General features: G+C 41.0%; 1 protein-coding gene across 1 annotated transcript; it reads left to right on the plus strand.

The window, feature by feature from the left end:
- The first annotated feature begins 10797 nt into the window (after positions 1-10797).
- Positions 10798-51045, plus strand: COL1A2 (collagen type I alpha 2 chain). Its single transcript, XM_037385294.1, has 52 exons — positions 10798-11047; positions 13033-13043; positions 13669-13686; positions 14367-14402; positions 16055-16138; positions 17500-17556; positions 19669-19713; positions 19818-19871; positions 20169-20222; positions 20610-20663; positions 21187-21240; positions 21519-21572; positions 22919-22963; positions 23202-23255; positions 23362-23406; positions 25351-25404; positions 26708-26806; positions 26890-26934; positions 27042-27140; positions 27689-27742; positions 27843-27950; positions 28822-28875; positions 29037-29135; positions 30005-30058; positions 30446-30544; positions 31336-31389; positions 32035-32088; positions 32211-32264; positions 32365-32418; positions 33233-33277; positions 35216-35314; positions 36005-36112; positions 37456-37509; positions 38072-38125; positions 38697-38750; positions 38860-38913; positions 39017-39124; positions 40111-40164; positions 40257-40310; positions 41958-42119; positions 43531-43638; positions 44048-44155; positions 45547-45600; positions 45705-45812; positions 45990-46043; positions 46391-46498; positions 47153-47206; positions 47338-47445; positions 47861-48107; positions 48531-48721; positions 49818-50060; positions 50625-51045. Exons 1-52 carry the CDS (start codon positions 10978-10980, stop codon positions 50769-50771), a joined length of 4092 nt encoding a protein of 1363 aa, XP_037241191.1. The 5' UTR covers positions 10798-10977; the 3' UTR covers positions 50772-51045.
- The last annotated feature ends 7500 nt before the right edge of the window (positions 51046-58545 follow it).

The following is a 58545-nucleotide window of genomic DNA, read 5'->3' on the forward strand; positions in this document are numbered from 1 at the left end:
GATGAACAAGCAAATCTTGTCCTGGGCCAATGATGGAGAATATACAATGAGGCTTGGATTTTGAACCACACATCTACCTAAGCTAAAATGCACTAAATTCTTGGAATATTAAGGGTTTAGAAAATTAGACAATTAGAAATTGCAAGACTGAGTACACAGACATGTCTGTATAAGCACAAAGATGGCAAAGGTCTTGGGAGCTTGGACACAGCTGATGCTGCCAATGGAGAAGTAGAGTTTGAGCACCAATGAGAACACAAAATGTCTCAACAGGTAAAACTAAGAGATAAAAGCATGAGTATTTACTACAGAAAATAATGAACTAAGGCTCATGTAACTCTTGCACATTCTCTATTTGAATGCAAATAGCTTCAAGCAATAATTCCTAAGAGCATTTAGACTGAGATGAAGTTTATAAACCAATTCTGGAGGACAGACACACACAGACTGTAGCACAAGTACAAAGCAGCTGAAAGCTGCCTCCATTTGAATGTTTCAGTTTCATGACAAGGATATGGAGGGAAGCACATTTCACTTGCAGCAAAAATATTTGCTTCATTTCATGAAAATAGTGTTATCTGGTGGCTAAGCGAGAGTTTGGCTTCAGCGGGCTGTATAATCCACAGTCTAAATCTGCTAGGGATCTGGCAGAGGAGTGGCTATTGCTATGTGTTCTCTCATAAAGGGTGATCTTCTCATTTTAGCCAAGTGGAAGGGCAGCTTGAATCAGGCTTGTAGGTAGGTTGCTTTGCTCTCATGCCTTTGAGGGGACCATAGTAGGCAGGAAAACTCCTCTTTTCTATAGCAATTCTGTAACACAGGGGCACCAGCCTCCCTGGTTTAAAACCATTCAGAGTAGCCTTCCAGAAGCCAAAGACCTGTTAGATTGTAATTACTCCCTTAATTAGCCAGTCTGGTTTGGTTTGGAAGCACTTTAACCCCTTGTTGGCTTGCTCCTTTTCCATTCTATGAGACTTTTTTTGGTACAAATAATTTAAGAAAACATTATTGGTTTCAGCTTGGATGATCTCCGAGGTGATTGCAGCCTGTGGTCCCAGTCCTGTGGCTGCTGCAGGAGAGACTGAGCAGCTGCTGAATCACACCTCCTGAGGCCATCCAGGCTACTTAGGTTGCAGCTCCAAATTATCCTGAGAGGTCATTGCACTCCGCAGAATCTGCGCAGCTCATGCCCTTGAGCCTTGCACCATAGCATTTCCTTTTAATGTACACTAGCTGTGATCACTTCAGAGCAGGGCAACCTGTTCACTCATAACATAGCTCCACTCTACATCACTAGCTTTCTTACAGTGCAGCATAACATCAGCTCCACTGTCAAAGATGTTAAATTCCCAACACCATTCCTCAGACAAAACCTGTTGGTTTCCTGTGATGAATCCACTGAGATACCCCAGTATTTCAGGACTGGGGCCTGCATACACACAGAAATTTCACCAATACATCCTACTTCTTGTTCATTCTTTCAATATTTTTTCTAAAATGTTAAAAAATGGAGTAGCTATAAAAATATAGTATAATTTGTAAGACAGCAGGAATTTGCACATGCACTTTGCATCTGGAGGCCTTCTGTCCAAATTTTACCTATACACCCTATGACTATCTTGTTCCATGTCACAAATATAAAAGCACTTTACAAGTGAAAATCTTTGCCCATGTCTCTTCAGCAAAATCAGATTAAGCTCATATAGTTTAACTACTCCATGTTATCACCTCCTCAGTAATCAAAGTTTCTGTACCTTTCTCAGAGTCCCATGGGTAGTACCTGTCAAGTACATTAGTTTTCCACTAAATTTTTCAATGGCAGTTCAAGGCATACTCTAACTACAGACCTTTTCCTAAGGAAGATCCGGAAGGAAAAAATAACTTTCTGAATCTGCAAACTGTATAGGAAATAAAAGCAATTTTAAATACACAGGCTCAGTACTGATACCAGTTACAGAAAATAAATGGATATGATTGACTTATATGTTTAAAGAACACAGCATTCTTCCAGTGTTGTGGGTTTTTCTTTCACAAGTTCTTTGGAACCTAACAGTTGCCCTATCAGGTCAGATCAAAGTACATGTCATGCAGTGTTTTGTTGCTGACAGTGACCAATAACAGACATGTAGGAACAAACAAATATGAGGTGATATTCCATTAAAATATTCTCACTGCCTTTAGCTTCTGCAGCTACAAGCCTCACTCTCACCTGCCAATTGCCCTTTGCAGAGTTTCAAGGAGTCCCACTGATTTATTGCTTGATACTTCAAATACCTTATCAAAATTTGATGTGTGAAAACATCATCCTGTGAAAAAAGTGGAGCACACCATTACATCAAAGGGTGCTTATCATCTCAAAGACTATGTAGGAACATGCAAGTCAAGGATTAGCAACAATTTTCAAAGAATGGAAAACTGTAGGAAAGAGGATGGAGAGTTACCGTTCTTTATCCATTAGTGGTATTACTAACAAGGAAAGGGGATACTAAGAAGGTATTTGTGTTGAAGAGTGCCAATAACATTTAGCAAAACATATTTTGGTCTGAAGGCACAACAGACCTCAGTAAGGGGACACTTGCATTCTCTCTATTGCCTGCCCATTGCACCCCTTGTAACCCTAACCTCGTAGCCCACTTCAGGTGAACGGATGGAGAACCCACAAAGGTACTAAGAATCTGCACATTTAATGAAATTGATGGGCAGGTAGAGGAAAAGTCTAAAATCAGCACACTCCAAGAAAGAAAGGCCGCAGTGTGAGTCAGAGCCTGTCCAGTTTGGCTACCAGCTGGCTAATCAGTATAAATATGCTGGCCTGCTTGGGGCTAGCGCAGCATGGGCTGCTTTTGCCCAGCTGATAGTCGACAGGAGGGAGCTGAGCCTAGTGAGAGGAAGCAGGTATAGAAGATGTGAGAGGGTAATCTGGGAGAAGCGAAGAGCTGAAGTCTTTAGGATGTATGCCACGTCTATCTGTAAGGTCTATTGGTTCCACCACTCATGTAATCACCTGGCCTTTTTTTACAAAACTACATGCTATTACAATGAACAATGACCTATTAAACTGTAGTAAAATGCTTTCAGCAAAGCACAATCAGCTTTAAAAATGCGTGCAGGGAGAAACAACACCATACTGTATGCCATTCTTTGATTTACCATTTAGAAATGTAACACTGTGGTATACAAGTAATTCTGGGACACAGCAAGGCGTTGCACTCAGCCAAGCCTTACATGAGTGATTGCATCCATGGAGATTTCACATTTGCCTCTGTGTGACACGAGCGTGTGCCATGAGGCCTTGTACTCAGACGCTCTAAGATTTTTGCCTAGTTTGCAGCAGGAGATGTTGTTTGTCTTTTCAGTGAATAGGGAGTGGAAAGTTGTGGGAAGGACATCCGAAAGTAATCAGTACGTAGATGATTCCTCTGCATCCTCCCCTCCAGAATGAGGGGTTCTAACTACACATGAAGCAGACCAGACATCTGTCCATAGCTGCTGTAGGAGATGAAAGCATTTCAGGCCTGTGCAGAAGGGGTTTTTTCTCTGCGGGATGACAAGGGGTGAAAAGTTTTAAAGCCTGAACTGACAGGATAATGTTGTTTCTTAATCTTACTTATATCTGCATGCTGCCTCATTTTCAAAGTAGGATTTAAACACATTTGAAAACTACACCACTGCCTGTGGGAATTTAGCTGCTTCAGAAGATAACTTCAGTGGTGTGCACTGTCTGAAACAAGCCTTTACTTGCACTCCTGCTCATGTTTCAACTGTCAGTGTGCATACCAAGTGGTATCCATACAATCGAGGATCAGGTTGAAGGTGCTTCCTTCCTTAAGACATATTTCTTTCATTAAATAATCAGTTATGTACTCTTTGTTGTAGCTGGAAATTACTGCTTAATATGGAAACCTACCCTTTATTGTTACACTTATTGAAAATCAGTGCCTGAAGATAACAAAAGACTAATTGTTTTCCTACCTGCTATAAATAATTCCAGTTGTGTGTTCTTTTGGTGGTTTGGTTTTGATTTTATTATTCTAACTGTGCAGCAAACCTTTTCAGTAGTTAATTTCAAAGGCATTTGGCAGTTTCCTCTGTGATCTTGATTGCTATATAGTTGTAATAAAGTAATAACTAGAGCTTTATATGGTACCCTCCACAACTTTCTGTGCAATACGTTTTCACACAAAGCAAATACACTGTGATCATGTTTGCTTAGTTTCAATTACTCCACTGATCTCTACCTCTTACATTTTCAGTGCTTATTTGATTCATGTGCTTCTGAGTCCCTGACCTTATCAGTCCCAAGGACTGGTGAGAATGAAGGAATAGATCTATACAGATCCACTACAAAGTGATGTCACTGTATTTTTATTTTTTATTTTCTCATAAAGAAAATTCTGAAAGTACCCCAGAGGCTGAGGCTCTGTAGCTGTTGCTTCGCAGTGCTACGCCATAAGGTGCAATGTAACCTTTTTAATACTGTTATTTTTTCTATTGCAGCAATATGCTAACAAACAGTGGTACAAGCTTGGTATACGGAACTCACTGCCACATCAGAGACTTACCACTTATTTAGAGTCTGTCTACGCATATCAATATGTGTGTTCATATAATGTATTCTCCACCACCATTACTTTAATAGCTTTACTAGAATTTAATGAGACTGCAATCATTGGTAAAAGGACCACTGCCTTAATTTATCTTCCCTTCTGTTTGTGTTGAGAATCTTGTATGCCTTAAATTAAAATTCTAAGGCTGGCGAATAGGACAGGCCAGGAAAAACTAATTAGATAGTTAAAGTTGAAAAGCTTTAAAAAATCTTGATATGGCTTAATACTTGCCAGATATACAACTATAGTGAATACTGGTCTGGCTTTGCTATTACTGAAGTCAGTCTGAGTTTCCATTCTGTTTTCTGAGTAAGAACAGGATCAGAGTCAGGGTAAAGGGCTGTTTATAACAGTATTAAATTAAATGGAGGTGAAGTCCGAATGGTCTTAAAAAATGAGTTTTAAGATTAGCTTTCAGATGTAAAGTAAGCTACCATAATAATTGCATTATTGGATGACTTTCAGTGTCATAGAGAAATAGATTTGAGCTGATAACGACCTGAAAAGTAGTCTACGTGTCCTGAATTTACTTAAGCTTGATAAATTGGTTTGGATCCAGTAACAACCAACAGAGCCTTCTATCAGTGTGTGGACTAAACCTTTGTTTTGACCTCCTCAGCTCCTAAATATGTAACCTTAGAGGAACAAAAAAGGAAAGAAAAAAAAAAGAAAAGAAAAGAGGAAAAACTGTATATACTTTAAATAAGTAAACACCACCTACAAAGTTCACTGACTGCAGAAGTTTACCACTTTTGAGGAAAACTAGATACTTCAGTTTCAGTGAAGCAGCCTTGAAGCCATCCTCTTTTTTTTCTTTACTTAAGTACAATCAAGGACAATTTTCCATTAATTTTTAATACTGACCCCTTCTACAGCACTCCCCCATGGGTTTCTGAGCTTCTCTCTGCCTATCAGTTGTTCTTTTTTGAGAATCCATGACCATTAGTCCTGCCGAGAATAACAAATGATGATTTATTTCAAGTGTAGACAGCCACCGGGGAACAGGAACTAAAGGAAGCAGCTGTCATAGCTGATTCACATAGAACCTGTTTGTTTGTCGTTAAAAGTCAATTTACTGGACTACTTGCCAAGGCCACTTTACATGATTCTGAAAGAACTGGCTTAAATATCAAATAAGTATTAGAAATCAATGTTCCGGTTTCCATATTATTACTGGTGCTTTACAGACTCCCTCTAAATGATGATCCATGAATCAGCCAAGTCATGACTCTCTTTATGTACCTGTGCCATGTCATTAGATCTCTGTATACCTTTAGGCCTACATGGGAACAGTGTCCTGGCCACAGAAGCTTAGCATACCTGTCCCTTCAACACAGGGTGCAGAGAACTGGTGGAAGCTCCTTGCACTATCTCATCTCTCCTCAGGATTTTCCTATAAGAGTATAGAACAACTTTTTTGTTAGTTTTTCTAACCTAAGCAGTCAGGAAGAAAACAGCAAACATGAAACAATGAATTGCAGTGAGGGTGATATGCCATACTGTTTCTATATCTTCTCCACTGACAACGTACTAGTCTCCTTACTATTCAGAGCAAGATACTAACTACAGCCAAGCTAAGGCCTGAAGTGCAGAATCATAAGCAGTTTAATTAAAGCTAACTCTAGTCAAGTAAAGCTAACTCTAGTCAAGCTGGTATGTCTACACAGGAGACATCAAATAAAAAATCTATCAAGGTTCAGCTTAGCGCTGCATTAAATTGTATAGACCCTCATATATCTGTGTCCTACAAAAGAAAGACTAAAGCCAGATTCATGTCACTTAAATAGGCCCTTGAAGGAGTCCCACTACCTCCCTTATGCAGCTTCATTGCTTATCCTTTACTGCTATATGGTTGGGCATGCATCCATTATCTGAACAAATGTGTGAAGCTTTGTGTTGGAATACATGTAAAGAAATTAATAACTGTTTGCACCAACCACAAATACTGTGGCTCTCCCATTCATATCAGCCTGAGGGAAACGAGGGTCTGAGAGCACACCAAACCCAGTTATCCACTGTGGGGTATGAGGTTTCGGGACAGCCTAAAAGGATGCAAATCTTTCTCCAAACCCTGGCTTTGTTCTGTGGTTTCTTGTAATATGGTACTGACCAGACAGTATTAAATTGTTTGGCTGGATAATGGCTGAATGGTTGGCTGCTAAGTTCTGAAGGAGTAGGCAGGACAAATGCTTTCCAATGTATGTATTAACAACAGTTATAGTTTTCAGAATTCTAAGTCTGCATTCTAATGAATTCTTTAAAGCAACAAGAAATAAATCTGCTTTGACATCACCTGGAAACTCATCTCTTTCAAAGCTTGCCCTAACAGTAAATTTTCCAGAACTTATTTTTTATTATCATCAGTTTCAGTTTAAATTGGGCCATAAGCATTACTGGCTTCGGTGTGAAATAGTTCCTTTAAACAGATATGATCCAAAGGGAAAATGGGTTCTTCGATGTTTCCTTGTTAAAGCTGGCTGATCAAATAACTTCTGGTATGCTATTGGCTTCAAAAGTTGTCATGTTACTTCTGTTAATTTAGGAGTCCCTGTACTAGTTAAGGGTATTTGTGTAATAAAAATTATTTGCAATAACTGTGTTCTAAGTAAAAAAATATTTTCTGAGTTCACACTATAGAACCAAATTCACTGAGCCCTCTCTTTTTTGGAAATACACACACACACACGGTTTCTAAGATTACTCTTACATGCTTAGGTAGAGTAGAGGAGCAATGTAGCCTACCTTCACAACAGAAGGTGTGACAGTATCTCTATGATAAAGGTACCTTTGCAGGAAGATCAACTTAATAGGCCTTTGCCACTTACCCTAAAATCATTTGGTGTTGCTTCAGTTAGTGCTGAGGTTAGAAGGTAAAGAGATTCTTCTTTTTTCTTCCTCATCTTTCCTCAAAATATAAAGACTACCAGATGAGTGTTAGTGAAGAAAATGGCCAAGGGCTCCACAGGTTCCAAAGGTCAGATAGACGTCTGAGACTGGTATGTCAAAGCTGCCAGTCTCAGACAACTTCAGTTATGTGGTTTTTAGCATGGTGGTTTGTTGAAAAGAGACCAGTAGACATGGGAAGAGCCATACCAATGAATGATGATGATGATGATGATGATGTATCTCTTCTCTTTTTTTCTACCCATATGCACCAACCCTGAAATGGCTGGCACATACCAATAATATATCTCTTTTGAAACCTAGGAACTGTCATTTCATATGATCTCAACAGCTTTTGTGTGTTGCTAAGCTTCTGGCTATGTGTCTCCCTCAGCTATGGTAGAGATAGTTCAAAATCCACATCTTTGAAGAGAGGTTTCCCTTCTTTGGGGTAAGGGCTTGATTTTCGAGTATGAAACTTCATGGGTAGGATAGAAGGGAATGGTGGCTTAATAAAGTTTGGCCAGGATCACAGAATTACAGAATCACAGAACGGTTGGCATTGGAAGGGACCTATGGAGATCATCTAGCCCAACCCCCTGCTAACGCAGGTGCACCCAGAGCAGGTTGCACAGGTTCGCATCCAGCTGGGTTCTGAGTGTCTCCAGAGAAGGAGACTCCACAGCCTCTCTGGGCAGCCTCTCCCAGTGCTCTGACACCCTCGAAGTAAAAAAGGTGTTCCTCATACACATGTCCACATTTTTGCACCATCAGAGTATTCCATTAGAAGAAAAGGGCTATCATTTCTTGAAAATGTGCACAGAAGTAGGCAAGCAACAGTTGTCTGACATTATATATATGCAATTAGAATAGATTTTGTGTCAAAAAGGTGTAATTATTATTGTAATCAATAATAAATGTTCTGCTGATGCAGCAGAGTTAAAAATCATTTGATGAAATGAAGAAAATCTCTGGCTATAGAGCCAAATGATTAATTTCAAGGGACAAGTTAAAAAAAACCCCCACACTATTCCCTGGAAGCGGAGGTGTCAGGAAATACTCGGATTTGAGCCTCAGTGCCTTGGATCTCATTTGTATTGTTATTTCAACTTGTTTGAAGCTCATCAAGCTGTTTTAGGCTTACAGCGGAATAAACTTTGAAGTAGTTAACTTTGCTGCCCAGATTAATTTTAAATCCTACTTGATTTAAATTGATACCGTTCACATGAAAGAGAATCTGAAAGAATAGTTATGTACTGTTCAGGCCATATACTTTTATTACAATGTTTCAATCTGACATCATCTGTTGGGCTCCTATGTTGTGGCCAGGCATACCTTGTCGGACCACCTTTTCCTCACGCTGTTGTTTTTTGTTTGCTTTTTTTTTTTTAAATCCAGACTGCAGGTTTAATTCCACGGGCGGTGTAACGCCGTGCGTGTGTCACGCCGGTTACCCGCTCCATCGGCACCCCGCTCCGTGGGGCGGCTCCGGGCGGGCTGCTCAGCCTGGGGACGGCTGGCCCCGCCTGACACGCCTGCAAGCGTGGCACAGGGCTGCTGCCCTCGGCGGTGCCCGCTGCCGCCGGTGCCCCTAGGGCACAACCTCGGTGGGTTCCCCCCTCAGGTGGGCACCCCCGTCCCATCTTTCCCACGCTTTCCACACCCGTACCCCGCAGGCAGCTTCTAAGTAAGGACTGGCTACACCCCCTGCGTCTCCCCGAAGACATGCTGCGGGAGAGACGACCCCCTTCGCTCAGGGGTGGGCAGGAGGCGGTGCGGCCCCCCCGCCAGCGCGGAGGCTCGCTGCGGCTCGCCGGTGCCTGAGCGGGACCCGCCCGCTCGGCGACTCGCGCCGAGGCGCCGGGGGAGGGAAGGGGAGCGAGCACCGCGTCCCGCGGCGCCCCCCTCGCCCTTCCGCGCCGGAGAGCGGGCCCCGTTCCGAGGCGGGGCTGCCTTGCGCCTTCGCCGTTACCTCTGCCCGGGACTCCCTTCAGCGAGCAGAGGGGGCCCGGGAGGGGGCCGGCTGCCTGCCTTGGAGGCGCCCCTGGGCGGGGAGGCGGGCTGGCTGCGGCCGCCGCTTGGCCCGGCCGGCGGGCACACGTCAGCTCCCCTCAGCCGCCGCGGGCCAGAGGCCGGCATGGGCGACCCCAAGTGACTGCAGCCCCCGACCCCAGTCCCTGGGGCAGGGCGCCCCAGCAGGACAGATGGGGCCCCGCTGCCCGCCGCGAGGGGCGGCCTGTCCGTGCCGGCCCTTCAGGGGCACGGCGCAGGCAGCTCCGCGCACCCCCCTCGGCCTCCCTGAGCGCCGTGGGGCGGCCGGCGCCCACCCCCCCCCGAGAAGGTACAAACCGGCTGCTTGACAGACGTGGCAAGCGACCCCGCCAGCTGTCCCCTCAGCTGGGTGCGCGGGTGGCCGGCGGGAAGGGCAGCTGCCGCGAGCGCCCACCCTCCCTCCTGCGCCGGCGAGCCGCCGTGGGGCTCCGTTTAACGGGCCGGCAGGCGGGGAGTGCTCGGGACGGCCGGCTGCGGGGCACCCCAGGCTCCCCCCTCACACAAGCACACTGCCCGAGCGGAGCCGGGAGCAGAAACTGGCGGCCGCCGGCCCGCGCCCTGGCCGGAGAGACACCTCCCTGGGGAGAGCAAACCGCCGGCACGCACCCACGCCGGCTGGCTTGGGGCGGGTAAAGGGGGCAATGCGAGGGGCGAGGTACGGGAGTGACAGGCTGCCCGCACCCCGTGCTGGAGGGGCCGGGCGACCCGGGACCTCTGGTGAGGGGGAGCGTCGCATTTTGCCTTCGGTTGCGGTGGGACGGCAGGGACGGCTTAAGCAGAGGATCCAGCCTCCTCCCGGCTCCCCTGGCCGCTGCCCCGCCGCGACGCGAGCGGCGCGGGAGGCTCCGCAGGCCCTGGACAGCTCCTGCTTTGAAAGCCGTCGGAGCGCCCTCCCGGCCGCTGCCAGCCGCTCCCCGGCGGGGCTCCCGGCCGCGCAGCGCATGGAAGCGGAGCGAGGGGTGGGGGACGTCTGACAAAAAAAAAAAAAAAAAAAAAATCGGACGACGAGTCAGATTTTCCTTCCGAAAGCCTCAAAGTGTCCACGTCCTCAAAGCATGGAACCAATTTAACGTCGCCGCCTCCCTCGCTCCCCCCGCCGCCCCCTCCCCCTCCGACCCCGCGCCCCCTCCGCCCCACGGCCGAGGCTGCCGCGGCGGCCGGAGACAGCGGGCACGTGACGGCCTGGGAGCCGCGCGGGCCCCGCGGCCGCCGCGCGCCCATTGGCTGCGCCACCGCCGGTGACTCGCGGGCCCGGGACCCTCCTGCGGTATAAATAGGGCGGACCGGGGCTTGATTAATTTAGCATCCCGGGCAGCAGGTTTCTGCTAAGGTTGGAGTTACTCCGCAAGACTGTATGCCTGCGTCCCATAGGTAATAGCTAACCACCGACCAGGGACTCTGCACCACAAGGAGTCTGCATGTCTTGCAACTAGACATGCTCAGCTTTGTGGATACACGGATTTTGTTGCTGCTTGCAGTAACTTCATACCTAGCAACAGGCCAACGTAAGTGATTTTAGCTTGTTTGTGGCATGGGTGGTGTCAGGGGGTGGCTGTCCGACTCGCTGCGCTCTATCCAGGCGTTTTCCCAACGGACGGTCGTCTGCCGGGAGCTGCAGCTTCCCAAGCTATAGAGACCATCTCGCAAAACTGCCACCTCCGTCTCCGATCAGAATCTGGCTTCTTTTTTTCCCCCTTCAGAAATAGGAAAGGATGGCAAAAGGCCAACGAGACACCCCCCCCAAAAAAAAAAGAAAAAAAAAAAAAAAAAAAAAAAGGAAAAAGACGGGCTCGTATCCAAAGGAGAATGCAAAGCCCTGATTCAAGCGCAGATGCTTAAAGGCTAGGAGGAGACTGTCTACGGCGAGCGGGAGAATCCAGGCTGCACCGAGACCGTACTTCTGGGAGACTTGAGGCGCGCTTCCCGCAGCGGGGAGCCGGGGGAGGTGCGGGAGCGGCGGCTCACCGCTTCCCTGCGAGGGGGGCGACCGGGCAGCTCGGTGCGGGGCCCGCCGCTCCGCCGCGCACAGCGGCGCCCCCTGGAGGCGGAGCGGGACCGCTACGGCGCCCCCCGAGCCTGCCCGGCGGGCAAAGCTGTTCGCGGCGCCCCGCACAGTGAGCCCGCCCCCCGGGGGGTCTCCGGGGGGAGCCCGTACGAAGCAGGAGGAGGGAGGCAGGGAGGGACTATTGCTTAGCTCCGGTGCGGAAAGGGGATGGGGCTCCCCGAGGGTGCGACGCGGCTCCCGCCACTCGCTGGGAAGAGGGTTTAGTGTCCCCCGTCGCGGGCGGAGAAGCGCGGGCCCCCCGCGGCGGGAGGGAAAGGCGCCCCACGCACTGCGCTGCGGGAGAAGCGGAGCCTTCCCCCCGCCTCCCTGCTGGGCGGCATCCCGGGGAGGGCCCCCCGGCCGTGCCTCTGCGGCACCGGCTCTGCCCTGGGGTTTGGCCGCGTTCCGAGGCGGCGGAGGGCGGCAGCAGCCGTGGCGCTGCGGTGTCCCCCGCGCCCCCCCCGCCTGCGCGGGGCGCTGGGGCAGCCGGCGGTGGCGGTGGGCGGCACTGTGGCCGTGGCCTTGCCGCAGGTAGGGGGTGTGGTGGCCAGTGTCCCCGTCACCTGGGGGCGGTAACGGTAACGGTTTTCATGCCGTGTGGCGTTCCGGCGCAGGCAGGCGGTGCCGTGCCGGGGTGATCCAGTGTTTGGCACTTCAGTACCGCTCCCTTTTGGCTGGGCTGGCTGAGCCGGCTGCGTTCGGTGTGACCACGCACTGCCGAGGTGACACTTCGTGGAAAAAGCACCCAACAACCTGTTAGTTAGTAATAATGTGTAATTGCTGGCATTAGTGTGATGGGAGACGTTTTCACCATGGTAAGTTTCAGCCAAGATAGATTTTTTTAATTGCTTGAAACTCAGAAAACAGATTTTTGAAAATTAGTATCCCCAGCTAATTAACGAGAGCACACTTAGTAGTAAGTAACACGCAAGAGAGAACGTTATTTGCTGTTTGGTGTTAATAGCTTCAGACAGTTCTCTGTTAGGTACTATGACATTGTACAGGAAATTGTGGAAATAGGCAAGTTTGGGTAGGACCCTTCTGCATAAAAAATCTTCACATGTCAGCCTGTCTGGGTTTATTCATCTGTTGTGTGCACACATATGTGAAAACACATACATGCATTTTTCCATGGAGATATGTTTAAGCATATTTAGAGCAGGCATATAGAAGGTACCTGCCTTCTTACTGTATCAACTCTGTTGTTTTAATTTCATTAGCAAGCCTTTGGAATTTGAAATACATAGCAATCTCACCTGTGAGTCTTCACAGTTTAAGATAATCACCTTAAAAGTAAGAAATTACATTCAGAAAATGTTTTTTTGGGGTTAAGAAAATAAACAAAATTGCATTTTGATTTAAAAGCATTGAAATGTAGAACTTGTAAAATAACTGAATCCGCACTCTAATTATTTCTTTTTTTTTTTCTTTCCCTTTTTTTTCCAGATGTAAGTGAGGTCAGTATAATGATTTTTTTTTTTCTAATACATAACACGCAACTTCAATTAACAGGCTAGACTTCTTTTTTGTGGCAGTATTATTTACTAATGTTGATTTCCAAGATGGTCATGGAAAGATACCGACTAAATCCTGAAGGGACTGCCTGGAAAGGTACCCACCCCAATTTCTCAAGTGGGACGGCCTTTTTAAGAGAGAGACTGCCTTCATAGGTGTAAAGACTATGAGGAGAAAGTAACGGAGCAGTGGTGTTTGGATGTTATACCTGCCAGTTTGGATTGGAGATGACTCTGCTTTAAAGCCAGTCTTACGGTCTAAATTTCATTGCACAGAAGGATTATGAAAGAACTCAGGTGTGACATTTTTATGCCAGTTTTATAGGCTGTAATAGGTATAAAATTCAGAGTGTTCCACAGAATGCTCTAATGTAGTTAAATGTATCTTTGCTTATATAATAAACTCTTAGCATTCATAGTAATTTAAAACCATACACCATACTTAAACATATTGTACTGAGAAAAATTATAGTTATGTAAGAATATGAGTCTAAGTTTGTACATTATTTTAGTTGGAAATATTGGGAGAAATTATATCTTTTTAAATTCTCTTCTTTATTTTTTCCAGGCACCTGCAGGGCGGAAGGTAAGCGGTTTTATTTCTTTTGTGTGGTAATGGAGATGATATCAGATAATCTTAGGCAGATTAATATTTTGTTGGAAATTGGATGAAAGGAAAACAGACTACATCCATTATTTCCAGTGTTCCCTGAGAATAGCAGTAGCCTGCGATGAGTAGGAAGTAAAAATGAGGGAACAGTGGGTGCAGCATCTTAACATCATGGTAAATTCAGATATTGGATTTAAGCTGCTTTACCCAAGAGCAGAACTAACCCTTCCAAGAACTAAACTGCGTTAAAGCATTCTTGTTCAACCAGAGTTCCTTTGGAAAGATTTACATAAGTTGAACAGTATAGCAATATCCATACAGGTCTAAAAGGCTAAATAGATTCTATTTTGTTTCTAAGAGTCACTACTGCTAAATTAGACCCAGTTATTCAGTAGAGATTAGAATCAACTTTGCAAATACTTCTGTGGACTGCGTAGTGATATTTTAACTGACGTAGTAATGACAGTGACTGATCTGTTTCCAGTAGCTTATTGCAAAAAAAGAATATGCTGTCTGTGGAAAATAGCTATCGGACCTGTATGTGCAGTCTTCTCTCCCTTTTTCATGTACACTAATTATTTTTAATGTATATGTTTCCTTGCATCATCCTGGAAAATTTCCATGGTACCTCATTAAGTTTTATTTTCTTCTGGCAGGGCCCTAGAGGAGACAAAGGGCCACAGGGAGAAAGGGTAAGGAATTAGACTGACGTTCATTTGTTTGAGATCTTTGAACAGCTGTTGGAAGACCAGCAGGAAAAAAATAAATTTAAGCATTGGTGTGAGATTAAATGAATGTACCTGTAGAAGCTTACATGCACAATCCCATTAAAAAGAAACCAAGCTATCTGTGTACCAAATTCTGCTCCAGCGATACCTTACCAACCTAATTATAGCCATTGTGCCTGAGCAGATGCGGCTGAGTTCAGATGACAGCCTGGCACTCCAAGTGATTGTTTGAAAAACTTTTTTTTAACTGCTCGCAGTGGAAATAGTGCATGAAAATGCAGAAGGGAAAGTTGACACATGAAGATGTAGTCTGTGAACAGTATGGTGTATGGGTAGGCTCTCTACATCAAACCTGAATAGGCAAAGCTAGCTTTGAGGATCATTCATTATCTGTGCCTCCGAAGATGGCTTGAAAAAGCTCTCTTCTTGACAGCTAGGCATTTGTCATCTACCTTCAGTTAGTAAAAGCAGATATTGTACTGTTAAAGGCTGCTGTAAAAGTAACTATCAATAAGGACATCTGAATAATTTAATTGTAATGTTAATTCATATTGCTGATACCTGCTTTTCTGATTTGCTTTTGCATCGCTGCTTTTTGTAAAGTGGTATTCTGAAATTCACATCCTTATCTGGGCAGCGTGTAGCTATCATGTATCTTCCTTGTATCTTCTGAAAATGAAAATGCCGTAGTACTGATAGGTAGCTCTTGAAGATCTGTTAGATCGTAGTATGCTGAGAAATGTAAAGGGAACTATTAGGAAGAGTGTAACAGTGTGATTAACTGGGTATTTGCTTTAGGCTACCACTAACTAAATTTGTTTGATGAAGTGAGAGACACGCTTTGTCCTGAAGGCAGCAAGCCTAATCCTTCTCCTTTGGAAATCCGTAATACTTTTATTATGGATTTCATTTAGCACTAAACTGGGTCCAAAATGCACTCCAAATGAAATACCTCACCTCAGTTGCCACATGGCAAAACTTGACCAGCTTTGTGCGTTGAGGGTGAAAGAATATAAGCACTGTTACAGGACTGAACACATGTAATTTCAAGCTGTTGTAAAAGAAGTTCTGGTGGTGGTAGCTGAGTGACGGTATCAAAAATCTGTAGAAGAGCACTGCTTTATTGTCATTGAATTTGCAATTATACCAGCAAATAGTCTAGACTAATTAAAAACTGCCCTTTGACTTACTCTGAATCTACATTAGTTCATACCAGTAGGGCTGACCCCTACCAGTCCTCAGCTGGTCAAACTTTAGGCTTTCACTAACAGAATCTGACAGGCTGTGTGGGTCCACATGGGTCACTTGGGGTTCACGGATGCAAAATTTGGTCGCTTGAAATGAAACTTCCCAATTTGGAGATTACGCTTTGGTAGCATAGATCCAATATTGCTTTCATAGATCTTCTCAAATAGAAAAGTACAGTAAATATCTGATACAAGGTGTGGCAAGGCAATGTAAATTCAGGCTATGCTCATTTTCTAAAGTTAGCAATTCATTGAAACTGCATATATAGCACTGCTGTAGCGTGTGCTGGGTTGTTAATGAATTTAACACTTCAGAGATTTCTTTAGCCACTTCCAATGTTCACTTTATAATCCTCTTTTTGACTCTAGGGTCCACCAGGTCCACCAGGCAGAGATGGTGAAGATGGTCTACCAGGTCCTCCAGGCCCTCCTGGTCCTCCAGGTCTTGGCGGAGTAAGGCATCCTCACTTTATATTACTGAAAATGATAATCTGTGCTTTGTGACTAAGACTAAATGCATACCTGCTCGAAAACACTGATGTGGCATTATAGAGTAGAGGAAACATTCTCTTGTGATCTGCAAGAAACTGATGATCTCAGTTCCATTGAAACTGTCCTTGGGATATGTGTTTTCTGTGGCAAATTTGGATTCTGTATTCAACAGGGATTTATGCACAGGAGCAAATCAACCCTGTTAATTACCATTAAATTATACAGCCATAATGTATATGGATTAGTAATCAACTAAATGAAACCTGTGTTGTTATGCAGATGGGGAAAAGAAGCAGCACTTTGTGGTTGGGCTCAAGAGACAGCAACTGTATTGGAATAAACTGAAGAAGGCTATCCTTAAGCTAAAAGTCCATACTTTAAAAGTCCTTTAGAATTTTAGAATATCTTCCTTTAGAATTTTTCATTTCTATCTGTGTTCATGCAGCAGAACATAAGTAGACTGTGTCGCATGCACACTTTCTGCAGAAGTGTCCATCATGTGTTCTCTGCAGAATTCTGGCTTTAACTCTTTGCTTGACATTAGCTTGCACAGGGAGCCTGAAGACAGAAACCGTGTTGTATTGATCAACTTCAGCAAATCCTCCTGCATGGAAGAATACTCTTTTGCCTTCAATATGAATAGCAGTAATTAATTTTCTTATTAGCGAGCTCCAAACTGCTTTCATTCATTTCTATTATTTTAATGTGCTAATAAAACAAAATAAGCAAGAAAAGGATTTTTGATTGTGTTGTGTAGAATTTTTTCCCATTTTAGTGAAGAGGGAAAATATACTCAACAAAACCAGATGTATATTTGCCTACAAAACTTATATTGATAAAAGATAAAAAATCCAATGCAGTGTTTGAGGCTGTATGCTCCTCAGATCTTTTTGAAGGTGAAGGGCCCACCTCATCAGATAGTCAGGGCTGGTACATTAATTTTACTTAAGCAATGCAGTGAAAAAACATGCATAACTTCCCTCATTGGAAATTAGAACAATTTGAGGGTTTTCAGAAAGTTTTCAATTTTAAATGAACACTGAGTTGACTTTCTTAATTTTCAGTTCACACTGCTGCTATGTCTCTATTACCTTTACAGCATAGCTGTTTGAGGCCATTGTGTGAAAGGGCCTTGCTAGTAAAATCAAGTCTTTCTGGAAACAAGTGAATGGAAATGTATAGGGCCATGTTTACTGAGTTCTACATATGCTGCCTTAACATACCATATCACAAGTCAGAGGACAGATGTAGAATGGTAATTATCAATGCTTTCTAAAATAATGTTTTTAGTATTTTAATTTCCAACTTTTTATCACCTACAGAACTTCGCTGCTCAATATGATCCATCTAAAGCAGCTGATTTTGGCCCAGGACCTATGGTAGGTATATAATTTAGCACTTGATAACTTGCATAGATAATGTGTTCAGTATTTTCCTTTGAGTCTAATCCAGCTGTATTAATGCAAAGTATAGTGTTAAAATTAAGTGTTCTGATCATATTTTGAGTCAGACTATTAAATTGATCCTTTGATGTAGGACAACGTGAAGTGTTTGGAACACGGTCTTAGGACTTGAGATGTGGTCTTGGGACTGACTATATATTTAATTTGGATATAGCACTGCTGGGTCCTGTGCCTGAATTCTGTTTTCCATAGTTTTATGAATCAAAGAATCTCATCATCTGATGTCAGATAACACATGTACTTTGATGTAGTATTACTTTACCCATATTGAGACAGAAGATTGTGTTTCAGGAATAAGATCAATTATAAAGCTGCTTTCTAAAGCAGACATAGGTCTAGAAAGTAACTCAGTATCTCAGCTCCAGTTGGTGACCATTTTTCTCCCATGGCTGTATAACCCTTTTGATATCCTTAGAATGCACAGGTTTGGTAGGAAATTGGCCACCACACTTGGTTCTCAACAACTGAATGTTAGTATTTGCTACTACAAGGCTATTCTGAGGAGGAATCTTTATCAGTTACTGTATACTATGTCCAAATGGACATTTAAACAGTCTATTGCTTCTCCACATTAATTTCTAACCCTTCCTGATGTTAGCAGATATTTTCAGTGTACATAGATAGCACAATATGAAAATTAGGAGTATCTTCAGTCAAGTTCTGCCCTCTGTCTGACAAGAAATCATAAAATGGAGAGGGGGATTGATTTGGGGTGTCACAACTTCTGTGTTTCAATTTTTGACTCACTTGGAGTTTATCTGACAGCAGCAGCAGTAGAATCTGCCAACTGTGAGGAATTTTTAAGTTTCATAAAGAAAATGTGAGACATTGGAAAGATACAAAAGGAGGGAAGAACAATTCTGGAATATAATTTGTGAAGAGATTCACAGGGCTTATGCAGCACATATGATTCAGACTGTCCAGAAACATTTTTCCTAGAATTATTGCATATTTTTATAGCCATGAGGTTGCTTTAGCTTCCATAAGTAAATGCCTGTATTTAACACGCATTTATTTCCCTTAATAAAAAGTATTCAGTCTTATGGGAAAGCTACAGAAGCCATTGAAAAGTTGGCATATGATTTTAATCTTGTAAAGAGAAAATCTAAAAGAGTTCCCAAGGAAGTTTTAAAACCAATTAAAACTATAATGATTTCTATTGAAACATCTCATAAAACATTCATTTAGACAATAGAAGCCTAAATTAAATTTCAGTTCAAGGTTGTTTGCTTGCTTAGTAAAACTTAAGACAGCTGTTAAGAAAGTGCAGTAATCTATGGAAATTTCCTTCTTAAAAGTGATTTTTGACCCTTTTTTTCCAAGATGTGTGTAAATTCTAAATTCACTCAAGGAGAGTATGTTAATGACCTAATTTGAAGGTGAAATGAAGAGAATTTAATCAAAAACAAAAACCAATGAAATATTCAAATAGAAGTTGATCATTATTAGAAATAGATGTATATACAATCTGTGCAATAGCTGTTTGATTTCTTTCCAAAATTATGTGTGAACCTCCCAGTTCATGGCAATACTGCCATTTATATACCTTTATTTTCCCTTTTACCGTTTTAATGATCTTTTCCTCCAACATTTCTTCTGGAAAATCATGATAAAATTGACAGGCCCCAAAATACCACCTTTCTTAATGTGATGTTATGGCCCTTGTCTTTAAACTCTGGAAGTTCACACACAGGAAGGGAGAGAGTACATAGAAGAACGAACCAGTGCACTTGCTAACAAGCCAGAATAGATTAAGAAGCCTAATCACAAAGTTCCCAGCCATAATGGTACATTCCTAATCATCTCACTGAGTTCTGTGCTGGGTCATTGCCATTAGAAGATCAGTTTGCACTTGGACAGCCTGTGCAAATTTGTGCAGATCTCCTAACTTCCTCCTCCTGCATTTGGACGTTGCACACTGGAAACTGTAATACTTACCAATATTTTAGGAATCCCAGGAACTGCTGTTACAGACAAGTTTATATAGTGGTATTTTTCTTAAAAGATATTGTACTTTTTCTCCCCTAGGGTTTAATGGGACCCAGAGGACCACCTGGAGCATCTGGACCCCCTGTAAGTACAGTCTCACCTCTCCTAGTGACTAATTAACATTGACATACCTGTAAAATTACAAAATACCTTGTTCAAACACTAACAAAATCTCCCTCATCTTCTAGGGACCTCCTGGTTTTCAAGGTGTTCCTGGTGAACCTGGTGAACCTGGTCAAACAGTAAGTACAGGTTTCACATCCAGACACTGTTACCATTAGAAATAGGACCCAAAGTAGGCTTGTAATGCTTCACCGATTTCTCCTACCCGTATGCACATCCCTGAATGTTTAATTGGATATTCCTGCTTGATCCTGTTACAGAAACAGCTGAACGCTCAGATTCAGACTCCTTCAGATTGAAATCATAAAGTGCAAAGTCAATTGGGCTCCAGCTGTGCCCCAACTCAAGTCAGAAACCAGTGAAAAGACTTATCTGGGAAATGATGCTTTAAGTAATCCTCAATCTATTTTCAACAGGGTCCCCAGGGTCCTCGTGGTCCCCCTGGTCCTCCAGGAAAGGCTGGTGAAGACGTAAGTGATTATTAAATGCTTCTCATCTCTTAAGGCTGCAATTCAACTCTAATATTAAGTTATTATTAAGCTAAGTGTTCTATCGGTTGTAATTTTTACATTTTTCTATAATGCTGGATATCATAAATAAACCCCTAAAATAATTATTTTACTATACAGGAGTTGCTGTGTTGGAAATGTACAGAAAAATGGATAACTTCAAAACTTCTCCAAATACATTATACAGCTTCCTGAATACAGGGAGAAGAAAATACAAAAGCTAACAAACTCTCTGTATTTATTGAAAAATAGAAACTTTGCCAATGTCTTTTCTTTTTTTGAATGGTTTATCTTGTTATTTTATAAAATTAGCTTTCCTTCTTAGTGCATTTTTACTGCGTTTTTTAGGGTCACCCTGGCAAACCTGGAAGACCTGGTGAGAGGGGTGTTGCTGGCCCTCAGGTATGTAGTGATCTACTGTATATAATACAAAACAGTTCTCTTATCAATGAAACCTAACAACATTTCTGAATTGCGACACATTAGCAGTCTATTACTAGCCCCTCTATGGATTAATCCAATTTCAGTTTTGCCCTTCAGAGTTATCATATAGTTATGTTTATTGTGTCCACTCTGTCCTGCTCCCCCCTGCAGTAAACCTACTGTAATTATTAACAGAAGTGACATAGTGGGGAGATACACAGGAGCAGGTGAGCAGGCACCTTGGCACAGAAAGCTAAAATGGCTGTGCTATCCCATGTTAATGCATGACATTTCTGAGATTCAGAACTGGAAGATCAGGTTGATTACATTTAGTCTTTGAGCAGGTCTGGTCCTGGGAGGTTAGGGAATGGACTGTGTTCATCACTTGAATTCACGGCCCAAATCTACTCATTAATTTTATTGAAAGACTTACTCTTTTTCATTCTTTTTAACTACAGTATATAATACGAGAAACAATCATTCATGCACTGTGTGTTTTTAGGGTGCTCGTGGTTTCCCTGGAACTCCTGGTCTGCCTGGCTTTAAGGGAATTAGGGTGAGTATATACATGCTTTTTCCCTAAATAGTTAAGACTGTCAACACTTCAGCATACTGGAAACCCCTGGAAATCCCCTCAAAGTTAGGAGTACATGAAGTTTTTAATATCTCCTGATCTGAAAGACATTTTGTAAAAGAAATATTTTTAATTTTAAGATTATATTAGGAAATAATTTTGTATGGAAAGAAGGATTTACCTTACAAGACTAAGAGTTTGTGTATAGCCATTGTGGGAACATATATATATAAAAATATTTGTTTTCCTACTCAATATAGGGGCACAATGGTCTGGATGGTCAAAAGGGACAACCCGGTACTCCTGGCAACAAGGTAAAGATGAAATCTGAAAATGTAGGATGCATTTGTAGCTCTTTCTAGCAAAGTTCTCTCATTATTCTACTGTGTGAGACATGCTATAGTGTAAGGCTTTCTGCTAAAAATTTGCATGGATGCAGTACTCTTCTGACTTAAGGCTATTTGATCTTCACAGTCTTTTTCCTTTTTACCTTCAGATTAGTGCACTTTTGAACACTATCCTTAAAAAATGTTTTAAAATACGGTCTAGAAACATCTCAAGCAAACTCTTCCTGTCTTAGCTTCTTCTCCCATTCCACCTCAGTGCCTAACAGGAGTGTTCTTAAAATTACACTACTGCAATATATGGTTGTAGGAAATTTTAATGCTGCTGGCTTATTCACAGGAGATTTGTATTCAAGAACTTTTACTATAATAATGAAAAGCTCAAATACTAATTCTCCCTCTTGCTTGTTTCTAAGAGCTTAGCATTATTTCCTTACAGAGTTACTAGTTGTAACACTGCATTCTCCATTATCACTGCAAGTTGTTAACCTTCAGAAAAAGTCTGGGAAAAAGATAGCAACCGCTCAGTCTGTCCAGTCATTGGCAATTAGGAGCAGACAAAGCAATTAAGTAAAGGAAAGAACAATTATTGGTAAGAGTGCTAATCTGACTGAAAAACACAAGCATAATAATCTAAGGTTACTCATGATATAACTGTGCTGAAAGCAGTGATGAAGGCAAACATCTGTGCTGTTTGCAGCACCTGAGACTAGGTACATTCAGGCACATTCAGCATACAAGTGCTCTAGGACAAATCCTGTCACTATAAACCAGCCTAGACCAACTATAGGCTTGCTGAGAACACTTAATACCTAAGGGAGAGGAGTCATGTTTTAATGGCTGTCACTCGTATCAGTCTTATTGGTCTTAAATTAACAATACCTGAGGCAGATCTTTATTTCCAGCCATTTGTCAGAAACTTTGTTACCTTAACCTGAGGCAAAAGAAAGCATCATTCTGCTTCTGCTCAAACTGAAAAACAGCTGCTGATTGATCTGAATGGGGAGCTGACTATTTAGGCCCTATCTCTTAAGTGTGTGCTACAAAGTTAATATCAGAATAAAGAAAGAGAGTCAAGAAATCTGAGATGGGTAAGTGAAGCTACCTGCTCTGGCCCTCCTCTTCTAAGAGGATTCCAACTGGCTGCGTTCCAGTATATACAGGGACAGTCACAGTCTCTACACCCTCAGGACCTGATGTGCTGTTACTGTGGTGCACGTGCTACAGAAGACAAAAGACAGTAGGATCCAGCAGTTTTGCTACCTGTCCAAAGCATCCTCTCAGTAATTAAAGCTTGCAAACTTTCTTTTTCATAGGGAGAACCTGGCGCCCCTGGTGAAAATGGTACCCCAGGACAACCTGTAAGTATTTACTGCTGCTGTGAAGAATGATAATCTGATAGATATGGTTCAGCCAGCGGTTTGGTCAATTTTTGTCATCAGTAACGCTCAAGATAGCTAGATACTCTAATGTAATAGTATGTGAATATTTGCCTGGCTGCAACACACTTCCTATGGGGACTTAGTAGAAGAAAAAAAAACCCTGCATGTCTTTGTTCAGTGAATAGATATAAACAAGTTAATTTAATTTTTCTTTCAGGGTGCTCGTGGTCTCCCTGGTGAGAGAGGAAGAGTAGGTGCCCCTGGACCAGCTGTAAGTAGCTTCCCATCTATCTGTCACCATGACCAGCCACTTACTGTGGCTTTCTCTGACCTTCACATTTCTTTTCAAACTTATTTATCGTGTTCTCTCCTCACAGGGTGCTCGTGGAAGTGATGGCAGTGCTGGCCCCACTGGACCTGCTGTAAGTTTCAGTCTTGATCTTTGACAATGTGGTTCAGTTAGGCTTTGTGTCCCTCTTTCTGTTTATAGAGGATTTCTTGGGTTTCCAAGAAGTTCATTGTGTAGGCATTTTTAAAACAGTTCTTTGTTGCTTATCATACCATCAAAAAAAAGAATTAACAAAACATAAACCCTTTGTAGAAAATATTCTGAGAGTCTCAGAATTTGTATTAAACACACCTGTATCAAAGGAACCAAATATTCTCTCATTTGCACTGGTTAGTTCATAGGAAAACACCCAGTGAACAGAATTCTCATTTCCAGCAGTGTAACAGAACAGTTCCCATACCAAAACAAAAGAGACTTTACACTTTTTAACAGATACATACCATGCACACATTGCAGATTACTGTAATTATATACATCCTGAAACTGTTATATGCACTCCAGGACACAGCTTTGCACCTGCAACATTGTCCTGTCTGACTGAGAGGCTAACCTTTTTCATTCACCACTGATACCTGAGTTACGTGATCTAGCATGAAAGGCCAATAAAGATCCAACTGTCCTGATCAGGCTGGTAAACAACAACTGCTCTAATAAGTGCTGATCCAGTGCAGATCTGTCAGTTTAAAAGGAGTTAAGCGTTGCTATAGCATACCACTGACTTCAATAAACCCCATTTATTTCAGTGAAATAAACGTGTGTACAAGGGTATAGTTTTGAAGCTGTAAAAAAATCAGCCATAGCCCAGAATAGTTTTTCCTTCCTGCCTTCAGAATTTGAGTCAGTGGTGAAGTCATATTTGGGTTTGTTAAATTTGTTAGGTTTGATTTTAATACTCCTTGTCACTTCAAACATCTGTCATACTTCAACAGAGTAGAACATTAGCATAGGTGTGAATTTCACTTCAGCTCTTCCATATGGGATATTTAAAAATATATGTGATTGGGCATTTAAATTGCAGGTAAATAAAGACCTTATAGCTGAGATCTGATGTCATACTTCATAATAGAACCAAAACATTTTAGCTATCCTAAAGGAAACTGACTTGCTGTAACAAAATTATTCTGGAGCTGGAGCTTGCGAAGGTGTTACTCTGAATGGTCAGCAGCAGGGAGTTGCATTGAGTCTGAGTGTCTATGCCAGGCTAAAATTATTTTAGACATACTTAGGTTATGATGCTGCAAGCATTCTGCATAGCACTTACTAATGTACTTTTTAAAACTAAACCAGAAATAAATACTTTATTCTCTTTGCCACTGAGAATTTAAAGCATAAAAAGAGTCACTGCAATGGAAATTCTGAAGTTTATATTTTCATACATATCTCAAAGGACATTTGGTCTTTTTTTTCTTAGCTTATGCAAAACCAGTGAGAATTCCAGGTACCCAGTTTATAACAATAGGTGGTTGCAGGTATCTTTTTAACCACCTTCCCATGTGTAAAGGACAAATGCTATCATTAACACAGGATTTTTGTGTGTGGTAGTAGTTCAGAAGGACTACTGGTGTGAAAGCATATGCAGTTACACCTGCACAGTAAATGTGTCGGAAATAGCCACCCAAGACTTGCATTTGCAGGATGTAGTGCTCCCCTTCATTCATTGTGGGACTGTACAGCAAGACATCTTGCTTTGCAGATCCCTGCCTCTGCCCATCCTCTTGTTTATTCTTTCTCAGGTGTTTGACCTCAAGGCAAGGTTTTACCAGTTGTTGCTGGTAAATTCACAATTTTGTAGCTGCTCTGCACATGTTTTTCAGCATTGACCTTGCTTTTAACTCTTTGTAGTGAACCAGCTCTGTCAGTTTGGAGTTGCAAAAGGCAACCAATATTCTGAGATAGTAATGTGCAGAAGCATCTAAGTAAATGTGCATTATTTTTTTTAATCTGTTCTTTTCAGTAAGCAAGATGTTTGTGTCATCACTGAATACCTTTAGACATCTGCTTCCCTTTCATTTCCTAGGGCCCTATTGGTGCTGCTGGTCCTCCAGGCTTCCCAGGTGCTCCTGGTGCTAAGGTACGAACATCTGTTTCTACTGGTACATTTGACAGTGAAAATGAAATATAGTAACTAGTATTGCTAAGCAGCAAAAAAACACCCTCTCTGAAATGGAAGTGCTTTCTTACCAGTTACAGATAGGATGAAGATTAATGCCTACAGTATTTGGAAAACATCATATATGAATGCTAAATTAAAATACAGCAGTTATTTCACAGCTGAAGATTGATGTTAGTCAGGTTCAGGAAGACACATAACTTTTTTTTTTTTTACTGCTTCCTATGTGGTACAGTGGTATACACCTTCAAAGAGTGACATGAATCATGGTAAATAAGCAAAGTAGCAGGTTATATCACTACAGAAGTAGTAGAGGACCAAGAAGCTGCAGTTGAGTATCAGGATCCTTCCAACCTATGTTCTTGAAACTACAATGGAGAAATGGTAACTTTTCAGGTTTAGGGCAGTACCATTTTGCTCTTTCAGACTATAACTTAGATGATTCAGTTTATTGCTCAATCTTAGCATTTTTACCTGGTCTTACCTTGATCTACCTTTAGAAGAAAATAGAGCATTGCTTGCTAGCCCTCTTAATATTAACTGCAGGGAGGATGGGAAAAAATTGATATCCCATTCTGGTTAGTCTTATCAAAATGCAAGACATTTGGAAACCATGAAGTCTTCTCTGATGCAGATGAGAATGTTACAGCATGTAATTTCACAAGAAGACTGCCTGTGTGTCCAGGGTGAACTCTGAGTACTTAGAGAATTGCTGAAGTTGTCATTATATTAAGTTTTTTGTAGTAGTCTTAGTGAATACAAGTTTCTGAGAGTAAAACCAAGAACCTTATTCCTGTCATTTACTTCGCTGTGAACACTATCCTACAGCGCTCTGTTCAGGCATCATTTTGCATCAGTGCAAATGTCATCTTAAGTTGCAAGATAATAGTCAGTTAGGATTCATACAGCGAGGCATCTCAGGCCAATGCTGGAGGCACATGGCTGCAGATAAGACGGGAGTCGTAATTCTGATTTTTCTCGATCAATGTTCTGTGTAATCCTCAGCGGTAATGTAGCTTCTTAGATATACTAAGCATCTGTTGCACCCGTGCTAGCCATCAGCTTCAATGGAGCCTTGCTAGACGTGATTTTTTTCAGTGCCTTTAAAATCCAATAAAACTCTCAGCTCCTTGATCTTTTGGCCTCTGAAGTGGGAATATATATCTATCTCAGATTGTCTTAATGTCAGGCTGATAGAGGATTGCTCTGCTATTGCCCTAATGCTGTGTACACTGATAGAGGGATTTGTCTTTCTCTCAAACAGGGTGAAATTGGACCTGCTGGTAACGTTGGTCCCAGTGGTCCTGCTGGTCCAAGAGGAGAGATTGGACTTCCCGGTTCTAGTGGTCCTGTTGGCCCTCCAGTGAGTAGCTTGCCAGACTTTATCTGTTGTCAGATGAGTGAATGTGAGACTGAATTAACCAGTATTGTTCTCTTTCTTAACAGGGCAATCCTGGTGCCAATGGTCTTCCAGGGGCTAAAGGTGCAGCTGTAAGTACAGCCATACTCACACTTGTTTGCTCTAAAAATACCAATTCAATTAATGCAACAGAGAAGGTAATGGGCTCATAATACCTTTTTTCCCCTCTGTTGGACAGGGTCTTCCTGGTGTTGCTGGTGCTCCTGGTCTGCCCGGTCCCCGTGGTATTCCTGGTCCTCCTGGCCCTGCTGGTCCTAGTGGTGCTAGAGGTCTTGTTGTAAGTGTCCCTTTATATTGCGTGTATTCATTTGAAAATTGGACACAGTGTGCACAGTTGTAAAAGGTTTCCTCTGGATATGTTTTTGTATTTAATGCAGCCACTTTTTCTTGCTCCACTATATTTTAACATTGTAGTTAATTTCTGTGTCTCACTGCTTGCTTCAGATGCTGAGGCTGAAGAGGTTTACTTTGCGCTCCCTTTGAGTGCAAGGACTGTTAAGCTCTGTCCATGTTGATAGTGTGGAGAGATGTGGCAGCAGTCTCATGATCTGGCCATCAGTGTGTATCCTCAGTAGAGGAACCAACCCTGAATGTGTCATAGTTCAATTACTGTCATTCTTAAGCATCTTTAATAAGCATCTTTGTTTTCATGCCTGTTAAGTCAAAAATACAGTTATGTTAATTGACCATTTATTGCAACAGAGGCAGGCATGGCATTGCATGATTAAAAAGGTTTTTTATTCATGAAAAAGTTGTCCAGGTAGAAGAGAGACTTTTTTTTAAATGATGCTTAATTCTATGGTGTCTTTTTGTTTTGGACTCTAGGGTGAACCAGGCCCAGCTGGTGCCAAGGGAGAAAGTGGTAACAAGGGTGAGCCTGTAAGTATGACAACATGTGAAGGTTTCTTCAATGAAAAAGTCTGGTAGTATCTGCAACGCAGTATCTTATTTCTTCATTTTCTCTGTTTTCCTGAAATAGGGTGCTGCTGGACCCGCTGGCCCTCCTGGTCCTAGTGGTGAGGAAGGCAAGAGAGGCAGCACTGGTGAACCTGGCTCTGCTGGTCCCCCGGGCCCTGCTGGTCTAAGAGTAGGTTTTCTTTTCATGTTCCAGAAGTAGAAGCAAAAAGGAAAGAGGAAATAAAGCTACAGTCACAAAGGCAAATTAAGTAATTATGAGTAATTAAATTTACATTAATTCTGCTAAGCAAAGATCATTTGCAATTCTGAGCCTTTTGATTAGTTGGGACCACACCTACATTTGCTTTGTATTAATGCTGTTTACTATCTTATCCCTGAAGTAATTACAGGTTGCTTTGATTTATCCATTGTGTAATACTTAGTGAATTATCTTTGATTACTCTTAAAGCTTTGTGATGGGATTTAACTGCTTAAAACAAATAATTGGCTCACACATAATGTGGGGCAAAAGGTTTTAATTCAGTGTCTTCAAGGGTGCCTAGTACCCTTTTCACTGGGGGAGGAAACCACTCTAAACTTCAGGAGACATGTGGCTTCATGCAGGAAGATAATTCACAGGAAAATAATAGGGAAAATAGAAATGCTTCCACTAGATTTTTTTGGTAGAGGTAAAGATTCAGTATTGCACCTTGGGAAGGGTGTACAGAGTCATAGAGAAGCCAGTAACTCTCTACAGAGAAGTGAAGGTGAAACTGTGTGGACCAGGCTGTGGGATCCTAGCTGCTGGCTAGAGCCCACTATTAGATTTCAGTGAACACTGAAAATGCTCTCATACAAGCAGAGTGGAACTTAAAGAAATCTAAAGGAAATGAGAGAGATTTCTTTCACAACATGTATTTGCACAGAGGTGTGTGTAGAGCTGCACTTACCTCGAATTCAGCAAGCCTGCTTGGAAGGCTGAAATTTAGCAAGCACTATACACCTTACAGGAACAGATTTATTTCTTTCCTTTTCTTGATTTATGTTGTGGTCACTTGCAGGGTGTGCCTGGATCTCGTGGTCTCCCTGGAGCTGATGGCAGAGCTGGTGTCATGGTAAGACTTTTGTCTGGGTCACTATCTCTAAAACATCTTTTATATAAGGATGTGTGATGCTTTTTTTAAATACATTGTTTACATTTTAATTTAAATATTTAAATTAAAAATATATTTTATATTTAAATATTTTAAATAAACTTATTTATTTATTTTGGTAGGGACCTGCTGGTAACCGTGGTCCTAGTGGTCCTGTTGGTGCTAAAGGTCCTAGTGGTGATGGTGGCCGTCCTGGTGAGCCTGGTCTTATGGGTCCAAGAGTAAGTTTGAACTCTGTGGTGTAAGTTTGAACTATGCAAAAAGAAAATTATTTAAAATTTAGGGACAAAGTTACTCAGAAATCCAACTGCAAAAATTCAGCCTGTGCTAACCACAATTAGGGTACTTCCACCGTTCTGTTGAAAAAACATCCATGAGGAAATGATTAAGAAGCATCAAAATGTTTATTGAAATCAGTTACTTTGTATGTGGTAGCATTTGATTGCCTTGTCATGGAGCAGTTCCCCCTTGTACTGGGTGCTGCATTGACTTCTGAAAGAGGGTTCCACTTGCAAAAATTTATAGAATGTGATCATTAACGTCACAGTTGAAATGTGTGTGTCCCCTTTAACTAAAAGAAAAGCAAACCCTACTAAAATGATGTGAGATGGCTGATCTCAGTTATTTCAATTTTATTTTGCAAAGTATTTCACTGAGAACAGCCATCCACTTTTAGTGGTACTGGCTGCAGCCAGCTTATGTCCATGTCATTGTCGTTTATCCTCTTTAATCTACATTTTCTCTTCCTACCCCACCCCATGAAGTGAAAGTTTTCAATGCACATGTGAACTGTTAAGCATCTGCAACCATTTGAGCACCTTCTCTGCTAAATTAGAGCTAAATGAGTTTATCTGATTGGAACAGGTACTTACCTATACTGATTTTCAACTGGCATGGGGGCATGCACCACCAAATTAAACTTTAGTGTGTTTTAGATGTAAACTTGATAGGACATACAGTCCTGTTTCCACAGTGTGTATTGATAATTTGGCATCTCTGTGTGTGTATGCGCATATGTAGAAAAAACATTTTGGTTAACTCTTGGGTGACTCGGTTTCCTTCCAAAAACATGAATCCTTTCCTTTCTCAGGGTCTCCCAGGTCAGCCTGGAAGCCCAGGCCCTGCTGGCAAGGAAGGTCCTGTTGTAAGTACCTTGCTTTTCATTCTGTTTCCCCATTGCACGTGAAACATAGACATAAAATGAGATTTTAAAAAGGAGAGATCTCTCTACTGAGCTCTATCACAACTCAGTGTAAAACCAGCAAAATTTTACTACCATGTTACTCAGAAGATCAATGAGAAACTTCCCACACATTTCTGTGGGTCTCAGATCAGGTCTGTGTTCTCAAAGGGGAAGAATAAATACACTTGTACAAAAAGGAGAAAAATGGAGGAATGCATGAGCACACAATGTATAAACAACATTTAAAAGTTAAATGGCATTTTCTTCCTCTCAGTACACACTTCTCCTAAAACTGAACTCTAGTTATAAATTACCCCAGCCATCTAATAGTATGATTTCTTTTTCTAGGGTTTCCCTGGAGCAGATGGTAGGGTTGGGCCAATCGGTCCAGCTGGTAATAGAGGTGAGCCTGGCAACATTGGATTCCCTGGACCAAAAGGTCCCACTGTAAGTACACTACAGGAACTTTCTATTACTATGAAGATACTTTGAGACTAATCTGTAGGTACCCAACTAACTAACAATCAAACACATTTCCCTGTATTCTCCAGTACTGCTTATTGGATGTCATCCACTTACTTCCAAGAGTTCAGTTTTAAATCATTTCCAGTTATATAAAGTATGATTAAACAAATGCAAAACAATTTAATTAGTTTAGGAATATTTGGACATTGAAGTGATTATGATAATATATGTTTGTATTATAATTTCTGCATGTTCATTTTAACATTTCTGTATGTACAGTTCAGTAAAAGTTCTGTTAAGGATGGTTACCAAGCAAGCCTAAGTTTTATTTCCATAGTATTGTTATTTATGGAGCATATTCCAAAGCTCATTCAATTTAGAAGAAGAGCTACCAGTGATCAGTGGCGCTCTTGACTTGTCACACAGAGGCCAGAAATAACGATAATCATCTCCTGAATTTGTGGCATGGCTGTACATACACATGCAGATACATATATATATAGTGTATTGCATAGGCTGCTATGCAGAGTGTCATGAATTATAATCTCAAAAAATAAAGGAATAGAATTCTGAAAAGAAGAACATCTCTTTTTGAGCTATTATTGCAAAGTGGTTCAACAGGGCAGATGGAGCTTGTGGGTGTTTTAATCAGGATTAAAGAAATATTACAATAAATCTTCTGGCAAGGAGACTATCAGTCTCTGTTCAGTAGTTTAAACTGAATCTATTCTGAAGTCTTGGTTAACTTTTGTATCTTTTTCTTTCAACTTCAGGGTGAACCTGGCAAACCTGGTGAAAAAGGCAATGTTGGTCTTGCTGGCCCACGGGTATGTGGATATGTTTTCTTTATCAGCCTCCAGAAAGAAAAATGTAGATTTTCAAAACCTCTGTAATAAGATAGCATGAATCTTGTGCAAGCGTGAATAGATGAAGAAATAGAAAAGCACTTGGGAGTGCATTCATCTAGCCTCATGTCAGTGGTGACAATTGCTTAAGGAATAAATTAAAACTACCCTTCTTGAGTATTAATTGGGTAATTAATTATGGGTTATTAGCCTCCTATGAAGAGGAAAAAATAGCACTCCTCATGAAAATTTTTGAGGACAGTGTATAGTTTCTAATTTATGCTGTAAATGTCCAGCTTCTTATTGATAGTTGGAACTTACTAATTCTTCCATTTAAGGGACCAAGTAATTGGTCTGTTATGGGAAAAATGCTATCCACAAGGTTCCTGTAATCTGTATTTCCAAAAGAAGTTCCCTTAAAGATGAACGTGCTGCAATAACTAAAACAATCACCAGGATTTAAAATTGTAAATGTCTTTAGTACCCTTTGTCAGTGAAGCTCCTACAAGTAGTTAATTTCAAAATACATAGCTGGAGACCTTTGTTTTGGCACAGAATCACTTTAGAGACCTGTTGTTCATAACAAATCAAAACTTTGATAGCAGATTTCTACTTGAACACATTTAGGGTGCTCCTGGTCCAGAGGGAAACAACGGTGCTCAAGGTCCTCCTGGAGTCACTGTAAGTAACAGCTTCCATACAAATCCAATTTGTGACTTTTCATTAATGGGATTTCCCTTTTTAAAATCCATTTTCCTTTATTTCTTCTTCCAAGTTAATCACCTGTTTTTCATTCCATCTAGGGTAACCAAGGTGGAAAGGGTGAACAAGGTCCTGCTGGCCCTCCTGGCTTCCAGGTAAGTAACTACGTGATCTGCTCGATTTTATCTATGGTTTACAAAAGCAGGAAGTGCTTCTGACCTAACGTTATTTGTATTCTTGTTTCTTTACCCTTAGGGTCTGCCAGGTCCCTCGGGTCCAGCTGGTGAAGCTGGTAAACCAGGCGAAAGGGTGAGTGACAGATACAGTACTCCACAAGTAGGGGCAGGCATTGCATAAGCATTATGTTTACAATTGCACATGTGGTGACAAAACAAAGCAATCTGTGTTATATGCAAATTTTAATAGTTCCTTTTGTTAAAGCTAGCCACAAATTAAGAAGGTCCATTGGAACTTGCAACATAGTTCTTGTTTCAAAGTTTTGGTTTGAAACTGAGCAAAGCCAGTCCTTTTGCTTTTCAGGCCTTAAGCAGCAATAATGCATGCCCCCTCACCCAAAAGACAAGACAGTACATGAAAAATATTTTACTTTGAATTTCTTTTGAAATCTTCAAGGTTCAATCTAACCTGCATTACTCCAATTATATGCTTTTGCTGCACCTCAGTTGCTTTCAGTGAATTTACAAGGGCATACAACTGAGGTAGCTCAGTGGTAATTCCGGCTCTAGGTTCTGCTCAGTTACAGCGTGTGATGTAATCTGCCAATTGTGCATCCTGTGTGTCAAAACCACCTTTAACATGTATATTTACATTTCTCTGTGTCTCTGTAAAAGAGTTTACGTTGTATGTACCTGAAAAATGAGCTTGGAATTTAATAGCTAACTCTTTCTTCAGATGAGAAATTCTCTCAGGTGTGCTTTGAGATACTGTGCAGCTATATGAAAAGGGTTTATTTCTGTGTATTTTAAAGACTGGTTTTAGTCTGAAGATTTTCAATATGCTGCTGCAGTTCGAGAAGCCTTTCTATTTACTGCTAAGAAACAAAACTTAAGCTAATAATTTTGCTTCAGAAATAAACTTTACCAATGCATCTACTCTATTCTAGGGTCTTCATGGTGAGTTTGGCGTCCCTGGTCCTGCTGGCCCAAGAGTGAGTAACTCATTTGACATCTAACACAGATTGGTTTAATAATGTGTTCAGTAATAATAGTAGCTATGTTTCTGAAGACAAGCGGCCCTTCTCAGTTACAGAATAGTGTATTGCAGTAGACTCCCAGGAAGGAGGGAGAATTTTCTCTGCTCTATGCAGGTGTCAGGTTGTATGATTATAGAACACAATGGTTGTCAGTGTTAGTAAACTTCTAGATAAGCAATATGAATATTACCCAGGTAACGATTTCCTGTATTAATGAACCTCACAATGAGATTGCGGGTGGCAGAAGACTGGTCCTGCAGCATTACACTGAGGCTTCGGGCATATGAGAATTTTCACCTCCAGTGCCTGTGCACAGACCTTCTTAGCCTGACCATTTCAGTGATAGTATCCCTTGCTAGCCAGCTCCTGCCTCCCATGTAATGTCTTGGAACAAATGGTGGGCTGAATCCAGAGCCTGGAATAGTCATTGGAAGATACTGCCCCCCGCTTCCCTTTATTCCTGCACTGTGAATAAACATCTGTAAAGAGCTTTGTGTGGAGGCCTTCCTGCATGGCAGGAAGGTCCCATTTATGCAGAGCAGTGAGTAGTTTATGAAATGCTCGGTTAATTATTTGCTTTCCAAATTGACCTATAAAGAGGTTGATATTTAAACTGCTTCTGTTGCTTCCTCTTTTCTTCTGACTTCCAGGCTAAATGTATTCATGACAAATATTCCCATTCACTCTTAGCAGTCATATCAATCAGTTTAAACAGTGCTTTTCCTCCCTATATTTAGTTACCTGAGGCTGTATTAGTAACCATGTCCTCTTTAAACTTTCGTTTTGCCAATATATCCAAGCTGAGTTCCCTGTATCATTGTAGTAGCAGTTACCTGTCTCTGCTCTAGTTTGCCTTCAGCATCTTGTACCCAGTCAGAGTGTATTTCATTCAGTATTCCAAACTGGGTCTTGCTGATGCTTTGTACTACAAAATTAATGTTTCCTAAAAATACCTCACTGCTTATGCCAGACCACATTTGCCTTTGTCATGTTCACATCATTTTGTGACTATTGGCTATCACCTTTCCCTTTCTGTCACTTTCACCAGGTGAAACTCCCATTTACAGCACAAATGCTCATTTTTGTTGCCTAAATAAATGGCATGGTCCTTTGCATTCTTGAATTTTGTTGCACTTCTACTGTGACAGCTATCCAGCAGGTTATTCTCTTCTTCCTGTGTAGTATGCCAACTCTTCTTCCTGTTGACAAGAGCTTCCACCTTTGTGATATCTGCATATTTCATAAATACCTTTCTTCCTCCTCTGCCTCAGATTATTCACTGAGGTTCCAGCTTGATCACACTGCAATTTAGTAAAACTAGTATTTCCATCTTTGATAGATCTACTGTGCATTTAAGCCCAGTTTCTATGTTTCTAATTCCATGTTTCCAGATGACTTCTGTTTCAGAATTTATCTGTATACCTGTTATAATGTACAGGTCACGTTACTGTGCTTTAGCTGTCACTTTTATTGTCCAGTATTCACCAGGCACTTGCCACTGCAAAAATAATTGTTTGCAAGTTAGTACGGCTCAAATTTCACTAGAATCCATTCTCTGTCCTCAAATTTCTATCAGAAGCTCCTTTTGACAGTAGAATGCAAGACTGTTACCAGAATGAGCACAGTAGCCAAAATCTGTGTTCAAGAAGTACCTGTACTGTCAGCTGTTACCATGATGCAAGACTTCAGTACTTAATTTTGCTACATTTGTATCAAAAGCTAGAGCCAATTCATGTGGCCAGTTTAGTTAATATCTGGGCAGTTCTAATGCAGCTCTTAATGGTTTGTTCAGATAAAAATGCATCACATTGTTGTTGCTACTAGTCAGTGCTTTTAAACCTCTAAGCTACAGAACAATTCAAGGAAAAACTCAAATTGGACTGTCTCCTGCAGGGTGAACGTGGTCCTCCTGGTGAAAGTGGTGCTGTTGGTCCTGCTGGTCCCATTGGAAGCCGTGGTCCATCTGGTCCACCGGGCCCTGATGGTAACAAGGTATGCCTTTTTCAGCTGCCATTGCCTTGCTGTTGAATTCCTGATGAAGGCAATTCAAAACCTTCGTTCCTAAGAGCATAAGTGATTACAGGTAATAGGTAGTTACCTATACACCATAGCCTTGGGTCATTTTTTCAAGTGGTAAAGCTCCATCCTAGCTAGTCCACACTAATATTAAAGGCATTTATGTTTAGCACTATAGATGATAGGAGGGAAACTCCCGTTTGGACTCAGTTTGAATGCAGCTTGTCAGCTGGGCGTACTATTATTCAGTTTTGAGATAGGGTCCAAGATTTCGGCCAGAATTAATGCTGACTTCTATTTGTACTCACCTCTACTTATACACATGAAGTTCTTGTGTCTAGTAAGCAATATTTTCCCCAAAACATCGGCGCAGGAATAAGCGGTCACACTTTTCAAGATTTTCATGAGTAGTCTTTCTACAGAAGTTTAGCTTGGAATATGGGACACTCTAAAACCTCAGGAGCCCACACAATCAGAGAAAGCGTTGATGTCTGGCATCTTCACTAGCTGTAAAAGTAAAATAAGAACAATAATTTAAGACAAAATGCTACAACTCATGCTGTTTACAAGCAAGCAGAATGATGGACAAAGTAGTGACGACAGAATTTTGTTCCAAATTCTGTGAATGATTTGACTTTCTCTTAAATGATATGCTGTTGCTGCTAGGGTGAGCCTGGCAATGTTGGTGCTGCTGGTGGTCCTGGTCCTGCTGGCCCTGGTGGAATTCCAGGAGAGAGAGGTGTTGCTGGTGTTCCAGGAGGCAAGGGTGAAAAGGTAAGCTGGGCAACCTACTTTGTTAGTGCATGCACAGGTTTGGGAGATGCTTGAATTTCATTTACTTAAATAAACCTGCAGGTTACCCCAATGTGACTCTTATTTACAGTAAAACTGTATTACTTAATACGTAGAGATTTTGTTGGTCTAACAGACTGACAGTTTTCTCTAACGTTGTATTTGATTTTGCTCAGCATTTGGAATTGGTTTAAGAGACAGTTAGTTCTTCACAGGATTGGTTAACGATGAGCTTATCTTTACTGAAGAAATACTAAATCTGTCCTTGAGTACAGGCTTCATAGCAGGAATGGGCCTACTGATCTCAAAAGACTGAGTCTCTGATCAAATTCTTGACTGCTCAGAGTGCCGTGACTATGATATATGTAAATCAGTTAAAAAAATTTTGTGTTTATATCAGTTTTCTATAAAATCGGAGAACATTTTGGCCAGTGCATGTCCTTATATAGAGCTGTGAAGTCTGGTTGCTGGTCCTGTTGCTAGCTCTGCTTTATCCTTATCATTACCTATAGCATTTATTTTTATCTTGTTATGTACATCTCATTTCATATTCCCTTCTGTTCATTATTTAATAAACTCTCAACTGCCATTTCTAGAACTGCTTTATTTGTTTTGACTGAAAAAATCCATAGTCATTTAGCATAAATGGAGTTGTAAGGAAATTAAGATGAAAATTCCTGGCAAGTTTTATAAAACACTATGTACTGACATGTGGATTAATGCAGAGGAGCAGCAAAGCAGCATGTGTTTAAAAAAGAGGTAGAACAGAGTGCTGGTTTGATTTCTTGACACTATTGATTATTTGTGTACAACTTTTTGTTACACGAAACATAAGGTATTTTATGTGACCACTCATATCACATCAATGTTTTTAACAGTTGTTTTCCCACTTCAAATAGAAAGCATAACATGAATACCCAAAAGAATTTTTACATATGTTTATTTCTTCACTAAAAGAGAAGGGATTTTGAGGGGGAATTTACATTCATTATTTGGAATATGCATTAACTTGGTTTTGAATATTTAATTCCATTCAAAATTCTTGCCACCTGGGGGAAACTAAGTAGGTTTCCCATGAAAGAGGCAGGCTCATAATTCTGAAAAGCATGTCAGTCCCCTTTGTCTGCAAATTCTCGCTTTGCAAATCAGTACATGCATAGCAACAAGGATGAAAAAATAATCAAAGTCCATTCCCCCCAAAAACTAGCATAAGCATCTTGTATAGATGGATAGATGGATACTCAGTGAACTGTTCAAGACTTCTTTCATACAAACTATTGTGCTCATTACCAATATAATGCTTTTTTCCCCTCTGTGTATTCTAGGGTGCCCCAGGTCTGAGAGGTGATACTGGTGCAACTGGAAGAGATGGTGCTCGTGTAAGTATCTTTTGGTTCTACTTGAGTCTATCTTGCAACACCTCCAAACTTAAGTGACTAAAAAGGATGTTCAGGACTCACGTTTCCCACTGCATGGCATTTCGGCTTATATCTGCTCGCTTTTGATACAAATCAATGTGATTCTGTTACCTCTTGTCCAGGGATCTTTGAATTTCTGGGGGGAGAGAGTAAAGTGATGACTTCTCATACACGCAAGCAGAGCAATGACATCAGCAGAGAACCTTGTATTTGATAGACAGTTGTTCATTGTGACATTATCCTCTAATTTCACCAGCTCATCCCAGACAGCTGATTCTAATTCTAAATTCAGCCTGCAAAGCCACACAAAGTTATCATTAATTTGAGATTTTGTCTGCCCATCCTTGTATTCATACTTTGGAAGAAAAATAGCTGATTTTATTTTATAAATCACGTGTCCTTTATATTGAAAACAGCCAGAAGAAAGTCACACACCTGTCTTCAGAAGGAAAGAAAAAATACTAAAAGTAGTCACTCCTGCTTACATTTTGTTAGAAATGGTGTCCTGTCTCTTGACCTGTAGGGTCTCCCTGGTGCTATTGGTGCTCCTGGCCCTGCTGGTGGTGCTGGTGATCGGGTAAGTCTACTCTTTGAATGAAAAATTGTCTTGCTTGTTTATACAGTTTACCCACACATGAATATGTAAGATAAGGAGTTCCATAAAAAGCAATTCCATCTTTCTAGTGTGCATGAGTTCTGCAAGTGTTTCAGATTTGAGAGGCAAGGGTTATTGGGACTGTAGAACTATTCAGTGAAGTTTGCCATAGCACCCCAAACCTTTTAGTAAAAGGGCAGGGAGGGGATGCACATCTGCATGGCAGTGGGTTATATGGGGAGAAGATTCTGATTTAGGCTTTGTCTGAATTCTTCCCAGCTGAGGCTAAATGCCACAATCCTCCTCACACTATGAGAAGAGGTTTTGATACCGTGATTAACATACCACACATTAGCTCAGAATGATTCTTTATCCTGTCTGAGTATCATTAGAAGTTATTGATACAGGGCAGGTCAGAACAGAAGCGTTTTCAGTAACACCCTCTCCATCAGAGGCTTGAGGAGACCTACTACATGCATCTGTACCACATGATCACCCCAGTTCTGTGAGGCCTTTCCCTCAGTGTCATAATGTTTTCTACCATCTGTTTTAGGGTGAAGGAGGTCCTGCTGGTCCTGCTGGTCCTGCTGGTGCCCGTGGCATCCCTGTAAGTAGCAATTCCTACCACTGTTCCTGTGCTAAAGATGGGATGTTCAAAAAAAGGTTCTTTTTAAAGCCCATTCCAACCAGTTTTCTCTTCTTTGTCCTCTCTTTAGGGTGAACGTGGTGAGCCTGGTCCCGTAGGTCCTAGTGGATTTGCTGGACCTCCTGTGAGTATTGTTTGCGCTTTCCTGTTACTGATGCCATGCCATTCCTCTTATTTCCTTTACATGCTTTTCCAACTCCTCATTCTCTGTGTTTTTCTGCCTGTAGGGTGCAGCTGGTCAGCCTGGTGCTAAAGGCGAGCGTGGGCCTAAAGGACCTAAGGGTGAAGTTGGACCAACAGGTGCTATCGGCCCAATTGGTGCTTCTGGACCACCAGTAAGTGAACTGTGTCTTTGTAAAATACATGGTTCTTAACTGTACTATGCAAGCAATATGCTAGCCTGAAAGCCTTGAATTTTGAAAAGGTAATTAAAAAAAGAAACATAATTTCAAACTAGGCTGTGAGGAGAATCACCATACTGATTTTCACACATTTTATACACTTTATCAATCTATTTATATGGGCTCAGATCATGAGTCTGGAACTGAAAGGAAGAGAAAAAAAATTAATTTTCAACTTGCTCTGAAGATCAGCAAAGTCAGTCTATCTTGGACCATTCAGGGGGTGATTATGGGTAAGTTCTGAGCTGAGGATGTTGATATCTTCCTCTCTAAGACAGGATGTGCTGTCACAGTCTGATTTCAGACCCAGTCATCCAGAAGCTTATGTGCAAATTTGTCTGTCCACCCACTTGCACACAGGCTTTTCATGTGCTAACACCTTTATAGCCCAAAGGTGTATATTACTTCACGTGTGTAGCCTGTTATTGGGGAGCTGGCTGAAATGATGCAGAAAGTCAGGCCCTGCTGTTTCAAGTACTGAAAGTGTTGCAGGATGACATGGCTTGGGGTTCTTACTGTATGATTCTAATAGAGAAATACCAGGCCCTTGCACTATGTGGTTGTATTAGTCATACAGTGCTAACAGAGGACATGCTGTTCTTTGCCTTCCTGTGTCTTTCACGTTTTGACTTACAGATTTGCCTAAATGCACTTAATGTTTGCAAGGCAAATTCTTTTGAATCATAAATGCCTTATGCAGCTCTTACCAGTCCTTATGATACTGATTTAAAATTTCTGTGAGTGTTTACTACCCTAGTACCAAGACAGGAATTGTGATTTTGTGCCCAGTCCTCCTCCTGTTAAAGTGAAAAGCAAAATTGCCCTCAGCTTTCATGAGTGAGACAGAGCCCTTACTTTAACTAGGGAACATTAACAGTTTTTGCTTGATTCATCTGTCTTTTTCAATTCTTTATACATAGGGTCCTGCTGGTGCTGCTGGTCCTGCTGGCCCTCGTGGTGATGCTGGTCCTCCTGTAAGTCTTCAGGCTTTTGGCACTAATATCGTTGCTTTTCATTAAGTCATTGTTTCCTTTAAACGAGTCTTCCTTTTCACTTTTGTTTTTAGGGCATGACTGGTTTCCCTGGTGCTGCTGGAAGAGTTGGTCCTCCTGGCCCTGCTGTAAGTAACTAATGAAGAAATTGTAATGGGAGATAAGTCAGAAATTGCATTGGTTAGGGATAATCCTCATTTTTGTTACATTGACACAAATTCTAATTGCACTGCAATCACCTCAGATCCTTATAGGACTGGATGAGATAAGAAAAAGTCTCTTAAATGTTTAAACTCCCGGAGTGGGATTTAGGCATTTAATTTGTGGGATTTTTTACAATCCATCAAGCATCCCTCTCCATCTTGAGATGCCAAACCATTATTTTGCTTTTGTTTGAGTGGAATAAGGTCATGTCCTATCTGAAAAAGAATACTAAGGTTATCTTGTGTCCTCTAAAGTATTGGCAGTTCAACCTCCTGTCTCAAGCAGGGCAACCTCTCATTGTGTTTAAGAATGTGAATCCCTGCTGCTTTATTTCCCAGCCAAAAATTCTCATGTCAAATTGACATTTGCATTTTTTCTATTCAGAGGTGTTTCCAACCTTTACCAAAAGGCACTTCTTTCCTTAATACCCTGCATTTAAATAAATTGTAAATCTCAGTATCCAAAGCAAATAAACCTGTTGAATTGGAGGAGGTTTTTTTCTCATAGGTGTTGTTTTGCTGACTGACTGGATACCAAGAAAAACGGACTCCAAATAAAATACAAAAATGAATCTAGATCATGATCTTACAACATAATAAAGGAAAATAGCATGCAATATGAGAAAAGGGATTAATACTAGTTATTATGCACAATACAATAAAAGAGCAATAGGAGCGATGCATAAAATCATTACTGCAAAGCGTTATAGTGATTAAGAAAAGGATACATCACCAACTGCCACCTTAATAATATCATCCAGACCCATACTTGGGCTGGGAAGCCCCACTGCAGCCAGTGCCAGGAGTCTTTTGGTAACTGGGAAGTTCCTGCGTAGTGGGTCCACCTGTAGGTGAGGCTTCTGACCCAGTCCCAGAGCTTGCCCACCTTTATACGCAGCGAAAACAAAACTGGCTTACATACCTAGTGTATGCAAGCTCTGAAGTTGTGCCAAGTGCAGATGTGCACTGTCTTATGATCCATAAGGTCCACACGTGCCAGGGACATTGGCCAGACATCCGAGCATGGTTGAGTTACTGTCATGACACAGCTGCACACAATTTTTATTGTCGGGATGGTCCTGCTCACATCCTGCCTGTTCAGGGGGCGCAGAACAAGCACCACCTGTTGGATTCATTAAAAGCGATTTATAGTTGTCCTTGAGCTCCTTAAGCTCACTGTCCAAGTTAAACAATTCTGAATTAAATATATGATCAAAAACTTCTTCATAAGCAGTAACCAATCACTATTTAATAGACTTTCACCACAGATGCTATAGTTGCAATTAGTGTCTCCAGCTCCAAATTGGTATGTTCCTGCCAAATTTTGCCACTTTCACCTGCACTGAGTAAAAGAAATAAATCTCTCTGTTCAGTAAGTCTTCTGATTCCAGCTAACATTCTTCTGATATCCATTGCTAACAAAACCAGTACAAGTCGCTGCTTTAGAATAGTTGATAACCTGTTTATTGCAAAGCACAATTTTAGTACAGGGACATAAAATTATACTTACCTCTGTTCTCCCCAGTTAATGGGTCTATATTGTAACGTTATCATATTCATACTCAATCCTAGGGCATCACTGGTCCCCCTGGTCCTCCTGGCCCAGCTGGCAAAGATGGTCCTAGAGGTCTACGTGGTGATGTTGGTCCAGTTGGCCGTACTGGTGAACAAGGTATTGCTGGCCCACCTGGTTTTGCTGGTGAGAAAGGTCCATCTGGAGAGGCTGGTGCTGCTGTAAGTTACTATCACATCTCATTAAAAATGTTTCTCTTCATGTAAATGTTAGGGCTTCTAAGATATTTTTGGGATTTGTGAAGGGCTTTTCTCTTTTATCCACAAGTTTAGTAAAGCTTTTAAGTAGAAGCTCCACTGACACCCAAGAAACTGCAGACATGTTTGACAAGCATGCCATAAAAAATGAACCTGATCTCAGGGTCAGGTTTTTCTCTTTACTCTTGTGGTGAGTTGCATATGTCTCTGCAAGTAGATCAAATGAAAGCAACAAGGCTAACTACAGAAGAAATTGCTGCTTAGCCTGAGAAAGGGAATCAGGGTCTCCTGCTCTGAAATTGAGCATCATGGGTGGAAAAAGGAGGAACACATGAACATCCATTTAGAACAAGCTCAATTCATTTACTGCATCAGAAACTCTTAATTTGCGGGGTTCACAAGGTTAAAGTTGTCTGATCCTAGATTGGCTTAGAATGACATAAATAAATAAATCAATTTTAAGGATCTTTAAGCTTCCACATCCAAAATCACTGACTTTTTAAAAGTCAGACACATTTTGGTCTTATGGAAGTACACCTGTGTGAATTACCACCCTATTGTTTCTCAATAAAAAAATTACAGAAATTTCTTCTGTGATCTGCAGAAGTTGCAGCTAAGAAGGAAAACTTCAGTGTCACTGTCAGACGTGTATGTTAAAATTTTGTAGGTGATAATTGAAAATTTGCCCTTCAATGTCCAGTATAAAGCAATACATTTTCTAATTGTTATGTTCTCATTTAATTTCAGTTATGAAAAACATTTAACTAGTAGGCGTGACTGTAAGTTAGGGTAATAATTTAGGGTAATCTGTCAGGTTGATTACTAATGCCAAGTTTAGCACCATATATGCTCAAATTTCAAGAAAATGGAAAAGTCACTTAATTAAACAAACTTTTTACTTTTCAAATGATCAGTAGAGAACTCTTAAGGGTTGCTTGGAGAGGTCAGATACCACCTAGATGTCTTCTAAGACTGTCTCATGATCGGTCTCAGATGATCAGTCTCTTCACTATGGAATCCCCTCACCTAGTCGTCTTCTCTTACCGGATACTCTCCAGTTTTCATGCATCACTGACTGTTAGTGAATGGGAAAGGAAAAAGCATGTGTCTAGTGTTGTCAGAAACAGCATTTTCACTGGAAAACAGTAGTGAGGGGACTATAACGAGCATTACATTCTCACAGGCCTATAGCTTTGGAGTTTAAAGTCTTGTGGCTTGGTTGTGCCTTCTTCTATGCAGGAGCTAGCACTGACACACATTGAGATCCTTGGAAAGCAGTTCATACTGTTACAGAGCAAAACAAATGAGAAATATGGAGGGCCATATTTACTGATTTTTCTCTATTAATATAAATAATATTCCTTTCATATCATAGGGTCCACCTGGTAGCCCAGGTCCTCAGGGTATTCTTGGTGCCCCTGGTATCCTTGGTCTGCCTGGCTCTCGGGGAGAACGTGGTCTTCCAGGCATCTCTGGAGCAACAGTGAGTATATGACTAGTTAACTGCTTTTAACAGGTACATGTAAAAAAAGAGTTGAGGTCTCCTCTTACAGGAAACCAGGGAAAAGGAGAAGTAGATTCTGCTGTTGCTGCTGCAGAGGATCTGGACCTAACAGAGCAGCAGAAGAAATTATTGTTTGCTGCAGACAAACTTCTGTCTGCAGATGAGCATATTTTAGAATGGCATCAGAGTTTTCTGGTAGAAGAGGTAGAAAATACAGAATTAAGATAATATATGGTATAGTTAGATATGTTTCTTGTGTCCTGGTTCTTTTTCATTTCCAGAATTGATTGCACAGAAATGTTTCTCTTAGTTGTATGTCAGAAGTTCTGCAAGACTGGTTTGTGTTGTATTATAATGTCACATTTTGTTACCACTGTTCCTGTATTAGGGTGAACCTGGTCCCCTGGGTGTTTCTGGTCCTCCTGGTGCCCGTGGTCCCTCTGGTCCTGTGGGTTCTCCTGGTCCAAATGGTGCTCCTGGTGAAGCTGGTCGTGATGTAAGCTATGTCTTATTTCCTCTTGAAGATTGCTTTTCTTTTATTCTGAGCCAAAGACAAATACACAGAAAAAATGGATGCAACTGGAGACTGTTCTGCTAGCAAACCTGTAACTTCTGGTGTCTTCAAGAAAAATTACAGGAGGATTCTAATAGACATGGATTTCCCTCCCCATCCCCAACTAGGTGACAAATTCTTCAAGGCACAGATTGTATCTGGCAATTAGATTCTGGAGTCACTGTCAGAATCTTTTGACTTTTTACTTAATTGCCAAGAAAGACAGAGTAGGGAAAAGATTACTTCATTGTTGGAGCTGTGAAAAGTAGTACATCCCAGGGGATAAGGTTTTGGCTATAGAAGAGCTATCAGGAAAGCTTGTTATCAGCAAATTTTCTTAATCGTGTGAGATGCAATATACATGTCTTTCAGGGAAGGATAAAAATTGTGCAGTCCCTTTTATTTAAAGGATCTAATGATTCATGATATTAAAGATAAAAGTGTTTTTTAACTTAAGGTCCACTCAGAAGGCATATGAAGCACATTACATAAAATACTGGAATTCAGTTATTGGACTTGTGCAACACTCAACGCTGTTTTGGAGTCCTAACAGAACAGATACACTTCAACATTGTGGCTGAGCTACCTAATGTTTCCCAATGTGCATTCCCTCACCACAAAACCTAAGGTTTGTAGGCAAAAAGCATGACAGAACAAACTCTGGCCTGTGTGGCAGGTACTTCTGGAGAGATTGACATAGGTTAAGACACAATGCAGGACCTGAGTCCTGTGCAGAAGGGGGAATGTGGGAACACTCCAGTGGAACAAGTTGCTCCCTCTAATGCCCTGCCTCATGGGTGATTACTTGGAGGCCAGGGCACTGTGCGCAGCTCTTCACAGAGCAGCAAATAAACTTACCCATCAAATTTAACCATCCAAGTTAGTAGTTTATCTTGAAGAAGGTTGTCCATACAGTGGCTATACATTCACAAAGGAAGCCATTTAATCTTGAAGTACCACAACAAAGTAATTTAGCTGTGACTACTGTTCCAAGTTCTTTTCTCACCCCTAGCATTTTTCATCTAAAAAGTAGATCTCAGTTTTACGAGAGTGCAAGCTAGATGAAGACCACCGTTGTGAGAAATATAGCAGAACTCGGTAGTTATTTTCTATACTGAACTTGGAAAATCTAAAATATTTGAAGACCATCCTCTTTTTCTGAGAACATTAATATATTTAAGGGATTTGAGAGTGGCATCTATAAGGAACAATTTGTTACCTTCATGCTATCCCATCCTAGCATCTTCTTATTCTCATTGGGAGCAATTAGACTAACAGTTCCATGTGAGATGAAGGTTGATGGAATTTAACATTTTGTCATGGTATTTTAACAGGGCAATCCTGGAAACGATGGTCCTCCAGGCCGTGATGGTGCTCCTGGTTTCAAGGTAACTGTTCTTTTCTTTTATTTCATAGTCATGGAAGAAATATTCCAGTATGTGTAAGACAGAAGTAACACACTGTCTCTTCTTTTGCATTCCTTTGTTGCCAGGGTGAGCGTGGTGCTCCTGGTAGCCCTGGTCCCAGTGGTGCCCTGGGTGCTCCTGGTCCTCACGGCCAAGTTGGTCCCTCTGGAAAGCCTGGAAACCGTGGTGATCCTGTAAGTTGACAAGACCTCAGGTGTTCTGATTGACACAGGACTAACATTTGTATGCATCAAACCTCTACAGTATGTGCACTGGATAATTATTTTGCTTTCTGCTGAAATGTGTTGAGCACGGAACCTTTATTCAGTATAGTATACAGCAGTGACGTGCTGCTTCTGTTCCTATTTCAGGGTCCTGTTGGTGCTGTCGGTCCTGCTGGTGCTTTTGGTCCAAGAGGTCTTGCTGTAAGTCTCACTTCTAAATACATTACTGCACTGATGCAAGAAGAGAAAACGTGCTTTATTAATAAGGACTCATGGCTATGCTCAAGATATGAGCCCAAAAAGTAGCACTCAGGGAGCTGTAAACATTTGTAGACCTAGAATCTCAATCAGCATTCTCTCTTAATGGGCTGATCCTGAAGCTTTTGGGATTGACACACTTCCTGGGTGTGTTAACAGGATGTACATATATGTATCAGGGGAAATCTATGGCACAATGCAGAATGTGTTCGTGCCTAATTTTTGCTTTGATGGTTGTACATACTTGTAACCTTCTCTTTTATTCCTCTGACACCTATATCCCTTCCTAGGGCCCACAAGGTCCACGTGGTGAGAAGGGTGAACCTGGTGATAAGGGGCATAGAGGTCTGCCTGGCTTGAAGGGACACAATGGATTGCAGGGTCTTCCTGGTCTTGCTGTAAGTAAATGATTTCCAGGATTTTAACTGTGAAGAGAAAAAGGAAATAAGGTCACCCTAGTGTGGAATTACATATGCATAACTCAGCAGGTTGATACTACTTACTCCACTCTGCATCATCTTTCAAAGTCCATAAGATTCTCTAACAGTCAACGCTTTTCACATAAATTGGCAAGTTTTGATATTGCCATTGATAAATTGGCTTTAGAACTGTGAGTACCATTGGTTGCCCTGAAACTTTGACGTCATTTGGCTGGAATAGATTCAAAAAGCTCTGCCTTTGTTATGATATTATTTCTTATTCTGGCCAGAAATGTTAAATCCTTTGTATTATAGAGAAGCAGAAGTAATTTATAGATTTTTCTCCCCCTTAAATTCTATGCCCTTTAGGAACTATGACTTTATTTTAAAGCCTTCTCCGAAAATCTGAAGAAATAATACAGATTTTTATAGGTTATGCCCTTAAATACCTCTTTATGCTCTCTCTCTTCACCCCCAGAACAGGCATTTTATACCCCAGCTGCACTAATAAATGCCATTAGCGCTAGGTTCCCATTCTCTGAGCCCATGACTATAGTTCCCTCTTGAACTATGCAAATACAAATGTGTGCCACTGCATGTTTTAAATGACTATGTGTGTATCTTTCCCAACAGGGCCAACATGGTGATCAAGGTCCTCCTGGTAACAATGGCCCTGCTGGCCCAAGGGTATGTGAATTTAATAGCATATTCAAGTAACTCTCCCATTTCCTTTGTGCAATATATATGTACACTCCCATTTACATGAAACTATTTCTAGTATTTTCTACTGTCATTAAACAGTTTGAATTTCTTTTTAGGGTCCACCTGGTCCTTCTGGTCCTCCTGGTAAAGATGGTCGAAATGGTCTCCCTGGACCTATTGGCCCTGCTGGTGTGCGTGGCTCTCACGGTAGCCAAGGCCCTGCTGTGAGTATAACATTTTTTGTTGATTTAACACATATATTTTATAGTTACAAGAAAGTAACTTCAAAAGCCTAGCAGTTTGTGAAAAGATGAGGGTTTATTTATTAAAAAACATAGAGACTTCCAAATGTCTGTTGTTACTTAACATTAAACATTTGCCCAGTAGGCCTAAACTTGAAGTCCTTGTTCATTCCCTATAGCCAGACAGCAAACACACAAAGAAGATGTGGTAGTCCTACACGGTGCATCTTCTGCTTGAGCCCATAGTAGTCACCACAGGACAAGTCCGTATGTGCAGCCACAGATTCAAGCTAAGGGTACTAGGACTTAAGCAGACTATGCATGTGTGGAAGCATTTAACCGAGAGAATCATATGTCTAACAAATGCTTCTTGTCTTTTACTTTCGAAAACCTTAAGGGTCCTCCTGGTCCTCCTGGTCCCCCTGGTCCCCCTGGTCCCAATGGTGGTGGATATGAAGTTGGCTATGATGCAGAATACTACCGGGCTGATCAGCCTTCTCTCAGACCCAAGGATTATGAAGTTGATGCCACTTTGAAAACATTGAACAACCAAATTGAGACCCTGCTGACCCCAGAAGGCTCCAAAAAGAACCCAGCTCGCACCTGCCGTGACCTAAGACTCAGCCACCCAGAATGGAGCAGCGGTATGTTAGTGTGAGACATTTGTCATTTCTGGCTCAGGGAGTACTTCCAGCGTATGAGCTTTCTTTGAATGGTATCTTTGGCCACCCAGTGAAAATACTAAATGACCAATGAAGATGTTCTCTCTGCCTCCACTGAAAGTAGATACATGGACATTCTGAAAAGCTCTTTAATAGCTATTGTTGAACAATTATTGCAATAATTTTTCAAAATAATACAAAAATATTTAACCCTACCTTTCAAATACACTTTCTTATATGTTAACAATCTAAAATATGTATTTATCCTGTTATCACCTTAATATTGTACCTAGTTGTGATACTTACGAACTCTCCCTGAGTTTTTATATTAAACAAGTGAATATAAACTGAATGCAAATGTTAGGCTGAGTGAACTATTGTTTGCATTTCTTTCCTCAATGGCAGGCTTCTACTGGATTGATCCTAACCAAGGCTGCTCTGCAGATGCCATTAGAGTATACTGTGACTTTGCCACTGGTGAGACTTGCATCAGTGCCAACCCTGACAATATTCCTGCCAAGAACTGGTATGTGAACAAGAATCCCAAGGACAAGAAGCACGTATGGTTTGGTGAAACTATCAATGGTGGCACCCAGGTAAGTAAGTGATGTATGGGAGGATGATTGTTTCCTACAGTACTGTATGAAGAATTCCCACTTCACCAGCTCTCAGCACACAAACACAGAAATTAAACTCTTTTAGAGAATAAGTATGAAAAAGGGAACTACTTTTTATCTCAAGAGAACAATGCTGCAGTTCTGGTTTGGATCACAGTTTGCTAAAAGGATTTCTTAGTGTTCTAACTTTTCTTGGTGTCTGCAAGTGATCAATTCAGCACGACTAAACGCTATTGCTAAGGGAAGCATGGGCTAGAATATGGTACGTTAGCATAAAGACAATCTAGAAACTGTCTGAAAAAGTTAAGAAAAACATCTTTGCTTATTCTTTTAATTGAGATTTTTTTACATGTAACACTGTTCCCAGAAAGATATTTGTTACCCATCACAGATGTAATGTTCAGAATTGCCAGTGTAAGTAAAAACAAGAACTATGTCTCCTTGCACATTAGACACTGTACCAGCCAACTGTAAATAAATGAAGTTTTGTACAGCTAAGGAGATCTAGTTACATAATTCTTAAATGAAATTGAATTGATCTTACAATGAAATTACAGTGTCCAAGATCTTTAATAAAAGAAGATAAGATTGATCACACTGGGTCAGAACAGTCTAGGGTCCTGTTTCTTAGCCACATACAGTGGCTAAAAGTAGATGCTGTAAAAGAGCGTAAGAATGAAGTAAGCATTTGTAATATCCACAGACACTATTCTGTCACACTCAAAAAAAGTTCAGGGTTTTCTTGAGACAGGTATTGTTTCAATTCATCTATGGAAACAATAGTTTTCTCTATCTTGAACTTGTGTGATCTTGTCTTTGAATCCACCTAAACTGTTAACACCCTATCTTGGAACAGAGTTTTACAATTTAACTATATCCACTCATGTCTGGTTTTCAATCTACCCCCTACTAGTTTTATTTGATGCTCTTTAGCTCTGGAGTTGCAAGACAAGTGATCGCAGACTTGTGTGATTATTTTTCTTTAATGTTCCTAGAGCAAGTATCACATACTTCCATTACAAGCATCCACCTTTCCCCAGCAATACAACTGAGTGGGTTCCTTTCTGTTTTTCAGTTTGAATACAATCATGAAGGAGTGACCTCAAAGGATATGGCCACCCAGCTTGCCTTCATGCGTCTGCTGGCCAACCATGCCTCCCAGAACATCACCTACCACTGCAAGAACAGCATTGCCTATTTGGATGAGGAAACCGGCAACCTTAAAAAGGCTGTTATACTGCAGGGATCCAACGATGTTGAACTACGAGCTGAAGGCAACAGCAGATTCACTTTCAGTGTTCTTGAGGATGGATGCTCTGTAAGTAACGCAGAAACCATGGGCACCATGATTGCCCATGCTTAGGCACATGATTAGGGACAGAGTTGTGCTTTGATTCAGAATTATTTAGACCAGCAAAATTTCACCCAGTGAAGATAAATAGCCTACAAAACCAGCTATACCAGATCTTTAGCAAGTGGGAAGGACTAGTTTACAAACAAATTCTACCTTGTACCCTGCAGTGTTGCAAAAAAGGAAAAGCTTTTCAGAGGGACCAAATCCAAATTCCATGTAAGCTGAAGGTTGATGAGAAAATATTACAAAGCTGTAGGAAGGCCAGGATCTTTAAGTCCTGAAAAACTGAGGATTTAACATCAGTGTGAATAATATGATGGTTTATGTAGAGCATCACACATAAGACTTCAGAAGATTAAAGTAAATATTTTCTCTGTATCAGGAATCTAAATAGCTGGATATGTGTATCTGATTTGCAAACAATGGCAGCAAAATTAGTATGAAATTCCTTCAGAAATTATTTGTTCAGGTGAAACAATTCTCAATACTATGAACAATGCGATAATTGTAATGAATCTTTTCTTGCAGAGAAAGAACAATGAATGGGGCAAAACGATCATTGAATACAGAACAAATAAGCCATCTCGCTTGCCCATCCTTGACATTGCACCTTTGGATATTGGCGGCGCTAACCAAGAATTCGCTTTGGACATTGGCCCAGTCTGTTTCAAATGAATGAACTAAAATTAACTTAAAGCCTCTCCCAAATTATTCTCTTGTCATTTCTTTTTATAATGAAAGCTGACTCCTTCCATTTCTTCTGTTCATCTACTTGCTTAAACTCTGGGCGAAAGAGAAGGAGAAGAATTGATTGGAGCATTGTGCAATGAAATTTAATACAGCCCCAAAAGGACTTGGAAGTCTTTCAAGATTTAACACCTTGCTTTGGGAAATGTCAACCTTTGTAAAGAAAAAAAAACAAAATAAAAAATCATGAAAGTTTGCACCACTTGTGGTCTTTGAATATCTTCCACAGAGGAAGTTTAAAACCACAACTTCCAAAGGTTTAAACTACCTCATACACTAAATCAAGTGTGATCCACATCTTTTGTAGGTACTTTGCCATGTGATCTGAGGTACTTTCAGTTCCACTCAAAATACAGTGGTGCTAATTGCTTTATTACAGAGTATATCTCCAATACTTGAACTTCGATGGTGCTAGTAGCATTTAAATCACTTCTCTGTTTCTTTGAAATCTGTCTCAAAACTTAGAATGACCTGTCTCACCCGCAGCTTAAGCATGTGGATCATTTTTGCTCATCTTTGTCCTCTTCCTCCAAAATCAGGTGCTCCTGCTTTTAAATCTCATCTCCATCTTCTACAATGGGTTAAAAAAAAATAATCATTTCTCAAAAAAAGAAAGAAAATGTATTTTGTATATGTGAGATGTTTAAATAAATTGTGAAAAAATGAAATAAAGCATGTCCAGTGTTCCAAAAGAAACTATTTAATGAGTTAAGTTACTTGCCTAGATGCATTGGCAGAGTCATCCCCAGAATTTACAATACATTTGCTTTACTACAGCTATCTTAGCCCATTGCTGTAAAACATTTGCTTAGAGCATTTGAAGACTGCCTACAACTAAGGGTGTGATTGTCTACTTGACTCTTCATTTCAACACCACCTTTTGAAAAGTCCACAAGAAACTCAGTAACCCTATGCTTCATAGTATGAGAAGTTCAGAAGCAGAAATAATTCATTTTTTCCAAATGCTAAGCAGGATTAATGCCAAAAGAAGGATCTTTTTTCTCACTTAAACATAGAAGGAGGATGAAGCTTCTGTCTTACCCTTGAAGACAGTTCCTTGGTGTTGGGAGAGCTGTGCTGGCTGGTGCTGTGCCGTAATCAGCAGAACTGTGCCTGTGTGCTTTTGAAATGATGTGCAGAAGTCCACACAAGGAATCTCTAAATTTAGTTGTCTTGTCAGGAAGATCAGTGTCTGTTAGGCCCTTATAGCTCACCCAGTTCTGTATGAGAGACAAAACTATCTGCTGTTGCTAACCTTAATAATTTTTTTCTTATCTGAGGCCTTTTAAGAGCCTGCTATCGTATCAATAGCGCTTTTCTGAAAAACAGAAATGAACTGCAGTTCCAACAGCCATGTTCCTCAAATGGGGAAGGCACTGGGAGAAAACACGAAGGACTGTGAAGACAACAGAAAAAGCAGGTAAGGGGGCAGGTGAGACAAGCTTAGTCAGCAGGAACCCCCGGAGAGGAGCATGAATTAAAAATATCCAGAAGCAGCTCCCTGTAACCTGAAGAAAGCACCACTACAAAGGTTAGCAGCTGAGTGTCTGAAGGCAGCTCCAAATGGTGCAAGGAGGAATAAGCACTAAAAGCCGTTTATAAAAAAGGTCTTCATTCTTGCTTGCAATGAACTGATTAAGGAAAGAAGGGAAAACACCAAAACATGGCCCTAAATGCAGCTGCTATGTGCCCACAGCTGTGTGCTGAATTAGTAAGAGAGGAACTGCCGTGATAAAATATAGCCCCTTTGTTCTTAAGTGAGTAAAACATTCCGGAGGTAAATACCTGCATTTATTCATTGGACCATGATGGTTAGTATTTCAATCATTGTCTTAGTATTTCAAAATCTGATTTTTGTTATTGTCAAAAAAAATAATTAACCTCTTTAAAAAGGGAATTTTCTCATGTAGATTATCTACAAGCTAGCAAGTTCCTACAAGGACTGAAAGGCTAAAATTACATCCCTCGGTCTATGTAATCTGCTAGGATGTAAGCAAAGATTATTGCTAGGACTGGGAGGTGGACTATTGCTGCCTGAGAAGGGAAAAAGAAACACCCTACACTTAAATACTTGAAGTTTAGAAAGGGCAGACGCTGTCTCTTGTCATCTTCTGATTTGTCCTTTGCTCTCTGTGATCTATTTCACAGCCTGCCCTACTAGGCAGAGAATGCTTCCTTTCTACCAGCCATGGGTAACATCCAAATTCTGTGTTTTCACACCTTCAGCACAAAAGTGGACTCATTTGGAAATTAAAGCACAAAAAATACATAGCATCCACCTCAACTTGTAGCCTCACTAGCACCAAGGAGATACTTGGTTTGGCCCGCAGGTTTTGAGATCTTCAGAAAGTAATGCACAGTCAAGTATTTTGCTTGTGCTATGTACAGTATGGAAGAAACTGTCTTTCCTCTCAAGGCTCATAGCTGAAAATAAGTGAGATGAATGGCAGACAGGGAAGGGAGCCTTCATATTTTCTACTTTTAGGAATATAAAATGTTGAGCAAACTTCTGGTAAAGTGAGCTTAATCATCTTTGGGAGTGGTCTGCCTCCCTATAAGGATTATCTCTGGATCCAAATTTACCTATGACCAGGCATGCATTAGCGGTAATGCACCTCGACCACTAGCATAAATTAGCTAAAACAATAGGGTTAAAATAGATTTATGTTTGCATTCAGGACGAGAAAGAAACCTGGAAGGAATGGAAAACAGCTGGAGTAACTAGTGAAAGAGAAGGTTTGCAGCAAGCCCTGGCTGTACTGCACAGAACAGAACTGCTGGAGAAGCTGCAGAAGGTTGGGTAGGGAGACTAAGGAGCCACCGACACACACGGTGCTCAGTTTTGATGCAACTGAGTAAACGAAAGTACTGCAGCGCTCAGACCATTTTTCTCCTTGGAATCTGTGGGACTGACCACCCACTTGTGTGATCAATACACGTGTCCTGTCTGTCAGCTCTTCTTACATCATGTCCCCAGGAGATGAGCAGAGATTAAAAGGCTCCTGTCAGAAGGTGCTTTGAATTGCATCTGAACTGAAGCCTGAAGTCTCAAGTGCAAATATTCCTTATGGTACCCATACTTACTAAAAAGTCTTCAGAAGTGTTTGAAGTGCCTCTGTGTGTATGAACTGGGCTTGCTACATAGTCCTCTTGATGCCTGAATTTTACCAGTTGTGACGGACAAGATCTCTTTGGTCTGACCTGCACTTTTATAAGGATGTATTTCCATAAGCACAACTCCCTCTCAGTCAGCCTGTGATCGCAGTATGCAGGGGAGTCATTCAGATAAATGGGAATAAGAAAACCACGACAGTTGCCAGAGGGTGATGAATTTGGTCTCCCATTTTCTCACTCCTCCTGAGCATAACTTGCTCTCCTGGGCCCGGTGTCAACCTGATACATACTGCTTCAGCGGGCTCAGCTGGCAGCACGTTGGGCTCTCTGTAGCATATGCTTTTGCATGAACATGGCATAAGTAGGTAAAAAATAGAGCTATGAGAACACCAGAAATTTGACAAGCACAGAGCAGAAAGAAACTCAAAACCTGGAAAGTGGTTGCACAGCAAGCCGCTTCTTCACTGGGAAGGGAACCACGAGCCACTATTTATCTGGAGGATCTGTGTTTATCAGTTTAAGATACAAATACTGTGCTAAACACTATGAATAGACAAATTGCTTTTAATCCAAGTAAGTGACAAACAACATTAACAAATTAACAGATCTACGCTTCTACCACACAGGTGTAAGTTGCAGCTTTCGATGTGACTTTTGATTAGTTTTGCTGTAGTGCTTAGTGGTTTCAGACAAGATCTCCTAAAAGCTCCTTTCCTACCACCCACTTGATGCAGTGTTTTACAGTATTACAATCATGTATACCAATTTCAAACAAAGCAGTGCTTAGACATACTACCAGAAGTATCTCTAATTCATCTAGCTTTACTCATGCTTCATCCTGAGCTCATTAAAAAAACCACTGATTTTCTGTGTTGCCCTCCCATAAATCTTGGATGCAAAATGAATGCAATCTACAGAACATAAACAAAGATCTTCCACAGAAATGACTGTATGTCTATATTCTTAGGCTGAAATAAATTTGTCCTTTCCTGGAAAATAGGTGGCTGAATACAAGTATTACATGAGCAAAATTTCCTAAACATGATTCCATGCTTAAGTATACTCTCCAGCTACTCATGAAATGATGGTTCTCATTAAGCCAAATATAAGTATCAAAACAAACAAATGCAACATGTGAATGCCATTTTGAACACAGGCATTTGAAATATATATAATTAATTCCAGTAACTATTGTCAACATCTTCCAAACACACATGTATTTCATTTTCTCTCACTGCTTTCAAGTCACTGAAATTTTTGGGTGAAATGAAAGTTTTCCCACACGCCAGTTCTTAAGACCCTCAGTGAAACAGCCAGAGCAGTTCACCACCACTTCCACACGTGTAGTGCACCACCTATTGACTCAGACATTAATTACCGGCCCCTGAAGAGTATTTTTGTGAGGTTTTTTTTCCTGAATTCCCTGTCATGGTTACTATCCAAATCTTCTGAGCTGCCTATGGCCAAGAATTTCCCTAAGGGCCATTTCTGCAAAGTATCAGCATCACAACTCATCCTAAAAATATATTTGGTTATCAGAAGAATACCTATCCAAACCAGGAAAGCTCCTGGCAGCAAACTGCAGTCTTACTTGGGGTAAAAAAGACTCAAGACAATAATAATTTAGTCTTTTAGTTGTCAGGTTCTATGAATTCGAAATAGCAAATGCAAATTCATGTGATTAATAGCTCCCCAATGAAGCAAATACTTGTAAACAGGCTGCCCATAACTCACCTATCAGTCTCCTGCAGCCACCTCTGTGCAAAGATACTGCTGTTGACTGGATTCCTGTCATTTTAGGTATGCAGTACGTTTGGTAGTGACCTGGAACAGGTCAGAGCAAAAGGAATTTAATTTACAGAGGAACGCAGAGCTGGGTTCCTTCCATTTGTCCAGACCCACAACACTGCTATGAGGTTTATAAGAACACAGGTGGCAGAAAGGAATAAAATTGAAGATGGCATCTCACAGGCATCTCTTTCTTCCTCTCTGTGTTCCTAACAAATGGCTAGATGCTCAGTCAGCTCCCATCGTCAGGAACTTAGCTTTCGAGCATGCCCTCGGTTTTCACACAAGAAAATCAATTGGAGAAGTAAAGCACTTACACCACCTCCCTTTCTAAGTGCTTCATTCATACTGGTATCACTCTGGACTATTTAATTTGATCTTAATCAAGGGCAAGGTTTCAGCTTTGTCCTCCTGTTGCCTGCCTGCACTTCTGTAAAGATCAGAATCTGTAAAGATTCCTTTGCAAGGCAAGGAAAGCCTTGTCCTGAGGCATAAGTGGAAGCTGTTAACAACTGCACCCATGCTTGAGTAAATCATTCACAATCTACTAAGCCTCCAGACCTCACAGCGGGACTTGGGTATCGATAATTCTGCTTTACAGGAATGCATGTACAGGGTTAACATAAGGTTCATAGTGGGGGAAAATGGCAGGAAATCAGTCTGAGGTGAGAATGGGTTTGGATGCCCTCTCAGCACTGATGGAGGGCACAAATTTCCTCCACAAATTGTCACAGTAGAAATCAGCTGAGAGGGTTATTTCAGAAATGCCACTATTCCAAGATACTTACCATGACAACACACCAGCTGTAGCATTTATTGGGTGTTTGATATGATCAACTTCTGCATCGACTCCATGGCAATAACTCCATGGCAGGAGTCTTTCCTCCATATCAGAGTCAGAACAGGGGAGAATCAGGCCCTGGCTTACTGTCTGCAAAGGCAGGCAATGGCACGGCCCTTGTCTTTCTATCATTATGCATCTTTATTTTCAAACAGAAAGTAGTTCTCGCTTCAGAAAGCAAGAAAGGAATCTCTGATCCTGTGTCTTGAGGTTGAACTATTTTGTTAAAATTCAAACTATCCAGAAGAGCAGCATTTCCTCAGCCTACTCATACTCTTTCTAAAAAAAAATCTACAGTACCTAAAAACTGACTGGAACAATAGGATGTCTGAATAACTAAGTAGTAGTAATAACTAAATGTTATAATTATTGTAAAGATTAGTGATATTAATCAATTAATTATTTAATACATTTAATTAGGGCATTATTGATTATTGCTGGTATTATAATATTAAATAGCACTAATTAAAATAAGTACATAATATGATAATTAGAAGATTCCTATTAAAAACCAGAATTTGCTTTTGGTTTTCTGTTCAAGTGGTTCTACCATGTTCATGACTGTTGGAGAAATATCTGTCCCATTCTCCTTTCCACACCTTCTTCGTAACACCAGCATAGTAAGCTATCTCACCTGCCAGCTTTAGTTCTACACTTAGATTTTGTTTTAAAGTGGTTCCTTCTGTTACCTCACTGCCATATGCAAATTATTTTTGTACTCTTCCCTGAAGGAATAAAAATGGCCAGGTTCTCAGGCCTGGGAAAATCATGCAATAGCCTGGTTGCTGAAATTACCTTCTCTACCCAGTGGTCGAAAGGACAGGGTTTTGTCTCCATGAAATCCTCCCTCCATAATGATTACAGGTTTTTCTGGGCAATTTTTTTCAAAGGTGTTTACCACTACTTTTTGGTTAAGATATTTAGTGTCTTCAGGTGTCAGTCTCTGCTCCTGATTCCCAGTAAGTTCTCTAAACAGTGCCTAGAACATATATCAAGAGAAGTCACCTACACAAAGCCTTCCTTAATTTTAATAAAAAGCAAAATGCTTTTCACGCATACAATTGTTTCTGATTGATAGTCTTTTTTACCTTCTCCTTATTTTTTCAGTATCTAGAGGGAATAAGGGAGTAAGACTCACAATTCTTCAGTTCAAAGGAACATCATGGCTGTTACTGCTGTACCTATCTTGACACCATGTTTGGTTTACCACAGTTATCTAAAATCTCAATTCCTACAGAAGCTGCGTATACCAAAAATGATTGGCTCCCCAGACTCTGCAGTGAGATCCAAAGGGCCTCCACTTATTCTTCTGAAGAGGAGCAAAAGGCCAAACCACATCCACAAAGATCATCTGCCTCACAGTACACAGAGTAGAATTAAAGTGTGTATCATCATCTCTCTCAGCTACATTCATTTGCAAACAGATACAAGAGATCCTTTGAACTTTTTCAGTTCCATATTTGCTTCTGTGGTGCAAACTTCAAATACTTTATTTCATGTAGTAACTTTTGAAAATATTGGTTTAGTTAGTAGTCTCCAATTTGTTGAGTATCTTAAGAGCTAAGGTTAAGAATTCTTTCCCTGTGCAAGACAAGCTGGTGGCTTGGGCCTACAGAGGACATGTCCTTGGCTGGCTCCAGGCAAGAGGAACTGATGTTTCAGCTCCCTCCTCCTGAGCTAGGATGCCCTCAGCTCCTTTGGGACTATGAGCTCTTTGTCTTCTGGACATTCAGGAATGACATTCCTACCCTTCCCCCTTGCCCACAGGTTAACCAGGAAAAAGGTGTTTTGACAAGCATATCCAATAGTAAACAATACTTTTTCTAAGACCTTGCTCATGTTTAAGCCAGTGTTCCTCTGGCCCTGTATACAATGACATTAACATCTTCACAGCCTTTACTGTTTTCTGTATATCAGGATGTCATAGATTCTTTCTTTGCAACAAGACTTGGGTATCAT

Source organism: Falco rusticolus, chromosome 4 (assembly GCF_015220075.1).
Source record: "Falco rusticolus isolate bFalRus1 chromosome 4, bFalRus1.pri, whole genome shotgun sequence".
Classification (NCBI taxonomy): Eukaryota; Metazoa; Chordata; class Aves; order Falconiformes; family Falconidae; genus Falco; species Falco rusticolus.

Coding starts and splice junctions, on each gene's coding strand:
- COL1A2 (XM_037385294.1), top strand. CDS start 10,978: ATGCTCAGCTTTGTGGATACACGGATTTTGTTGCTGCTTGCAGTAACT. Junction 20,223..20,609: donor CAGGAAAGGCTGGTGAAGAC/GTAAGTGATTAT, acceptor TGCGTTTTTTAG/GGTCACCCTGGCAAACCTGG. Junction 42,120..43,530: donor CTGGAGAGGCTGGTGCTGCT/GTAAGTTACTAT, acceptor TTCATATCATAG/GGTCCACCTGGTAGCCCAGG.